Genomic DNA, 72089 nt, shown 5'->3' with positions numbered 1-72089 from the left:
CTCCCCCAGGAGCCGCAGAGACGTGGTGCCACTTCCAGCAGCGGTGCAGGACCCGCGTTGCCAGGGGGGTGGCAGTCCCGCAGGCCAGATCCAGAGCCCTGACGGCCGGATCCAGCCCACAGCTTCCCCAAGCTCCTGGCGGGAAAGTGGCGGGGGGGGGGGGGGAGGGAGGGCGAGAAGCCCAAGGGCAGCCAGGCTCCTGGCAGGAGCTGCTGGTGGCGCTGAGAGACCGGGCTCTCAGCTTCTCACACTGCCGCTTATGAGGACACACACCACCAACCCAGGGAGGGCAGTGTGGACATGCACCACCGCAGTAAATACTGCTGTGTCTGTAAGTCAACCTAATATAGGTCGACTTCGGTTTGTAGTGTAGACATGCCCTCAAATACTTTTGCTCTACTCTGACAGTAGAATTATAGGATCCAAAGTCTAGCTAGGTGTTTTTATCCAGACTAGTTACTCAAATGCAAAGTATGAACTGGCACTTCAATAGCATCCCTTGTACAAAACACCACAGAGAGCCCCAGAATGGTCAGGTATGCAAATGATCAGCTCTGCTGTGGTTCTTGCAGCCAGAGCTGTGGTAGAGAGGGAAGAGTTGTACACTACCCGCCCTGAGGCAGTCACACCACTTCTGTGAACAGTGCTTTTGCACTTCTTTATAGAGGCGCAGCATGAGGATGACTGATATTTGCATCCCAGTTTTCCACGACAACAGCCCCATTAACTGTCCTGCACAGTAAAGCACCCCAGAATGTCCACTGATCCCTGGCTTGTGTGGGTACCTTTGGAAATCAGACCCATTCTCTGCAGTGAACTGGTGCTGTGCAGAAGGAATGGATCCTGCCAACAGATGGGCCACTCTCCCAGGACCTGGTTGATGGGGAGCATCCTGCATTATACCTGAGCGGGAAACTCTTTCCCGCAGACAGAAGGAGTGCTAGATCCTGTAACACCATGTCCGAGTGGATCATCGCCAGCAGGCACTGAACCTGGGATCTCTGGATCTAAAGCCACAGGCCTCTGTTGGCTGAGAAAAGTACTCCTTTTCTCTGTGTTAGCCAAGAGCTCTGTAGATTCAGTGACCTCTTTACATGGCTCAGAAGGGGACAGGGTGCCACACTGAGTTGGTATAGGTTACACAGTAACATAGGTGGTCAAGGCCTTGAGGTACTTCCCGGAGCACCATTTACCTTGATCACCAACCATGGGCCTCTGGCTGTAAATGATGGAGACCAACCCCAGCTGACGTGGTGGTATGTGGCTCTGCAGCCCTATGCTTTCTCAGTGCACCACACAACAGGCACAACCCACAGGAGTACAGACTACGTTTCCCAGGATGAGGGAGGCTTGCTGATTGAAGTCTGTCAAGGCCATGTTCCAGTGGGTGGGGAATATGTACATGCCATGGTAAATGCACAGCAGCCTGTGAAGGGTTACTATGTTGCTGCCTGTCACATGGCTCAGTGGAGAAGGGTATATAAGAAAGAGGAAGCTGAGTTAAAAGGGGTTATAGATGAGGGTGTATCCTCTTCCCCTACTTTCGGCAGGGAAAGCCTCTGGGGTTTGTTACCCTCATTTCATCTGAGTTTTTTGTCTGTGACCATTTTTTCTGGCCAGTGAACACTGTGGAAAGTGCATTACAAAGGATGTGGGTGTGGAGTTTGATTCCCTTCTTTGATTTATCTGTTTGTTACAGGGGTGTGTGTGTGTTGGTGGGGGCAGTATCAGTGTTGTGAGTATATTTTTTGATATGGTGGAAAGACTTTTTTGAAGAAAGTTTTGAAACATTTTAAAACCAGGTCCCAACTCCTGAACACGGCTGGGCAGGGAGCACGCTGCAGCCTGGCTGGCACTTGTGTCCTGCTCTGTGTTGTGCTGTGCATGCAGCATATCGACCATGTCTCTCTCCACTGCTCCTTGTTCAGTGGGCAGCATGCCAGCCGGGCTCCGCTGTACTGTGCTCCGTGCCATGAGCACCGTGCCAGCTGGCTCCTGTTCTGTGTGCAGCGTGCTGCTGGCGGCTGGAACCAAGGCGGTGGCTCCTCGTGGTGCCGGGGACAGCTGGGCCTGGGAAGCAAGATGGATCCATCAACTGAAGGCCAAGATCTCACCAGCAGGAAGGTGAAGTGTCACATTCTGGGGCGCAGTGCAGAGCAGTGAGGGGTTGTCACTGCCTGCCCTGTAACTCTGGGAGCCTGAAATGCTCTGCTGCTGTAGCTCACAGACCGGACACCAGCAGACAGGCATGCCGGGCACACCCTGAGTGTCTGTGTGCTGTACACCCTGAGATCAGCAACTCTGGCTCCAGTAGCCTGCCAATGTCACAACAGCGCCACAGGCTTGGTTACTATTCCAACACGCTCCCACTCCTGAATTTTCCCAGAACCGTGTGCCCTGAAGTGTCCAGCTCTCTTTTGGATCACTCAAAGAAATAATAAGGTTTGTTTGCTACTTTAAAGAGACAAAAGCACATCACAGCTTATTAACTTAACTGGGATAAATACATCAACTCCCCCGACAGGCCTTGCTTAAACACATTTTAGTCTTAATTCCAGCATATATCCATAACTCTTAGTACACACTCTGTACATACATCACACAAGAATGTTAATGATTGGTGAATTATTAGTTTTCCAATGATACATTACATGGCACAGATTAGATACAGATTATGACAGCAGTGAATTGGGGTACCGTGAGCTGGTCAGGACAGCTGAATTGCATTACCTGATACCAGTTACCCCCTTTCCCTCTGGCACTGGGATGCTCTTAAGGTGACAGAAAGGTAAGGAGTTGGGGGTTGGGGGGAGGTACATGCTCTGGGAGAGTCGGGCTAGTGATGGTGGGGGGAGGCAGGGGCCCCAGCAGAGTCAGAATGGAATTTCTGATACAAAATAACAGCAGGGACTAAGATCATGGGGAGGCCATGATACTATGCTGTGGTTCTCCATGCTAGATTCTTGCTCCTACCACTCATGCTCCTGGCCCACCATGTTGACAGACCTTTGTCCTAGTAAAATGGACCAGAGACGCCTTTAAATTCTACTGGTCGGGAAGAGTTCAAAAACCACTGTGGTGCTACGATTGGGATTAGAGACCAAGATAGTTATTAGCAGGTGTGGAGTTTTATCTCTACCTGCTTTAAAACTTTAGTTTTGTCCCCTCCTGAATGGATTCTCTCCCACTCCCCATTTCACTGATGGTGCAGAATGGGAAGTATTCGCCTTCTGTGTGGAGAGTTGGGGACCAAGTTGAAGTATGGAGGTGGGAAGGTGTTCCCCTTGCCTTCCCCTTAAGTCCCCCTCCCCGCCCCAATATAAAGTTGCTTCAGGGAAGAGCAGGAACTGGTTCAGTTGCAAACACTGGCAGATCAGGGAGAGGGAAGTAGAGTGACACTCTCTAAGCACTCACAGAAGGTAATATAGCAGTCTGAAGTGTATGTGCACTACAGCCAGGGAACAGACCCAGGCTAATCAACCTTTGGAGTAAGAAAAGAGGTAAACGTTATGGAAATAACATGGATTGATCACATCTACTCTACCAGGGAATCATAAAAAGGGGCCAAATACGTTGAAAAGATGTCAAAGTAAATTTGACTTTTAGATTTCAAGTTACATCCCTTATCACCTGAAGTATCCATCAGATCATCTTATTCTTCAGGACAGGTGAACTGGTTCTGATTCATAGGCTTGGAGGTGAAGTTATCGTATTGTATTGGGAGGGATTTAGCTTTAAATGCAGCTTCCTTTATATGCCATCATGTGCCAGCAATGCCCCTCTGCCATGTACATTGGTCAAACTGGACAGTCTCTACGTAAAAGAATAAATGGACACAAATCAGATGTCAAGAATTATAACATTCATAAACCAGTCGGAGAACACTTCAATCTCTCTGGTCACGCAATCACAGACATGAAGGTCGCTATCTTAAAACAAAAAAACTTCAAATCCAGACTCCAGCGAGAAACTGCTGAATTGGAATTCATTTGCAAATTGGATACTATTAATTTAGGCTTAAATAGAGACTGGGAGTGGCTAAGTCATTATGCAAGGTAGCCTGTTTCCTCTTGTTTTTTCCTACCCCCCCCCAGATGTTCTGGTTTAACTTGGATTTAAACTTGAAGAGTGGTCAGTTTGGATGAGCTATTACCAGCAGGAGAGTGAGTTTGTGTGTGTATGGGGGTGGGGGGGATGTGAGAAAACCTGGATTTGTGCAGGAAATAGCCCAACTTGATTGTCATGCGCATTGTGTAAAGAGTTGTCACTTTGGATGGGCTATCACCAGCAGGAGAGTGAATTTGTGTGGGGGGGTGGAGGGTGAGAAAACCTGGATTTGTGCTGGAAATGGCCCACCTGATGATCACTTTAGATAAGCTATTACCAGCAGGACAGTGGGGTGGGAGGAGGTATTGTTTCATATTCTCTGTGTATATATAAAGCCTGCTGCAGTTTCCACGATATGCATCTGAGGAAGTGAGCTGTAGCTCACGAAAGCTTATGCTCTAATAAATTGGTTAGTCTCTAAGGTGCCACAAGTACTCCTTTTCTTCTTCCTTTCCTTGTACTTATTAGAACCACCATGTCAATTTGTGATGATGCCAACGGAAAAGAGAAAACTGTATGGAGCTTTGTGCCCTGTCAATCCACCGTTGATTTTGAAGTACCGTATGTTATTTTAGTGAGTGACTTATTTTGTGAATGTGTCTTCCTAATTGCTGAGTAGTTCTTAGTATACGTTTTACTGCTTCAAATGTTGTATAGTACTGGCTGAAATTAAAATACGGGTGTTTTGTTTGCTATATAAGCAGATTCCACTTGGAGGATCTTCACATAAGAACACTACAATTTAGCATCATTTTGTTAACTTGTTTTAAACCGTGCATTTGCATTTGGGGTTATCAGCAGAAATAATTAATAAGATTAGGTGCAATGTATAAACTGTACCTCCCTTGCCGTTTACTGTGACAGCCATAATAGAAAGCAGTGTTACAACACTGTCAATATTTCATTGAAATCTATTTTCATTTGGGATTTTTTTTTTTTGGCAAGCCTGACAAGGAAAATTAAACAGCAGCAGATTGGAGAGTCTTTATCCTTATTATAAATGATAAATCACAGGAAAATAGACAATAGCCAAATTTTACTTTTTAAAATGCCTAAAAATCCAAGGTTTTTTAAGGGTTTAACTAGCCCCTGGACTTCTGGAAGGTTGTTTGTTTTTTAAATAGCAACATCCAGGGCCCCCAAAATACCCACTTCCCCCCTAATAATGGGACCCTAGAATCAGCCTTGATGTTGGTCTGTGCATAAAGTTGTGGCCCAGAACAAATTTACCATGGGACGGTGACATTTTCGGATGGCCTTCAATGCAGACAGGGAGCTAAGTCTAGATACGTGTGCTAATGTAAGCAGCTGGTGCATAAAAGTATTTCATATCTAACTGGCCATCTGGTTTTTTTCGGGTTTTATCTCTTGGTAAATTTGGGTTTTAAAAAAATCAGGTGAAATAACAATAGCAATTTGAGAGGGGTTTTTTTCAGGCTAAAATTCTTTATTTTTCCCAGGAAATATTATCAGCTACATTAGGCCTCAGTGGTTATCGTTTGTAGCCTATAGACTCCCAGACTGCAGATGGTATTTAGGGATGGAACAAGTTTGTTAAGCATCCTTTTATCTTAGAGTGAACAAACAAGCCCATTGCTTAAAATGGGTATGAGATTAAGTCAAAAGGATAGTTTTGTAACCAATATATTGCCTAAGAGGAAACCAGTGCAATGAACAGGAGGCAAGAAGTGTATATAGAGATTCCTCAGAATTGTTAAACAAACACCCTAGGAAGTAGCTACAGATCCTTATCAGGGGAGGAAGCAAATAGAGTTACAATAGCTACAGAACACATTCCATGGCATACAGCAAACATGCATTAGAGTGCATTTAGTTATTCAGTGAACAGAACAGCATAACAAGAAACTCACCTATGTTTTTACCATATGTGGCCTTTGTTAAGATCATCTGATGTGAGAAGGATGTACCTTGGGATGCAAAGACAAGAGAAGCCCCAGAGTGCAGGAAAGACTTAATGGAGTCACAGCTATGGGACCTGGGAGAGGGTTACTGTGTCTCACTGCTCCACATTCTGCCACTGGCTTCCCATAGAATTTCAAATCAAGTTTCAGGTCGTGGTTCTTATCTTCAAGGTGCTCCATGGCCAGGGCCCAAGGTATCTAAAAGATGACTGAAGCTCTGAGATTAAGACTGTGTTCAACAACGTCCCTCCTCTGGCACAAGAGAACTCTCAATAATAAGGGTAAAGCTCATGTGTTGGAGACAGAGGCTCCAACTTTCTCAGTGGCTGGTCTGAGACTAGGGAATAAACTCCTCCGGGAACTAAGACCATCACAAACCTCACCACCTTTTGCTCTAAGTACTGGGCACATTCCTTTGAACTTGCACATAGCAACATGCATATTAAAAAAAAAATCCTAAAACCCTACCAAACAAGAGGCTGAGAGAACAACCAACATGTGGCAGGTGTGTAGTCATGTTTCTTAATGCCCTACTGGAAGGCGCTCAGATACTACAGTGATGAACTTGGCATAAAAAGCTACATAGAACAGTATAGAATATTGGGATGGGGATGTGGAGTGAACCATCTGACCACCTACACGTGTGAGGGCATGATGGGAGGAGATAGAAGCAGCTGCCTCCTCAACCAAGAAGCTCCTTCAGGTGAGGGTTCCCACACCATGGAGGCCCAAAATGGAGAAGCCTAGTGCATTTTCCAGGAGATGAGGGAGTGGGCCAGTTAGCTGCTCCCTGCGAAGACTTTGGACTATGGTAAATGTGGTGCTGAGAAGGGGACTTAACAAACCCTTTCTGAAATTCAAGAAGTGTTTGGTTTGTGCGATGGGCATCAAGCAGATTCTTAGTCCCTAATATTTGCACTGAAGGGCATGAGCTTCTTTACAAATATTATGGATGATTCTCAGAGGCATGGACAGTGTCTGGCAAAGGGAGGGGTCCCATTCACCAGAATCAAGTCAAATGCTGTCTTTGTAACAGACTGCAGCTCAGCCTGTCTTTACTTCAGATCACAGAGCTCAGCATTGGCAGTGCTCTTTCACCATCCCCAGCCCCCTTTCTGTGCTCCCTATGATTTCACTTCACTGGGGATTTCACTAACCAGAGGAATTCCACACGTTGAGCTGGAGGTGTAATTTCCAGCAGGAATAAACATCCCTTGAATTGAGCTAGCACACTAACAAGAGAAGTGCAGCTCCAGCATCACAACCTGCAGCAGGGGCTAGCCACCCGGGTACGATCCTGTCCGAGATTCTAGCTAAGTGCGGGGGCAGCGAGCCCCTCCCACAGCCCTGACTGCACTTCTATTTTTAGCATGCTAGCTTGATCAGAGATAGCATGGGTGTGTCTACTTGAGCTGGACGTTACACTGCCAGCTCAAAGTATAGACATATCCCAAGTTACAACCTGCCAATCTGCTCACCTGTAGCAGCTTTATCTTCAGGACCTGAGAGCAGGGCTTGAGGCAGGTACAGCTTTCACAGTCTGGAGGAGGGTGTGACCCTAGTATGACCTTGAGGCAGCCCTTCCTACAGCCAGAGGGCCTGACTCTCCTCTCACTTCTGCCAGTTTGACAGTGTAGCTCCACTGATTTCAGTGCAGTTACTCCTGATTTACATGGGTGTAAATGAAAGTAGAATCAGACTGATTTAGGGACTGTAAACCTCATGCACCAGAAACTCACACCCCCTGCTGCTTTCAAAGAGTTGCACAGGGCTTAATTTTTGGCAGGATGTTCCCATGAAAGGGGAGTTGGCCTGTTAAGATGTCAGGGATTTGGGCTCGAGGCTGCTCTAATTTACCAAAGGGGCTGAACTAGGTTTTATGCATGGCCAAGGACGGAGCCAATATCTATATGTCCAGATCTCTTTGTGTATTTTCTCCTTTCTCTCACTGCTCCCTGTTTGCTCATTTCACACCCTTTCCCCATCACTTTCTCCTACCCCTGGGTTTCCTCTCACTAATTTCTTTTTTTACCCTTTCACTCTTTCCCTGTTTCCTTCCTTCCTCCTCTTATTCCCTTGGTTTACTTTAAGGGTCTGATCTTTCAAGGTGCTCAGCACTTCCTGCAAACTAGTGAACACCCCAGCTCTCCCTGAAAGCTCAGTGTGACAGGAGAAAGCTGTCAGCACCTTTCAGGATTGGGCCCTTAACAAGGAGCAGCCGCTGTGATACAGTTGCTCTTCCTTTTTCTGCCAACTTGGAAACTAGACCACTCACTTCCTCTTATTGAGGTTTCACTTGAAATCATTAGTCACGTACACACAAAGGAAATGGGGCTTTCCAAACTGCCTGTTCAGCACTAGGACAGGAAGCAGGGCTACATACATTCTGTGGCTGACACTCATTGGTGTGACAGAAAGAGACTGTGCCGTTAATGCCAGAAATACTCACCGAGGAAGCCAAACCGGCGAGGAGCCATGGGAATACTCATTCTTTCCCCCTTGCAGCTGTATGATTTTCCATTTTAGAACCAGGCATTGAGCCTTGCTGGGCTAGGAATTGCTGCTTCTCTAGAGAAGCCCGGTACCTAATGAAGGCTCTGCTGCAAATGGATTCTCAGCAATGACACTCGCTGGGTTTGATTCAGAAATGGGTGTGTTGTGCTTTCAGAAGTGACTTCTATAACGAAGAAAAACAAAATGGGGGGCTATGCAACCAGAATCAAGTGGATCTAGATTTGCTAGCAAGTCTTGAGAGAGGTTGCAGCACCTAGCGTTGCTCTCTAGTTAGCCATTCCAGGAGCAGAGCTGAGTGGTTCTAGAGAGAACCCCACATCCATTCTTTCAGACTCAGAAGCACATGCTGCTCCATGGATGTGGAAGATCTTGCAGCACCCTTTCCACACACCAGGCCTTGGATTCTGTTTCCATTTAAGTCAATGGCAAATATCCTCCAACTCTATTTGACGACAGCAGGGTTAGGTCCAAAGAAAATACTAAAAATACTGACACTCAAACACAAGATGAAAGACAACAGACCTAGAGAAGTTTCAGAGTAACAGCCGTGTTAGTCTGTATTCGCAAAAAGAAAAGGAGTACTTGTGGCACCTTAGAGACTAACCAATTTATTTGAGCATGAGCTGTCGTGAGCTACAGCTCACTTCATCGGATGCATACCGTGGAAACTGCAGCAGACTTTATATATACACAGAGAATATGAAACAAAACACAGTTTCTATTCTGGAACTGCCTGAAGGGATTCCTATGCATACAGGGAGAATGGCTGAGATTCATTCCCTGTGTGGATGGGGGCTCGCCTGCACCAAGAGACAGCAAACAAAACATTTAAGTCAGGATCAGCCAGGGAGATTTGAGAGCAGAGTTTCGCCCTAATTATGCATTATTTCCAAAGGAGCTTAACAATAAATTGACAATTTCCAAAGACACTCACACAGCAGAAGAAAACAAGATGGTGTGAAAGACTGTAATACTGACATAGAGAACCTAAAGATTTATTGGGATGCTGCAAACAACAACTCCAGCACACACAGGCAGGACTGAAACCTCCTACCACCACCCTGCGGCCCAGATCTGGTACAAGGACATACTAACATAGAAGCCAGTTTAACACTAAGGTAATGATACAGCACCCTCTGTTGGTGGAGGTTCTGCTTACACTGATACTCACAAGATGGTGAGGAGCAACAGGGCCAGAGAACGGTTCTAATTCTCCACACCATTACCTCAATGGAGTTATGCTCGCCTAAAAGTGGTGTAATCAGAGGTGAAAGTGGGTCGGTACAGGCCGGTACAGCATACCGGTAAGAAGTGGCAACCGGTACCGGCCCCTGCACAGCCCAAGGACCTTCCTTAAAGCCCCCGACCCTGTTCCCCGGCAGGAGCGCTGGGCAAGCGGGGCAGGGCAAGCCCCCATGCCCCAACCCAGCTCGCAGGCAGGAGCGCCATGGGGATGGGGGTCTAGAGGGGGACTGCAAGCGGAAGGGGTGGGGAGGGGCCCCCGCTTACTCTGGCCCAGGGCCCCACAAACCCCTAATCTGCCTCTGACTGCATCTGTGCTACTCATGCCAATCAATAGCCTTTGCTCCTGCTGTTCCAGAATCACTCTAAGGTAGTTTGATGCTTTGTTCATTATAGCTAGAACCCAACTCCTGTGGATGCCTCAGCTGCTATTTGAAATCCACTTTTTCCTGTTTGAGGGAGATAAATTTGGCAGTGTAGGGAGTGGAGCCCATGGAAATGTATAATGCTGGAGAGCTTTTGTTGTGCTGTAGGATTTCCAACACATTAATCCCCCTCTTTGGACATCTTCAAGAGCAATTCAAAATAATTCTTTAATGTAAGTACTTTCATATCTAATAGTAACACAGAATATGGACACACAGACCTAAAATACCTACTGGAGGTATTCATCCCCTCTCAGCTTTCATGTGCTACTACTTGATAATTAGCTTCAAGGACTCAGATAAGATGCTTGTGTATGACATTAAAATATGCTCAGTTGAATTTATTATAATTTCAAATGGTTTGCAGGCATCATGTTATATCGCAGATATAATGCAATGGACCCCTGACTAATTTTTTTATGTTTGCATAGTGCTTTGAAAACATAAATCAACATGGAAGGGCCAAGTACATAAACGCACTCTCCCCTTATAGCCTAGCTTGATACTACCCAAATCATCAATAATAACTTAGGCCTTTACAATGTATGACGCACACCCAGAATGAGGAACATGAGAAAAACAGTTGTAGTGTAACATGAAATAATAGGTGGGGCTATTTCTTTACACATAAAGTCTTTAGTGGCTGCAATATCCAGGCTCAGGAGTCTCTGTGTCAATATGTTGCACAGTATTGAAAACGAGGTCTTGTGTGGCATAGCAGGAAATCTGGGTCTAACATGAGATCGATCTGTTATATTGGGGAATAGCTGTGAGGGATGGCCCTACATCCCTTCCAAAAAGTACCCAAAGCTGTGGTTAAAATGTAGCAATGCCAAAAATAGATGCTTGGAATCTGGTTATAGTCAGAATGTATACTATGTAAAAATGGTACCTTCTTACTGAGTAGATCTGGGGCCACATTCCATGCTCCTGTCATGCAGCCAGCCATGGGAGGGTCACCCCAGGAAAAAGAAGGAAAGAATTAATATCTGGGTACAAAAAGAGATGTAGGAGAAGATGTGAAACTACAGGGCTAAATTAATCCAGGGGCCCCAGCAGCAAAGAATTCTCTAAGGGGCAGTTTTTTGACAAAGCTTTTCCACTTCCCCTCTCCTGCTAAACATGAGTGGCACTGGGCAGGGAGGGATCATATGTAGGCCAGCCAAGATGCATTGGTTCAGCCCATCCCCATAGCAGCTTTTCGCAGTGGGGTTCCTAAGCCCTGGATGTAATTGAAACCATCCACAAAGCAGCAACAAGGGAATATGTGGCTGGTGTTTTCTGAGGGCTTGTCTACATTACCTGCGGGATCGACGGGCAGTGATCGATCAAGTGGGGGTCGATTTATCGCATCTAGTCTAGACGTGATAAATTGACTGCTGAGCGCTCTCCTGTCGACTTGGGTACTGCACCTGGGTGAGAGACACAGGCGGAGTCGACAGGAGAGCGTCAGCCATTGATTTACCGCAGTGAAGACACCACAGTAAGTAGATCTAGGTACGTTGACTTCAGCTATGTTATTCACATAGCTGAAGTTGCGTAACTTAGATCGATCGCTTCCCCTCCCAGTGCAGACCAAGCCTGAGACACTGTCAAAAAATAAAATCCAATCAGAGAGCCATGTAATTTTTTTAGGCTAACGTACCATTGTTACAAGTGACACCTAAGATTCCTACAACTAAAGGAAGGACATTAGAGAAAAAATAGTCCCTCTCTTTATTTCAGTTGAGTATTTGACAGAGCTTTGTGTATAGTCAGTTTCATTGTTTTCTCTATATATTTTTTAGGCCCTGCGCCAGAAAATACTTAAGCAATATGTAGCTTTACTCATCGCCAGAGTAGTCCTATTGACTTCAACTATTTACTTGCTGGATTTGTTCCAATGCCCCAAACTGTAAAATATTTGCAAGATTGAGGTCTTCGTTTCTCCTGCTGTTTGTGTGGCTTTTTAAACCGCAACAGGGAGAGAAAAACAGGTTAAAAAATTAGAAAAATGTGGTTTCAAAACCACAACAATTGGTAGGGTTGCTCATAGTCAGGTAACTGAAATTACTTTAAACTAATTGTTTTTTTATGGACTAGATTTCAAGTTGATTGTGTCTCTTTCCACTAATCATAGTGCTATAAAGACTTCCCCTGCATTTACTTTTACCAAGCAGATTGTTCACAGAATGTTTTCTTGGCCTAACTAATGAAACAAGCATCAAGTATTTAAATTAATCATTCTAAAAAGACTTTAAGGAATGTCCCTCCTTTCAGTTGTTCCCTTTCTTTCCAGGGTTTTTGTGATGCATTTTACATCATGGGGCTTGGTCTACACTGGCACTTTGCAGCGCTCATTCAGGGGTGTGAAAAAACACCCCCCGTGAGCGCAGCAAGTTTCAGTGCTGTAACGTGCCAGTGTAGACCGTGCACCAGTGCTGGGAGCCGTGCTCCCAACACTGGGAGCTACGCCCCTCTTGGAGGTGGGTTTTTTAGAGCGCTGGGAGACCATACAAGCCACGTTAAAGCACTGCCATAGTGTAGACTAGCCCTAACTCATTCAGAGGAGAGGGTTGAAGACCATTGATAAGGGCTAGTCTACACTGGCAACGTTAAAGCACTGCTGCAAGAATGCTCTGTGGGCTGGGATATAAATTCAGGACTTCATACTCGTCTCAATCCTTACCAGATTTCTCAGTCATGTCACTGGGAGGTTTGCACAGGGATTAATGGGTGAATACAGCCATTATGTAGCGACTACTCTTTTATTTATTATTTATTCAGTCTCTTATTGTCATGCTTAATACTCTGTGTAAACATAGGCCTCTGCGACTTCTGCCTTTTGTTTTTCTTCCTTCCCCATCTTCCTTTCTCTCCCTTTTTCTATCTTCGTGAATCTCTTCAGTCCTTCCCTTTATATTTGCTTCCCTGCAGCAACTTCCAATTCCCACCCCTGTGCCTGTTCCATTCCCCAAAATGATCAGAAATGATACTGGTAATAATGAAGTGTCCTCACTGTCCTTTAGAGTTGCCTCAAGACTGAGATCAAGAGGGTAAGGGTGGTTTACCCCTCTGAATCACTGCTTCGGGTGGTCTGGACTCCAGCAGACACATGACATTAGTGTACATGTTCTCCATGCTTGGTAGAGTCACCCTGCAGCCCTAGGGGCCTAGAAAGGTGCTTTTCTTTTTTATAAGAAAGCTTCTGCATAAGCTGAGTTCCAGTGTAGCCACATGTAATGCTAAAACCTTGTGTACTGTTTGCCCCTTCAGAGCCACACTTGTAACCACAGCTGTGCCAGAATTCAATTATCTGCGGCCTGTCCTCCCTCTCTGTCCTTCTGGAGTATTGTGACTCACTCACTAATCATTTCATCTGAATGAACACCCACCTCACTATTTTCTGGACCACTATGTATGTACTTTTAGAAACATCTCAATTTTTACATTTCTAAAGAGTTGTAAAGCATTCTGCTATCTCTAAAGCCATCCATTCGCTCATCGCAAATCACAGTTGCTGTAATGCTGTGTGCCTCAGATGTGAGGGAAAGGACAGGGACATGGACAGTGTATTGTTACTATGCTTCCGGCATGCACAAAAGAAAAAAACAAGGACATCAATTTTCTCTTCCAAACAGCAATGCAGATCTGTACTGAATACACAAATCTCATGGCCATCTTTGGACCTTGTGTTTGCAGGCTGAAAGAAAAAACTCAGAATGAAGACTGTCAACATGAGGAATTAGAGCACAGGATTAGGAGACAGGACATGACAGTTGGTCTCTGTTTGGGATTATGTCACTGATTTACTCTCTGCCTCAGTTTACCCATCTGTGAAATAAGGATACTGATTCATAAACATTTTTTTAAAGCATGCTGGCACCTCTGGATGAAAAATACTACATAACTGCAAAGCAATATTTCTGCATTGCCACCGTTTGCTAAACACTTCCTGTAGGATTGGACAGTCCTCAATTTCCATACAGCCTGTCTCTCCTTATTCAGCATGTCTCCATGATTTTGAAATGTGTATCCACACTGCAGTATGGATAAATCAGATTGGAGAGAAGGCGTGTTAAGTGCTTCATATCTATAAAGGACAAATTCCTTGCCTAAGGAAGTAGTAATTTATTTCTTAACTTCCTGACTGGGTGTGTGTGAGACACAAAGCCTCAGCAGGGTTTCAAAGACCCAGACGAAGAGTGTAATTGCCATGGAGTGAGCAAACAACAATGCGGATCGCCCAGGGCCCTGGGGCGGTGTGACACAATGGACAGAGGAGGGAATTTCCTGACTTTCCCTGCAAGTGCCTGGCGCTGCCGGAAAGCTGCACTGAAGCCGCTAATCGCCAGGGGGCGGCCGGCTGAGACACCCGTAGCCCGCACGGCTCGGTATTTGCCCCCCTGCCGGTAAAGACGCTGCAGCGGGGCCCCCACTGTGCGAGCACCTCTCGGGGCAGGGGAGTTTCCCCGCAGTGCCCGGGGCTGTCCCCACCAGCAGCGGAGTGTCGCTTGGAGTCACCCCCCTCCGGCTGCTCCGCTCCCCCAGACCATGGCGCGCTCCCGGCCCTGCGCCCCATTGTCTTGCCGGGCCCCGTTCTCCCCCCATGGGCCCCCCTCTCTTGCCCTGGCGCCCCCTGCTTCTCCCTTCCCTGGGGCTCCCCGCTCCTCCGCAGGAGCACTTCCAGCGCTGCCCCGCGCTCAGCCGGCGCCAGCTCCCAGCATCGCTCAGGGCTCGCCCGGCTCTGGCAGCCGGGGCGCCTCTTATTACCCCTGGCGCAGAACGCTTCTCCACACAAGTCTCTGTGGCGCAATCGGTTAGCGCGTTCGGCTGTTAACCGAAAGGTTGGTGGTTCGAGCCCACCCAGGGACGACGCGTGTTTTACTCCCGCGGGGGGGGAGCTGCTGAGAGGAGGGAATCGGGGGTCGGACCCTGCGCAGCAGGTCGCACGGGCCGGGCGCTCCTGCTCCCGCCGGGACGCTTTTTACGGCAGAGGCTGGGATTGCAGCCTGGCCCGGGGGCGCGCAGAGCGCAGGCCAGACATTGCCCCGCTGCCGGCGGCCTCTCTCCCGCGCTGCCCGCACGCACCGGGCCGCGGGGGCCGCGCGATCAGTGCGCCGCTGGGGCAGGCAGCCGGTGCAAACCTGAGCCGCGGAGCCCCCCCGCCCGCCTGCCTGCCTGCCTGCCTCGCGCCCCGGCCCTCGCCTCGCGCCCGCTTTTCCCTCGCGCGCCCCCTGCGCAGCCGCGGGGCAGAGTTCGCTTCACAGCCAAAGCTCCCGAGCCCGCTCGCTGGGCCGCGCGCCGCCTGCGGGGGGCGCCGCGGGGGGGGCGCTCGGGGAGCCGGAAGGGCATAGATGCAGCCATTGCGTTAGGTGTGAAGCTGGAGAAGCTATTCCTGGGCACCCCGGGAAACTCTGTGGCAAAGGAAAAGAAGCCGCGGGACACCACGGAGCTTCTGCATCCGGCGCGGGAGGAACCCACACGCCGGACGGCGAATAATAGACACCCAGGCCTGCGTGTAACCTATAATAGAGAGCACCCGTCTGATAAAAACAAGTCGGGTTTCCGTAGTGTAGTGGTTATCACGTTCGCCTAACACGCGAAAGGTCCCCGGTTCGAAACCGGGCGGAAACAGGCTAGTGTCCATTTTCCTAATTCCCGCCCTGCATTTTTAGTCTGAGAACAGACCACACCCTGAAATTCTGCTTTGAATTCTGTCAATGATGAGTTAAATAATAGGGAAGCTCTAAGTTATAGCCCCCAGTTCCTGTCAGAGTACCCTGTCAGCTGCTCTGATAAATTAACATTTTTGTTAGGGGTGGGGAAAATGTTCATGAAGCCTTTTATAGGGGCTAAAGGTTATGTACCACTCTAAAATAACCTGAAGGTGGCCCATAGCCCGCAATCCTTTGTTCCAGATTTGTCATTCCATAAGCTGTCGCACAAAAACCAGGCCGTGTGAACCCGATTTTAAAAAGAATGAAGTCGAGTTATTTAGTATGAATTGTGGGGTTTTTCCAAATGGCATCAAGCAGCAAAGAGACTTTAGCACAAAGCTGACCGGGTCGTGCATCAAGTTTGCCCATTGCCCGTGACCCAGTATTGTAGATCAGCCCATAACAGTGGCACAGGCCGCTCAGCGTTTACAGGCATTGGGTTTCTTTGTTGTTACTTGGGCAATCACTGATTTTGCTGAAGCAAAATGTTGAAATGCAGCAGTGTGTATCAATTGCACAACTAGGTTTGCTGGAATCCAAAAGATGTAACTTTCCCCCCCTATGACCATGGTTAAAATAGGGCAAAAAATGTTATTAATTACTTTGTTAAAAGTTGTTTTAAAACCAGCTAAGGCTGAAATGGTACTAGTATGGGTATCCTTTTTTAAAAAGACAAAGCAAATAGCAGCTTTACAGTCCGACCGCGGTGCTTGGCATAATTTTCTCCAGTTGATTAATCTCTGCAGTGGAAGCAATGCTGCTCAGCTACATCCCAGGAGCTCAATATAATGGAATTACCTAACCAGATAATTGCTCTTGCATATTTTGAATTTGCCTACCTCCAGGCTGTGAACTTTCACTTAAAAAAATTAAATCTCTGCTCTTATCATTAGGAAGATAACACTCACAAGAAGAAATTAGTGTAAACTTAAGTAGTGATGTCCACCTGACTCAGCAGACATTTTGGGACAAGAGCCTTCAGAGAGAGAAATTGTCTCCCTAGCAGCAATTGTGTTTTTACTTCAAAGCCTAATGTCAGCACTGACCATTTTATGGTGATTATTTCACCAGATTCCTAGCTAATTAACTTAATTCTGGCTGGGTGTAGTGAAGGATACTGGAACTGAGGACAAAGGGAAAGCTTGTTGCTACTGTATTACAGTGTACTGGGGTGGGATATGAAAAACGAAAACTTTTTCTTAAATTTACAGTCATCACTGCAGGAGGAAGAGACAGAGAACCAAAAACGTTAGCTATTTCCAGGGCGCCAAAATCCACAGTTTACTTCCATTTATTTTGCGTACTGAGAACCCCAATTGTTCTCTCCTTCCCCTCCCCCAAACCCACAGCACTGGCTACCTGAAAAAAGAATTGAAAAATTGAAAATTTGGAGATAATAAAAAATAAGTTGAATTTAATACAAAAACACACACAAAAGGATGCTGTAGTGGCTAGGGGAGAAGAAAACTAGAGTAGTAGGAAGAATTGATACATACAGTATTGACAACCACACAGATTCTACAGTTATGAGTCAGGTGGGTCCCCCAACATCATGAGATTGGCTTAAGTAGATATTTTCAATGTCGGGTTCTTTTAGTCTTCTGACATTTGAGCCTTTAGGTTATATTTGGGTCACGTTTTCCAGCTTTCTCTGAAAGCATGAGCACTGGAAAGGCACTTTCTCAAAAGATGAAAACTGAAAACGGGCTCAACGGGTAGTGATCAATGGCTCCATGTCTAGTTGGCAGCCGGTATCAAGTGGAGTACCCCAAGGGTCGGTCCTGGGGCCGGTTTTGTTCAATATCTTCATAAATGATCTGGAGGATGGTGTGGATTGCACTCTCAGCAAATTTGCGGATGATACTAAACTGGGAGGAGTGGTAGATACACTGGAGGGGAGGGATAGGATACAGAAGGACCTAGACAAATTGGAGGATTGGGCCAAAAGAAATCTGATGAGGTTCAATAAGGATAAGTGCAGGGTCCTGCACTGAGGACGGAAGAACCCAATGCATAGCTACAGACTAGGGACCGAATGGCTAGGCAGCAGTTCTGCGGAAAAGGACCTAGGGGTGACAGTGGACGAGAAGCTGGATATGAGTCAGCAGTGTGCCCTTGTTGCCAAGAAGGCCAATGGCATTTTGGGATGTATAAGTAGGGGCATAGCGAGCAGATCGAGGGACGTGATCGTTCCCCTCTATTCGACATTGGTGAGGCCTCATCTGGAGTACTGTGTCCAGTTTTGGGCCCCACACTTCAAGAAGGATGTGGATAAATTGGAGAGAGTCCAGCGAAGGGCAACAAAAATGATTAGGGGACTGGAACACATGAGTTATGAGGAGAGGCTGAGGGAGCTGGGATTGTTTAGCCTGCAGAAGAGAAGAATGAGGCGGGATTTGATAGCTGCTTTCAACTACCTGAAAGGGGGTTCCAAAGAGGATGGATCTAGACTGTTCTCAATGGTAGCAGATGACAGAACGAGGAGTAATGGTCTCAAGATGCAGTGGGGGAGGTTTAGATTGGATATTAGGAAAAACTTTTTCACTAAGAGGGTGGTGAAACACTGGAATGCGTTACCTAGGGAGGTGGTAGAATCTCCTTCCTTAGAGGTTTTTAAGGTCAGGCTTGACAAAGCCCTGGCTGGGATGATTTAACTGGGAATTGGTCCTGCTTCGAGCAGGGGGTTGGACTAGATGACCTTCTGGGGTCCCTTCCAACCCTGATATTCTATGATTCTATGATAGTCTCCCCAAACCCCATGATTCCACAAACCAGTGCTTTAAGAAAAACACCCACTCTCACAATAAAACTGCAAGAGATGGCAACATGTTGTATGTTCCTATATAGTGTTAAATTTATGTTTTGCTCCCCTCTCCCATTCTTCTTACACTGCTAAGATGGGGGCAGGATTCTATCCCTCTCCTCACCCTACCCTGGGGCACTGTGCAAGGCCTATTGCCTCAGAATTTTCACAACCATTAAGCCATTCCCTAAGGAGAAGTGGGATTAGTAAACTTATCCTGGGCCGCTCACTAGAGCAGGAAGGGAATTACACTGGGGCAGTTATTCAAAGCAGCCCCACTTGCACTGCTAGCACTAGCCTTCTGGGTATAACCCAGTGCACCTGGAATAACATCCAGCCTGTCTCAAGCCATCAAGGCAAGGGGGTAAACTGGGGGTCACCTGCCTCCATCAAAGCCAGTGAGTAAACTCCTGCTCTTTTATGTTCCCTCCCTATCACCCCTCCTCCTCATGACCACCCCTTGGAACCTGCTATATGCACATGTATTGACCAGTCTCCGTACCCCACACTGGATAGTTTGAAAAAGTTAAATGTGTATGAAAACCATGGAATGAGCTTGTTACACACAGTGCAGACTTAAGCAACCTTGTGATCTTCTTAAACATGTCCTCTCTTAGCGTGTTGTATCTCATGTTCAAACATAACTTGTAAACTCTTCGGAGCAGGGACTGAGTCTTAGTTGACTTTAAAACCCCTTGTATGCTTTTGCAGTGCTTAATTTGTACTGAAAGAGGTGCTGGGTCTCAAGCAATTTTTTTACATTCATAACGGATGCAGCAAGCCCAGAGGTACCAGGGCTCAGCCCTGGCAAAAATTAAGCACTGTAAAATTTATGGAACTGGATATGTAATAATCTGCTTGGAAGGTAACCTGCTGTGCCCTTCTGGCAAACTGATTTACATTAGGAACAGTGGCTAAGAGAATAGGGCCAGAGAGAAAATGACTTTATAGTCTGTGGGTTGGGGTACATACCTGGGAAGTGGGGGATCCCAGATCCAGTCCCCCTGCTCCCTTATTTAATTATTTATAGCCAGTTGATCAGCTTCCCCAGAAGAGATTGAGATAATCCCACATCACAATATCCCAGTGGTTAGAGCGCTCTCTTGAGAGTGGGGAGACAGCTGTTCAACTCCTTTTCCCCCCGGGCAGAGGGTGAAATTGAACCTGCATCTCTCACATCCCAGGTGAGTGCTCTAACCATTGGGCTAAAAACATAAGGCTGGAAGTGCTATTAGTGGTTTAGTGTGGAATGAGGCAGGTGCTTTCCTCGTTCTCACAAGAAACAACTTATGGGTGCCTAAACCACCCCTTTGAGAGGGATTGCCAGCTGTGGATCACAAGTAGTCTGGGCTTAGGCCAGGAGTGGGCAAAATATAGCCCGTGGGCCAGATTCGGCCCATCTATCAATCATTTCTGTCCAGGCCGGCAGGCTTTTTGGCTGCCCCTCGTGATCTCAGGGCCGCCACTCAGGCAGGCTGCATGCCTGCTGTGGCCACATGCCGCTCCCGGAAGCAGCCAGCTGCTGCTGGCACGTCTCTGGCGGGGGAGGTGGCTCCTTGTGCTGCCCCCACCCCCAGCAGCATCCTCACAGCTCCCACTGGCCGGTTTCCGTGCCAGCAGCAACCATCCGCAGCCACTTGCAGGAGTGGCATGGGGCCATGTCATGCAGGCAGCCTGCCTGAGCCCTGCTGTGCTGCTGCCCGTGAGCTGCCTGTGGTCAGTGCCTCCCAGCCAGAGCCTGCACCTCGCACCTCCTCCTCCACCCAAACCCCCTGCCCCAGGTCAGAACCCCCTCCTGCACCAAACTCCCTCCTAGACCCTGCACCCTAATCCTCTGCCTCAGCCCGGAGCCCCCTCCTGCACCAAACTCCCTCCCAGACCCTGCACCCTAATCCTCTGCCTCAGCCCGGAGCCCCCTCCTGCACCCAAACTCCCTCCCAGAGCCCACACCCCTCACCCTCTCCTGCACCCCAACACTTTGCACCAGCCTGGAGCTCCCGCCTGCACCCAACCCCCATTAATAGAGTAGAAATGTGCAGCCCATGACGACTTACCAAAATTCATGGAGTGACCCCTCTGCAAAAATTATTGCCCACCCCTGGCTTAGGCACTTAACTCCATGAGAGAGGGAGGTCTTAAAGTACACCCCCTCTCACTCTCAGCACCATCTCCCGTGGGTAGGTTACGTGGCTCCCCACCTTGGCTTTTGTGCATTGCATTCTAAAGCACCTCTCTCCCCCCCTTCAGGCTGTGGGGACTGCACTGTTGCTCCTGTGAGTTTCTAGGAGCCTAACTTTTAAGCAATGCAATGCTCACCCTAGCACGGCCGCGGTCCCTTTGTGGATCTGGGCCTGACACATCCCAGACAGAAAGTGTTGGTCCTGAAGGGTGTCATATTGGGAGAACCACATTTGCTCCAAATTCCCCAACCATGAACATTATTCATTGTTCCACATAGAGCATTAAGTGCTTCTGTACAAAAGGTGGCTACTCATCTCAGCTTCACAGGGATGGTTTTACACCCACCTAATACACTTGAAGCTGCTTTGGAAGAACATGGTGCCTGTGCTAATAATCAAATGGCCCTCAACTGCAGAAAACTAGAACTCTTTGTTTTGTCTGTATTTTAAAACTAATCTGAAACAAAAAGGAATGCAGCAACGACTAGCCACTAAGGGGATGGGGTTCGGGGGGGAAGGTAGGGAAGAGAATAAGTTCTCATCCTCTAGTGGAAAGTCTGGCTGAAGGGGGTAAAATAAATACATAGAACAGGTTTGCTAAGGCAGCTTACCCATGCTTCGGTTTAGGAAAAATTGTCTACTATAATGTTGGCCAACACTTTTGGGAAGATGAGGTTAAAAGGGCTCTATGAACTTGACTTTGCCCCTTGACTATAATTTAGTTTTATATGTTTCTGTGTTTAATTTAATCCTGCTACTTTTAATTATTTTTTTTATACCCTTCATGATTCCTTTCCAGCTGTATTGTTTACACCCTTGCACATAGACACTTACACCTCTGCGTTGTCTTTTAGAGAAACTACACCTTATTTACTAACACCACACCCTCTTTACTAACCCCTCCAGGGGTGGTTAGTACCATTTTTCTCAACAGTGCAAATCTCAGACAGGTGAACACTGCACCAGGTATTTTCATGCTACTTTACATTTATTTATTTACATTGCATCCGATGAAGTGAGCTGTAGCTCACGAAAGCTCATGCTCAAATAAATTGGTTAGTCTCTAAGGTGCCACAAGTACTCCTTTTCTTTTTGCGAATACAGACTAACACGGCTGTTACTCTGAAACTTTACATTTAAAGTCATTGGTGCTTGTTTTTTCCTTATCTCAACACACTAGTAAAGATACGTAAAACCAAGGAGAAGCTCATGTCCTTGGCAAGAACTGACTTTTGTTTAAAAGAAACAGCCCCTGCATGGAGTGCTACTTTGATGTACATAGCCATATTTGTTACAGAACCAGTCTGACACAGAGTCTGTTCAAGGTTGCTGGACTGATTTTTCAAAGGCTGCATAGAACTGGCCCAAGCTATCCAAGACCATCTCTCTTTTTGTAGCCATGTCTTGTAATGAGAGTTACATTCCACTGTAACTACAGGGAGGCTTGAAATAACAGGAGACAGATTCAGCGTATGCAACTCTGGCAGCCGAAATATGAATGACCATTAATGTCACAGCACAACTCACCGTCACCCAGGCTTTTGCACAACAGTACCCTCATGGTCATTCTTATATGTCCAAAACTAACCCCATCAGCCTTTTAAGAGCACGGAAAGAGAAATATCATTATGGCCTTTTACTTGGGGGAGAGGCCATGAGAAGCTGGGTGGATAGATAGAAATGGAGTACCAAGGGATAATTGCAGAAAAAAGTCAAGTTTTTCTCATTAAAAGTGACTAAATTCATAAGAACAACAATAATGAAATCAAATAATCCTCATTTCTTTCGCTTCTGCTTTAAGGGCTTGACTACACACACAGTTTTACTGCTTTAACTGTACTCGGTTAAAGTGGTACAACCCCCTATTATAGATGCAGTTATACAACTGTAATACTGCTTAGAGCAGCATAGCCTATTCTAAAAAGGAAGGGAAAGGAAAGAAGTTATACTTGTGACAAAATACACCCATGTTCACACCTTACACACTATTGTAGTAAATTTTGTACAAGGTATGCCTTGTAAGTTATCATTTGAACACTCAGTTTGCTGGTCAGTACTGTACTGGTAAAATGCATGTGGCAATATTATATGTGGAATTTAAGATTCCCTCATATGATGTTAACACACATTCCAAGCCTCGCAGCCCAGCCCAGGCAGAAGTCCGGTCTGTCCTAAACCATGGAAGCAATGTGTGCTTGCCTTAATTTGTATGTAAGCAGAATTATTAAGCAGGGAGAGAAAACAAAGGAAGTTCTAACAGGTGAGGAAAAAAAAACAACAATCCAGCAGGGAATATTTTTCCACATAGACTCTTTGTCTCCTGGATCTCAGCTGGAAATGTGTTTTCAAGAGGGGGCTATAAAACTATAAAAAGGAGGGACAAACACCCCAAGGTACTCCTCTCTCTACCCCTGCCCTTCTCAGTCTCTGCACCTGAAGAGACAAAGGAAGCAGCTGTTGGACTCCGGGGGGAATGGGTCCTGGCCTGAAGAGTTTGGTCAGTAAGACGGCTGAAAGCATGTGGTGAGAAAACTTTACTTTGAATCTAATAGTGTTAAGTTAGGCACCAGTAAGCATTTTCATCTTTATTTTTCTTATGACCAGTTCTAATTTTTATGCTGCATTGCTTCTATTCACTTAAAATCTCTCAAAACAATAAAACAAGTTTAACAACTATATCTAACAAGGGAGGGATAGCTCAGTGGTTTGAGTGTTGGCCTGCTAAACCAAGGGTTGTGAGTTTAATCCTTGAGGTGGCCATTTAGGGATCTGGGGTAAAAATTGAGGATTGGTCCTGCTTTGAGCAGGGGGTTGGACAAGATGATCTCCTGAGGTCCCTTCCAACCCTGATATTCTATGATTCTAATCCCGTGTGTTCAAGTTGAAGTGTCTGGGTAACTCCATTTGGAGTAACAAATCATGTGCATATTGTTCCCTGACATGAATAATGGCCTTATTCATGTGCAGTGTCCATCTGTCTGTGACTTGCACTGTTGAGAAAAATGGTACTAACCACTGCTGGAGTGGTTAGTAAACAGGGTGTTGTATTAGCAATGCAGGACATACGTTTATGGGGGGAAATCTGGGAGTGGATTGGTATAAGCTGTGGTAGTCTTTAAGGTTGGTAAGAGCAAAGGTGGGGCTTGCTGTAGCACACACACAAGTGACTTACATGCTGGAGGCTGTTTGTGAGCAGTCCCGTTTAGAGGCTACAGCAGCAAGGCAGTGTAAAGGGCACCCCAGGTTACATGGCAGGGGTGACTCAGCTACTCACTGGTCTGGATTGTACCCTAATATGTCACATACTGTTATAAAGTTGCCTTATACTAATAACTGTCCACAATGTAATTATTTTGGTGAGGGATGGGATTTTTTTTTTTTTAAGAAAAGCTCTACCACTATAAAACCTGTGCAGACCATTAATTTTTGTAATTTTAGTGTACTGTGTTCATTCATCTTCCTTTTTTAGAGTAGAATGAGTAATATCTCTAGATCTAATAGAAAAGGCAGTGAAACAGAATAGTCTGAAACCATTGAAACAAAACCTTTTTGTGTTTTAGTGCAGCCAAATGAAAAGTTATACATTTAGGAACAAGGAAAGCAGGCCGTACCTGCTCACTGAGAAACATGAAAAGGATTTAGGGGTCATAGCAGTCAAGGAACTCAATGTAAGCTGCCACTGTAATGCAAAAAGTGCTAACACAATGCTAGGATGTATAAATAGGAGTAGTGAGGTGTAGGAGTATGAGGTGATTCTACCTCTGTATACAGCACTGGCAAGATATTTACAGATGATACTGTAAGAATGCAAACAGTTCTGGTGTCAGCATTTCAACAAGTACACTGAACACTTGGGGGGTGCATTAAAGAGCCACAAAAAAAGATTTGAGGGCTGGAGAAAATGCTTTACACTAAGGAGACTTAAAAGAGCTCAATGTTTAGCTTGGCATTCAAATCACCTCTCAATCTTTTTGCTTTATAAGTACCCTGATGGGGGGAAAATAACAGATACTAAAGGGCTCCTTAATCTAGTGGAGAAAGGCAAAACAAGAACCAATGGCTGAAAGCTGAAGTCAGCAAATTCACATTAGACACAATATAACAGTGAGGGCGATGAACATTGGAACAACATGCCATGGGAAGTAGGGATACGTTATCTCTCTTGATAGAAACTGGATGCCTTTCTGGAAAACATACTTTAGCCAAACCAGTTATTCTTTAGTCAAACAAGTTACTGGGCTCAATACAGGGGTAACTTGGTAAAATTTAAGGGCCTGAGATACGCTAGTCTGAGCTCCTGTATACCAAATGGTCCCTTCTTGCCTTAAATGCTATGAATCTGGGTTCAGGAATACAATGAATGTAGTATTTAGGGTACTACTTGTCACGGAGTCCCCAGGCGATGCTCTGGAACTGCTCCCTACGAAGCCAGTCAGGACTTTGGTGAAGTCTCCTCTCTGTGAGCAGACTGTCTTCAGGGCAAAAAGCTCACACAGCCTCCACCTTCCTGGATTTGACCTTGGAGCCTTCAGCATCCTCTGCCCCTCCGTGCGCTTCCCATAGCAGCAAGTCTGCCCAGGCGGGGTCCTGGGGAAGCCAAAGGGTCCTGCACCCCAACTTCGCAGTCAGACATGACTCAGCCAGCCAGTAAAACAGAAGGTTTATCAGGACAGAAACATGATCTAAAACAGAGCTTGTAGGTACAGAGAACAAGACCCCTCAGCTAGGTCCATTTTGGGGGGCAGTGAGCCAGACAACCACGTCTGCACTTCACTCCACATCCCCAGCCAGCCCCAACCTGACATCCTCCAGCCCCTCCTCCTCTTGACTTTGTCCCTTTCCCAGGCCAGGAGGTCACCTGATTCTTTTGTTCTCCAACCCTTTAGCTATTACCTTGCAGGGGGGAAGGGCCCAGGCCATCAGTTGCCAGGAGACAGTGTGTCAGCCATTTATGTACACTGGCCCTTTGCTCTGCAACAATTACACCCCCTTATCCCACCACTAAGAGAGACTTAAGAAATGCATAGGGGAAACTGAGGCACCCCTACAATATTCAGAGGAAACATTAACAGCCTCACTTCATCACACTACTAAAAAAGCAGTATTAAATATTTTTTATTTTTCATGTCTGAAAAACATACATCTGACCAAATTAGGGAATGGAATAGCCTCAGTTCAGTGAGAGAGAATGTACGACTCCCATCAGTGGCAACAAACTCACTCACGAGATCCAGCTGCGAAAAGTCAGTGATGAGAGAAATGATTCCTCATTTAAAAGATAATTCCTTAGACAGCATAATTATCTGGTAAGTAGATTTGCAGAAGTGAATTTTTTTTTTTTTTTAATATTAACTTACAAGGATATTTTAAGTGTTATATACAACCATTAAAATTTGATGCCATATGTTAAATGTTATTTGGTGCTGCAAATGCATGGCCAAACCCTAAGTAAGGTGTGCACTGTTATGCTCTTTTACCCAGAAGGTAAGCCCTAAGAGGCGCGATCACCTTATAAGGGGAAGTCTCTGCTTTCAAATCCCTCTTTCAAGCTGAATTTGAGTAGCATTTACACAGGTAGATCTTGTAAAACAGCAGCTGTGACAATGGTAAAGGAACTCTGCAGAACACCCTTGAAATGTTAAATAGTAGGCAAAATAATGTAAAACAGACATCAGGAATCCGGATAGTTTGAAATTATAGTTATAAATGCAGTAATTTATAGGTATTACTCCTGTGGTCCAGAAAACTGAATGCGTGTTAATTTCACCTTTCTAAATTAACACAAATGCACATTGAAGCAGGGGAAAAAAATTAAGATTAACGTTCATTAAAAGATTCTGTAAAAGATCCTTAACTCTTCCAATTAAATAACTGAGAAAGTTAAAGACTAAAAATCTTATTCAACAGCCACAAAGAAACGTAAGAGGCAAATACTTCAGATTAAAATGTTCAAGTACAGCCAGTGTGCAAATAAACTAGTTTGAAAATAATTTAATAGTACTTTGCATGAAAGCTGATATACAAAATTCTCAAATGTTAAAAACAAATATTACAACAATTCAACAAGTTTCAAATAGAGTTTCATCAAAATGAGGTAAATCTATGTCTCCTGCTATTGAGTTCAACACTGTGGAGGAGAACAGGTCTTCAAGGAAATCTTCCTTTGTGGGACTTTCAAAGGAAAGTCTTTTCAAGCAGGATTTGTTCATTAGTGAGTCTGTATGACCTTCATACTTGCTTTCTTTTACAGGACTGTAATAATTATGGTCTTCGCTTGTCACAGTGATGCATGTGGGGTTGGTTCTCACACTATGCACTGGTACTGCAGTATTGCTATCCACCATTTCCAAATATCTACACTCATCTTCATCTTTTGGAAGCTCTGAAGAAGCAACAATCGAAGGAGGAGATAGTAAGTCTGCTAAAAACGCTGCATTACTCTGGCTGCTGCATAGTGACATGTTGGAGTTTGTACTATATACAGATTCACTGTCTGCAACATCAATCTGATACTGTAGTTCATTCAATAAGTTCTGTACTGATTCACTTTCATGATGAGATCCAAATTGTAACAGATCTTCTACATCTCTATTTGGAGAGCTTCCATTACACATCTGAGTCTTTGCCAGCCTATCAAGTGAAGCCAACTTGTTCTTTTTAGCCTTCAGTTTTTTAAGCAGTTTTAAACGAAGCTTGTGAGTTTTGGCATCCGATTCTTTATCCTTCACATCAGATTTGTGATTTCCATTTTCACCATGGCGAGGTTTGGAACTAAAGATGGGGGTGTTGGGTTGAATTACTTCACTCCAGGTGCCCAATGAAATTCCAGACTTATTCAAAGGTGGACCATCAACTACAGGGTTTACTGCAGGGAGACGAGCATGTACAGAAGGACCAGTGATGTTTGTTAACAAAGGAGGAATATTTGCACCTTGACAAACAGCTGATTTAGGCGCCTCCTCAGTTGTTTTGCTTGTACCTTTGGCTTGAAAGCCACCAAAATTAGCTGCCCCCTTAGTAGGGAGGTGCAAGTCAGCAGCTCTTAGTAAAGAAGGATTTTTGTAACTTTTCTTATTATGATGATGAATTGAGGCACTTGAAGGCATAAAGGTATTATGCTTGCTTAAGAACCCCTTTACCCAACTTCCTACAAATCCTCTCTTTTGATCTTTATGCAAAGACTGGGTGGAATTATTTGTAGCAGACAAAGCTGCAGCCTGAGAGTCTGCTACAATTTTGCTTGTGTTTCTGGTGTTAGATGATTTCTGCATAACATTCTCCATTAATGCTAATTTCTTATTCTGCAAGAGTTCTGGATTTAACACGATATTCTCAGTGTTGACTGGGTTAGCCTTGGCCTCTGCCTCTTGAGATTGTGATGGCGCGGACGAGTCACTACAATGGTTTCTGGTGGGAACAGCAGAGGCAATATTTGCTAGGTTCAACTGTTCAAGATGTAAGGAAATACAGGCATTTTCAGGTGGCGTGCACATGTTGGTAGACGTAGTTGGACTACAAACGTCTTCTGTACATGGAGTGTGATCGGAACAAGCTGACTCCTGCTCTTTCAGCAAGCTTGTTTCAGCAATTAGGTGATTTCCCACAGTCTGTCCATTGTCCAGTGGTTTACCTTCAGAATCAACTTGAATTTCTACAAGTGTCAGCGTTATAACATCATCAGCTGCCAAATTTTCTAAGCCAGAAAGCAAGCTATTTTCATCATCATCTCTGGCCACTTTTTGTTGTTCGTTAACAGGAATGCTCACAATCTCCTTTTTGTGAAATACTGTAGTTATTTCGTCTACGGCATTATCACCATCACGATGCAACACTTGAGAAGAACTTGACTGTGCATCATTAAGAGGAAGATTTTCAGATTTTACACTTTGGACCTGATAGCTCATTTTATCTGGCACTTGGGATGCTTTCCTTTCCCAAATGACAATGTGAATCTCTGAAAGAGGAACTTCAAATTTTTCACGTCTTTCACAATATGGACCTTTTATGTCATCGCATTCAAGCCAAGTTTCTGAAAAATAAAAAATGAATAGTTTAGAGGCTCAAAGATACACAATGGCCATTGAAACTCAGATCATTATTCTTTTGAGACCCAAAACCACCCATTTTTAACTCTTTCCCTGACAATGCTACATACACCCTGGTGAATGAAGTGGATTTATTTGTTCCCTCACTTTCCCCAAAGAAAAGTTGGGGGTCTTCCACTTTAACTAGGCCACTTGAAGCAACAGAATTCCTAGTAACATCACCAAGATGGAAAGTAACTCTTTTTCCTTAGCCACACTGATGCTCATGGCCAAGATAGTGATACTGACATACTGTTTGAGAATATATGGACAGACCAGACATATAGACCTCTCTCATTAGAAGAGAATTTGGGGAATTATTTTTCATAAAGATGTGGGGAAGGGGCTTAGGGGAGAAACTGATCATATAGATAATTCCCTCCCAAGCATCCCAACAGTTACAAAAATTTATGTAATGTTTTTAGTAAGGATTCTAAAGCGAGATACCTTAAGCGTGCACGCATTGCATAGTGTGAACAGCAAAAGCTGTGCACAGGCTAGCTAGTTTGAATCCAGCTAGCGTGGATACAGGCAGCACTGGAGACAGTACACCATGAGCTTCAGAGTGGGCTAGCGAGCAGAGTGTGTACTCAGGGGCTATGCCAGGCTTGTGCAGCCTGCACTGAAGCGCACACTGAGCTGCCTTCATGGTCACGGAACCCTATACTAGCTTGGATCTCATTAGGTAGGCGAGCCTGTGGCCAGCTTTTGTTGTGCAGACATACCCTGAATTTATTGGCGGTTAGTGGGATGTTTCTCATCCTCTGCCAGAGTCGCATGAAGAAAAAAAAGAGTTCAATTTAAATGGACAACTTTTCAGCTGACAAGGAGGTTTTGATTAAAATGATCTCTTCTCTCTCCTCCCTCTGTAGAAGCAGGTTTCCAGGAGGACCAAAATAATCAACTATTTTTTCTCTTTGAATTTTGGGAGTTCCTTCTGGGTTGTACTCTATAGTTCAACAAATCAAAACAGCAACTTACTAGTTACTCTTAAAAGAAATGCAAAATTCAGGAGGAAGAAACTGAGCATTGACAGCATTGCGAGTCCCATGGGAACTTGCTTTTCCCACAAAGAGACACATCTGGTATCTGTAACAGGGTAGCTTGCCCCTTAAGGGCTGGAGGGCTAGGGTCAGCCAACCTTCGTTACTGAAAGAGCCACACCTGGGAGAGATCATGTGACTGCCCTATAAAAAGCAGAAGGGGACGCTCAGGAAGCTGTATCAAACTATAGCAAGTGAAAAAGGCTTTGGCATTGAAGATCCTAACACTAGGGAAGTTGAGCAGTCACAGCCAGGAAGCTGAACTCTAGCCAGGTAAAGCCTGGGAGTGGCTGCTGACTGAGGATCTGCCTCTGGGAAGGAGAGCTGTGGACTCCCTACCTAGGAGGGGGGAGAGAGAGAGACAGACACTCAACTGGGATGGGCCTGGAGGACCAGTGTGCACCCAGAGGACTAAATACATTTTACCCCCAGAAGGGAAGTGTTTGGGTTGTGTTTTGAGTTTGAGGAAACAATAAGAGAAATTAAGTCCGGGCACCTGCACAGCAAGCTCGTCACAAGGGGGCATTCAGGAGGCGGCTGACTCTACTACACTACTATGTAATATCCATGTAATCTGAACACCTGAAAGAACTAACAGTGTGCCCAGATTATGTTTCTTGTAATTTTACCAAAGTTTGATGAGAAAATGATCACATCCAATTGACTTTTTCCAATGAAGTTAACAGTAAGTATAGCAGCACATTACTGAGTCAGTCAAATCAGAGTTAAAAAACCCCCAAAGAATGTAAACATATTTGCAAATATTTAATACCTAATTTAGATTATACACAAAAGAAAACCTTTAAATTATCTATTAAGATAGTAAAGTGATTATGATAACCCCAAAATTAGTAACAGAGGCAGCTTTATCTATGATGATAATAAAGTTGTAATAGTTACCATCAGGATTCAAAACCCAGGTTTTGAAGTGTTTTGGATCTTGTTGATACTGAATAACAGCTGTTATTTGGTAGAAATCTCCTTCAAATTGAAACGAATAGTTCTTCAGCTCGTTATGTGGCAAACCTTCTACGAAATGTATCATAAATATTGATGGTACTCTGATAAAGATACAAAACATTTTATTGGAATAAAACAGTGGCTCAAGCTATTAATGAAATCACAAGCAATGCATTTTGAGAATGGTAGTTCGCTCAGTGCATTACTGTTCTACTGCTGTTTATTAATTTAAGATTGCTTTACAAATTATACACAAATATATAATTTGGGCTGGGAGCTCATAGGAACAGGGCACTCCAATTTTAATACATAATAAGCTTTTAGTGAAATAGAGGTGTCATCTTACAGCTTAATTTGCTTTGGAGGGGGAAAAAAAACCTATAAAGAAAATGTTTTGGGACAAAGACAAAATAATAAGAGTTCTGCCAAACCTGGAAGGCTGACAACCACAAGTCAGACGAAAACATTGAACGTTATAAAGTGGTAGTTTTATCATCCCTCAATACCAGATGCTCTGGAAAGACTGATATTCAGTGTTGGGCTTTACAACTTGGCTCAAATGAAAGGTCTGCTTAGTGTGTTAAACTGAACAAAAATATTCCACATATATTAAAGATTTCTAACAACATCTGTGAGAATTTTCAGAATGATTTCAAACCTTGGTAACTGAACATTTAGTGGAAACTTGCTCTTCAGTGTCTCTCAACATGTCATAAAGGTGACAGAACACTGACATTAAGTTCATCATGTGTAGATTTAAACATTAAGATTTTATATTCAAGATCTCAAGTGATTCAAACTTACTTTTCCAAAATCATTTTTCTTCTTTGAGATTTATCATTACAATTATTACATGGAGCAATATGAATAGCATTAAGTGGGTGCCAGTCAGGGATTATATTTGTAAATGTTGTTAGTGTCTTCCTACACCTGGACAGAAGAAAAATAAAATTCCATCAGTTGTCTACCTGAGCTACTGAAAAAAATACTAGCATTTACCAGAAAGAGAGGTCACAAATTAACAGGCTACATGCAGTGTCGACTTACACCTGGCACAATTCCACTGATATCCCTGGCACTGCCAGTGGGATAAATATAAACTCAATTTGCCTCAATCTGCCCATCAATATCAATCAGTAATCCTTTATACAGACTATAATAAAATGGAACAATGTATTTTCTGCGACTCATTTTTTCGCCACTTTGAATGTCAATTTATACCCTAATGAAACATGGCTTTAAAGAAATTCCTGAATATGTTTTTACAGAGTGCATAACCATTCAGGACACTTTGATGTGTTACACTAAATACAACTGCCATTTAGATGACCTTGAGGAACCTCATCACATCTGTCTAACATTTTAAAACACCAAAAGGAGTAGAGGACACTTTCAAATGTTCAATTATATGACTAAGGATCAGATTTACATTTCTGACTTTATGCAATTTAGATGAATTAATTCTATTTAACCGTGAAAGATATACCTATTTATTGGTCATGTCTGGCATGCTATTCATTAGAACAGCAGCAATGTGAGAGATTTACAGCAGTCAACACCAAAAAGTCAGCATTTGAGAACAGAATCACCAGTTATTTCTCTTTTTTACATAGGATACAATTGTGTCAGTAGCTATTATACCATACACCACCTGGAAACCGTTTGCAAATGCTGACCTTTGAAAATGGTGACCAGATAACTTCACTATCACAATTCTTCCTTTCCTACCAAATGTATACACTTTGTGCACAAGGTTGGTTTGAAGAAAAATATTTATTAAGTGAAGACTGAAAGTACAATAATACATGTAAATAAATGTGGCTTAGGTAAAAACCTAACCTGTCTTGGTGGCTGTAGCCACAATGTAAACATTCAAACATCCATGAAAAAGAATGCAGGAAAAGTGTCTCGACTTGGGGATCCTTTTGTAAAAGCAGAGGGAATGCAAATACTGGACTTTCCTTCTTACCTTCAAAGGAAAAAAAAAAAGAGAGAGGGAAGACAGGATTATACCTTAGAATGCTATGTCAATTTGCAAGGCTATAATCTGATCCCCACTGTAAATGAGATATGACTGGAATAACTTCATGGGTACAGCTATGGTTACCAAAAGAATAATACACCCCCTTAAACTAAGGTCTGAAGAAAATGGAGATCAGCTGAATGGAAAAAAATTAGCATCTGCACAAGTCAATTATGCTCTTCACATGCGACATGCAGCCTTAACTCTGAATTTTATTTCTAATATTATGAAAAATAAATGAACACGTGCAATTGTTAACAATTTGCTAATTTAAGCCAAGTTGCTGCGAGCACTTTCCACAGAGGATAGGAGGATGTCAAGCCACACAAAGCCTATAGAATGGGGAGAACTTTGCTGCTCTGCCAGCTTTCTGCTGCAGAGCATCCATCCAGAGTTCGATCATAGAATATCAGGGTTGGAAGGGACCTCAGGAGGTCATCTAGTCCTACCTATAACTGGGGAGTCAGGAAAGAGGATCTAGCAGCCTCTGTGCCGGGGCGGGCAAACTTTTTGGCCTGAAGGCTGCATCAAGTTTTGGAAATTGTATGAAGGGCCAGTTAGGGGAGGCTGTGCCTCCCCGAACAGCCAAGAGTGACCTGGCCCCCGCCTCCCATGCTTCTTGCCCCCCTGATGTCCACCCCCAGGGACTCCTGTCCCATCCAACCCCCTGCCACTGACTATCCCCCGCCAACCCATCCAACCCCCCCTCCTTCCTGACTGCCCCCCGGGACCCCTGCCCCCATTCAACCCCCCGTTCCCTGCTCTGACCACCCCAACCCCTATCCACACCCCCGCCCCTCCCCCTGAATTCCCATGCCCTCTATCCAACCCCCCCTGCTTCCTTACTGTGCTGCCTGGAGCACTGGTGGCTGGCAGCCGGGTCAGGCCGGGCTCTGCAGCTGTGCTGCCCCAGGAGCTCACAGCCCCGCTGCCCAGAGGATTGCGCCACGGCGCAGTGAGCTGAGGCTGCAGGGGAGAGGGGTGGGGAACAGCAGGGAATGGGCCCGGGTCTAGCCTCCCAGGCCAGGAGCTCAGGGGCCGGGCAGGAGGGACCCGCAGGCTGTAGTTTGCCCACCTCTGCTCTATGCACATGCTGTTCTGCTGTAGCTTTGGATCTCATAAAACATACGCTTTCATAAAACCACTGCAGCTTTTTTTTTTTTTTTGGGGGGGTGTGTGTGTAAATTACTTTTACTATGTTTCCATGTCTTATAAAGAGTTCCATGCTCTACCACCAGATCTCCCAGGGACCCTAGGTTAATCAAGTATCTGTTATATTTTAATCTGCTTGTTTAAGTTTGTGCCCGTTTTGTATCACGTCACCTGTATTAGTCATCCTCGCTACACTTCTTCCCCACCCCATTTCTTTTCAGTGGTGGTTTTTTTTCCAGTCAAAAGCTCTAAAATGACCGACTAAAATATTAGAGGAAAAAGATTTCTCTGCTTCTCAGTGTGGTTACTTCGTGCATTTGACAGTACTATGTATAGTCATTTTCAATGCTTTTTTGATAGTCTGCTGCACTTCCTCTCAAGCACTAATGGAATTACCATTCCCAATTAGCGGCAGTCATTGTCATTAAGTATTATTAACCCTACAGCAAGTCCCTGGAGGACATCCCACTTAAGCAGAGTACATAGCAGAATGACAGCCCCTTCCCTCCCCCGCCCCAAATATAAAAGGATTCTTAAGACCTTGAAGCTATACTGTTCTTCTACATATATACATGTATGTATGTTATATACCATTCTCAATTTTTCCCACCGCCTAAAAATTACAATTGTAGGAACTTAAGTGTTTACACAAAGATCTTCCCCACTCCCCAAAGTTGCATAAGTGTTCTGTTCATACAAGAAACAGGTTTTGCTTTTTGCAAATTAAATTTCTGCTGCCCTTTGCACAACCACAAGTGTTTTTCATCTCTGCATGCACTTAGAAAGATTCTTGTGGGCCTGTAGGTACAGGCACTATAGGAAAGAAGGGAACAGAGACAAGATATCAAACAGCTGCTCACTGAGTGATGGAGCATGAAAGATACTAACAATTAACTACATCAGCAAAAAGAAAAGGAGTACTTGTGGCACCTTAGAGACTAACCAATTTATTTGAGCATAAGCCTCCCCAAACAGCCAAAAGTGGCCTGGCCCCCGCCTCCCATGCTTCTTGCTCCCCTGATGTCCCCCCCCAGGAGACAAGTTGTTTGTATTCATTTTCTTATGGAATGCATTTTAAGTACTGACAACAGCAATCTCTGCATTCACAGAACTGGAAAATTACTTACCCATTTCACATTTAAGCTGAGGTTGAAGTTGAGCAAATATCACATTTCTGATTTCATTTAGATGCAACTCAGCTTTTGGAAGAACATCTAAAGAAAAAAGATTCAGCCAGAAAAAAAAAATCAAATCTAATTCATATTATATACCACATACACAAATCAATTCACTGCAAACCAATGCATTTTCTATTAACATTTGTTTACCCACAACATTTGGATGACACTAAATAGTTAAAGTTCTTTTACTTAGGTGATTTGTAAAAGATTACATTAGAAGATGTAAAAGCTATCTAACTACTTAAAGGAATCAAATTTCTACTATGATCTACTCAATGGAATATTTTAAATGAATCTTGTCTAAAGCCTGTGTAAATATGTTTAATTCACGTGTAATCTAAATAGTCAAGCAAAAAACATTGTTAGATTAAGGCTATGTCTACACTAGTACTTTTGTTGGTATAATTTACATTGCTCAGGGTGTGCAAAACACACCCCTCTGAGCAACATAAGTTACACCAGCAAAAGCGGCGGTGTGGACAGCGCTACGTCGACAGGAGATGCTCTCCTGCCAACATAGCTATCACTGCTTGGTGCAGGTGTCTTAATTATGTTGATGAGAGCATACAGTGGCTCCATGAGTGAACACACAGTGGTGCAGCTGCATCAGTACATTTGTGCCGCTGGAAGCTCACTAGCATAGACATGGCCTAAGTGAAGGTTGAGAGTATGTATCTGTAATTTAAGGGTAAAAAAAATATTATAGGGATGTTGTAAATATTCCCAAACCAAGCATTATAATCCTGGAAAATTCAGAGTTAAGGCCACACTTAAAAATCCAGACATTAAAGTGAAAAACATACAGTTAGAGTACCCAAACAAGCTTAGCTCTGCGCTGTAGCGATGCCATGCAATACCATAAAACAATGAAGACATTTTAATGCTCATGGCCTCAGATTAAGTAATGGTTTTCAAATTTATTTTTCTAAACTCAAAACAGATTTTCTTGTAGGGTCTGAAAATTAATTCTGTACTCCAAGTGCTGTAAAATACGAGAAGGGCATGCTATATTTGTCATATAGAACAAATGTTGCTTTAAGTGCAAAACAGAACTTAACTTTGGAGTCAAGACCAGAGCCTCCATAATTAAAGTAAGGACTTCAAACAAACAGTCTTGGAAACTATTTCTTCATTAAAATCTTTATATAGATAAATATATAGCTAAACTGAAATATAGCTAAAATCCTCCCCCATGCTCCAGGCACTTCTGACAGATTTTTAAAAACACTATCAATAAAAAGTAATAGATAGGCTTTGGTGGAAAAGGGAAGCTCAAAGTAAACTGATGGGTTTTGCAGTGTTCCCCGGAAACCAACAGGTTCAAATTATTACAGACATGGGAGCAGGGGGCAGACACTAAATTCAGAGCCCAGGAACCCTTCCAGGGGGCAAGGGGGGAGAGGAAAAGATGTTGGCTGGACATTCCTTCCCTTTTAAACCAAGGGGGCTCCTACTCTAATACTTCCCTGCAAATGCAGTAGTATCTCAAGTAGGCAGGCCCCATGTTATCAGACTTTATAGGTTAACACCACCAACACTTAAGATGTCCACCCAGAAACAAATAAGCAATCAACGTAATCCTGATGATTTCAGTGCAATTAGTGTATGATTTTTATCTCAGTTAAACAGGTGTTAATATAAAATCATTAATTTTGTTTCATTCTTTTAAGCAATTTCTCTCAAAACTACATTTTCCTGGGTCGTCTTTTTGACGAAGTATCAAAAACTGTTGTCCATTTTAAACACAGGGTCTGTGAAAGGGTTGACAGGCTCTTTAAGTTATTTCTGGCCCGATTAGAAATAATCCGAAATTACAATCTTTCTCAGGACCACCTATCAAAAAGCAGATTTTGGCCGGTTACAAATCTGCATTAGTTCCCTGCAGGAACCTCTCTTTCTTTGGTGCAGACTGCCTTTGATCATTCCCCCACTAGCTCATGACTTTTTCCATTAGTTGCTCACCAGGGGTAGGAAAGAAAGTCCCTGCTAATTTACAACTTCTTAAACTGAATCAAGAATTCACAAAATGCTTAAGGCCATATTTCTAGTATTGGCATGATGGGCCAACTGTTCATTTATACTGCGACATAAGCCATGTTAGAATCCAACTTTTCAGAGGCGAAGAGCTAGTACCTGAGCTCAATATGCTAACCAGGAAAAAACAAGACTCAGATTTACATCAATCTTTGTAACCCAGCTTTGCACAGTTCGCTTTCTGCTCTTACTATGATGAAGAAATCCACAAGTGAAATCTTAACACTAAGGGCTTGTCTTCACTTACTAGGGGATCAACACATGGTGATCAATCCACCAGGGGTTGATTTAGCGGGTCTAGTGAAGACCCACTAAATCAACTGCCACTCTCCCGTCAACTCCAGTACTCCACCAGAATGAGAAGCATAAGGTAAGTTGACAGGAGGGTTTCTCCCGTTGACCCAGCATGGTGTAGACACCGCAACAGTCAACTTAAGGTAGCTGGAGTTGCATAACTTAGGTCGGCTTAGCCCCGTAGCGTAGACCTGCTTCAAGGGTATGTCTACACTACAAGTGCTACAGCAGCAGCTTTGCCACTGTAGACACTTACTACAGTGACCACAGGTGCCAACTTTCCAATGTGCCAGGGTTTGACCTGCCCTAGGGCCCAGGCCCCACCCCACCACTTCCCACCCGATTCTGCCTTCTCCCTCGAGTGCTCCATGTCCTCTCCCCCGAGCCTCCCACATGCCAAGAAATAACTGATCGCGGCAGGCAGGAAGCATCGGGAGGGAGGGGGAGATTTGTTAAGGTCTCTGCTGTGCCAAGTTTCAAGAATGCTTACATGTATCATCAGTCATACCATTTTACAATTAAGGCTTTTTAGCGTACAGTATTTTCAGGTATCATTTCCAATATGTTTACAGGCTTTTCACATGCACATTGTACCTTTTTACCAGGATTGACATCAAAATCAAATACATTAACACCAAATTTGTTACAAGTGAATGTTTATAAGTATCTTGGTCACACCATGCCTCTTTTTTCCACTGAATCCCTTGGCTGGCCACGTGTGTTCTCTGTTTTAACAGCTACGGGGCAAATCTTCCCCCTCCCTGGTTAGCCAGGTAGATTGTATCAACCCAGACACTTTTAAATTCTCATCTACCACCAATTTCAAGGCTGGACGCTCATTCTTCCCCTCAGCAGGACTGGGTCCTGCCTTTCTCCTAGAGGGTTGAAAACTGAACCTCCCTGCTTACAGAAATCCTTTGCTGGCTAGGTGTGTTCACCAACTGCAGCCCCTCTGTGCTATGAACATGTACACAGACTCTCCTGCATGCTTGCGGATCCACCACCAGCTTAGAGAGGGGATTTGTTTGGTATCTCGTTAAAACAGTCCAAAGTGTCTAAGGGTGAGAGTTTGCCTGCGGTCCCCTGCATCCTTATGGGTTCAGTTAGAAGGCTGTTCTGCTCTGAAAAACCAGTAACCCAATCTTTCCTCAGACCCTGAGTTACAGACTGCTTAACTCAAAGAATCAGCATGGAGAACATGCTGGCCAAGCCCAGCCACTTGGCCACAGGGCTGTTAAATTTCTCTAACAATTTTTCCCATCTGAAACCTTCTCTAGGCTATCCACACTGGATCTTTCTAAAGCAAGGTCAGTGGATTTATATACACCTCAGAAAAACTCTGGCAGTAAGGAACTGAAACAAGTCTCCCAAACTGTTGCTTTCCATATACAGTGATTCACCATGGGTTAACTCAGTCAAATCACTTCCACATCCATCAGTTACAGAAAACTGCTTGCAAAGATTTTTCTCTTCAGGAATCTTTCTAAGCAATAATCCATCTTTTTTCTGCTTTACAAAAGCATTGCTCTGTGGAGCCACAACAAACTCCTTCTGAGTTTTGCTTACACGCAGAATCAACTCGGGCACATTACAGGATTGTCACATAACCCCCTTTCAGGCAAGTTGCTAAACTTCATAGTTAAAGGGTTGGAGGCACTCTTTCCCTCTGCAGCTTTCCTCACTAGAAATATGCAGGTTACCACACACAAGCTTAGACACACTTCCTTTTCGGGTTTCAGTTAAGTCCAGAACCACCTCTGGGACAACTGAAATATCCTCCATCATAGGCTGAGAGGCTCCTTCTGTCTGCTCCTGAAATGAAGGACTGGAGGTACATTCGCCTTCATTAGGTACACTATTTGCAATATCACTATTCTCCACACTGATAACAGGTAAGGTATAGGGATACTCATGTTCCACTAACCTTGCCTTCCCAAACTGCTGATTAGACAAAGCCAGCAGCTTAAAAGGCTGCCCTATGCTCATCTAAACTTTGCCTTCCTCTCCCTTATCTCAGCACCCATGGCTGTTTCCAGATAACTACTGGGAGAGTGGGGCGGCTTCCTTAACAGGCTGGTTGCCTCTCCCAATGGACAGAAAATTGGAAACAGTTTCTCCCTTAACAGATAAGCTGCTGTTTTCCACAAGCAGTGGCTCAGCATACTCAGCTACTTTGAGCTAAACACTTCCACTTGGTTCAGTTGCCAGCAATCCATCAACCACCAAAAATCTACCCTTACCTTCCTCAGTCAGGACTTCAAACTGATCATCAACATTAATCTGCTCTAAAGATATGTTTTCCTGAGCTTCTTTCAGCTCTTCATCTAATCCCAAAACTCTCTTCTGAGATAGACATATTCAGAAATTTCTTCACCATGTAAACTGCTTTTCTGACTGGACAAACCGCTATTTTTCAATCTCAAGGCTAGATACACTCTTCCTTGTTATAGCATACCTAGTTAATACAACCGCTTAGCATCCTATACCAGCCCCCTCACAAATCTCCGTTAGTTACAGATGATCAGTGGATTTACCTTCATACTTTTCCTAAACTGGGATAGGACATTACCCTGATTAAACAGTTACCACATTATTAAATATACCAACATCATTAGAAACTGGACTTTCAGAATGACACAGTTTCTGCTGTTCTTTTTCACTTCAATTTGGAGTTTAAGTCTGGCAAATTCAGTCTCCGCTTGCAGCAGCTCCATTCACCTCCCGTGAGATTCTCTCTTCAGCTTGCCTGGCTCTCTCCTCAGCTTCTTCCAGCGGGGCCAAGGCTTGCTTCTCTTGTGCCCAAAGTTCCACCATTTCTCTCTCATGCTGAAGATGCTGGCTCTCAGGGTTCACAGTTTTGATTGTGGATCACTCATTGTGATTAACTTTAACCTTTAACACTGAGTTTTAAATTTCAAATTTGGAATAGTGTGGGGTTGTGATCCAAAACCCAAATGATTTGGTTCTGTGGATCCTGGCCAGACCATGCCAATGTGACCTGATGGTGCCTGGGGGCAGCCCGCATTGGAAATGCCAAAGGTCAGCGCAGGCTGCAAAAGGGAGAGTGGACACTCAAGACTAATGGGTAACACTGAAGTTAAACTCCCCCACTAGTCACAAACTGCGCTTCTGATCAGCCACACCGGTTACCAAGAAGCAGGAAAAGAAATCATACAGCACACTTCTTGCATTCCAGTTCTCTGGCTCCCAAATCAGCACCTTGGTCCAGTATAGTGAGAAGTTATTTTAAACTCTGCTCACATATACAAAAATGTTCTTCTGACCCCAAAGGGTCAGCCACATTGCTAGGTCAGTATAGGTTTGGATCTTACCCAAAATACCATGTTGCCAGCCAATCCTTTAGTGTCTAAAAGTAAAACGATTATAAAGAAAAAAGAAATAAAAAGAAAGATGTTAAATGCTAAAGCAGTCTCATACATACAAAGACTTCAAAGTCCATATATCATGTTCCTAGCAGTATTGGTGAGTTTGCTAGCTTGAAAGTCCCTCTGGACTACATCCACAGCTTGGATTGGTCATTCAGTCCTTTGTTCAGTGCTTCAATTTGTAGCAAAGTTTCTCCATAGGTAAGAAGTAGGATTGAAGACATTAGATTGGAGAAGATGCAGCTGCCTTTTATAGTCTTCTGCCATGGGGCTTGAGCTTCGTTTCAAACACAAGTTGCCCAGCACATGGCTTGGAAGCCTTTTCTGTCCATAGGCATGCCCATGCATGCCTTGCTAAGTCATGGAGGTCTTTCCCTTGCCTTCTCTCAAATGGGTCAATTGTGTAGCTGATGGTCCTTAATGGACAATCAGGCAGGATAGGCAGTGCTGATGCCAAACTGTCTGGGGGTGTCACCCAGAAGCACAGCACAAGTTTAAAATATATACATATATCTATAGCTCACAATACAAAGGTGATACAAACTTTAACAAGATCATCGTATCTGGCAAATTATAACATTTTTGCAGATATCTTACATGGCATATCTGGCATAACTCATGGCAATTTTACATTTGTATTCATAATATCCTAAAGTGTCCCCCAGATTCCATACAGCATCACAGCTAGGTTTATTGAAGAATTCCTCCATCGACCTAGCTGCATTGACTGAGTGAGTGAGGAGACAGATCAACTTAACTAAATCACACAGGCCATGAAATTATTCACAGCCCTGAGCGATGTAGCTAAGGCCTTGTCTACACTGCCACTTTACAGCACTGAAACTTTCTCGCTCAAGGGTGTGAAACACACACCCCTGAGGGTTGCAATTTTTAGTGGCAGTGTAGACAGTGCACCAGCGCTGGTAGCTACTCCCCTCGTGGGGTGGTTTTTTTCCCCCCACAGAGCTAGGAGACTGTGGCAGCGCTTTAATGTTGGTAGTGAAGACATACCCTAAGATGACCTAGCTTTGAAATGCAGACCTGCCCTCAAATATCTGCTTTTAGAGAGGGTGCATATTCACCCTTACATAATGTGCAGAGATGCCTTTGCATAGTTTCGCTAGTTACCGAGGACCTGCTGGGAAAATTACATCTTTATCTTGAGTTCCATAACAACAAATTGCAGCTACCCCTTGGCAACCTTGAAATAGAAGGGAATGAAAACTTCTGCATACACACAAATTCCTCTGTAGACTTGTATCAATATTCCTTTACATTCAAAGGATTTTGAAATGAAAAGACAGACAAAATTACTCACCTTTTAGCTTATTTGTTTGGCAGGCATTCAAGAGTGCAGTCGCTTGGTTATATTTTGTAAACAGCCTCTGGATTACAGATTCTTCAGTGCACGCTTTGGTCACAGCAATCCTTAAAGTTTTTAAGTGTACCAATGCTGACAGAATACAATCTAACCAACACAGAGCATAGACGTTCCTCCACTGAAGACACAAATGCCCCATGAACAATGAAGGTTTGCTGTCTCCATGCAAGATTTCAGATTTTATTGAACAAAGTTCAGAATCTGGCAAAAGTTGTGTTTTGGAATTAGAGTCAGGACTTTCTTGTGCACCACAAACAGTGATAACAGTTGCCACATCCACATTATGCTCCAGAGACTCAGCCGTCCTATTAGGTTTCTGCTGATCATCCTGTGATAAATCAGGTAGGCATGGCTGGGTCATACATAAATTATATCCATTATACTTGAGAACAAGATCAGTATTTAAAGTGTGCTCAGCATCTATCAAATTGTTGTTAGTCCTAGCTTGTTTTGAACATGATTCAATGGGGGAAGCTGTAGGACTGATTTCAAAAATCTTCCTTTTTCTCTGAGTACACTGAGTTTGATGATTTTCTGAATCAGCAGGAATTATTATGCTGTTTAAGGGTTTATAGCCCAGAGGGTAGATGCACTGAAGGGAGGAAAGAAGATTACAGTGATATTTATAAAGCATTTTTGGGTGAAAAAATGTAGAAATTAATACAAACAATGCAGTTCAAATGAACACAAAACATTTGTACATTGACATGTTATCATAGAAATCAACATATGCATGAGGACTGGAAGTGCATTCTGATAGTTCTCTTATAAAGTGATTGCGTACTAACAGAAGTTACCTTGATTAATGTCAATAACCAATATAATACTCTCTCTATATTCCTAGTTCTCTTCATTTCACCTTCTTCCCCACAGACCTCATAATATTTCCAGGAAAGGATCCCATCTCCTATATTGTAAGGAGAAGAACTCTATTCCTACAGACCTTCAGAAGCTGGAAAATGACTCGAGCTCTTTGCTCTTCCAGTCCCATCTTACAACTATTTAAAAAGAAAGCCTGAATTTACAACTTTAACGAGAAATTATATTTGAGGGTACATTCAATTAACTTATGGGTAACAATCCTCACAAGACCCACTGTAGCTTGTAAAGAAACAAGAACAACCCCCACACCAACAACTCCAACCATACCCAACTATTAAAAAAAAAAGGAAATTCAACTAAACTTAAAAAGAAACAAAAATACTTGGAAGTGTGGATATCTACACTTGTTACCAAATTATTTGCAATTCACCCCCTGCAGATATAAGCCTCCCATCTTCCCTCCTTTGTGTTGGAATACTGGAAATGTGGAACACAAAACAATAGCTTTTGTAATTTGTTTCATACATATGTATTTAGTACTAAATAGGATGCCTTGTCTCACAAACTACCCTTTGTTCTTTTCATGTAATTCCTGTAGTTTCAAGAATTGTGCCTAGACAGTTAGTACATAAAGACATGCTAGCTCTGTCTAATCACATGTGGATAACTGTCTAGCATATGAACTCATAGGGGCCTGATTCTGAGTTGTGTTGGGCTGTGGGCACCATTGAAAGCTATCAAATGCTCAGATTTAGAGGATGGGGTTGCTAAAAGATAAAGGTCTATATGCAGTCCAACAACATAGAAAAAGGATATAATACCTGTGAATTTTCACAAAGGAAAATAGACTCTTGAAAACTAATGCGGTAAGTCCGTAAAGCTTGTATCTGGCCCTTCTCTTTGCAGGCTGGGCAGCAGTCATCTGACGTTACTACAGCAGAATTACAGTTCTAAAAAATAAAGTGCATACAATGATACGCTGTTCCTAAACAGTAAGGTATAAATGACAGCACTGAAAAACAATTGTATTTTTTCATAATGCAGGAGCTATGTAATTCAAAAGTTAAACTTGACACTTTAGGATTTGATCATAGCAAATAAAATATACATAGGAAATGGAGAGTTCTAAATTAATTTGTCCCCAGCTATCATTTTAAATAAGATTTTTCATAAGCTTTTTACACCAAATACCTTATGTATTGAAATGGTATTCATTTTATTTGCACTGAACAAAGTTATTCATGGCCAGTGAATATAAACTCTGAACTCTCAAAGACAAATCACAGATTTTCAAAGGACTAGATCAAATGCTTTTGAAAAGAATGCCAGTAAACAAATTCAAAGAGAAATGTATTTAAAACAGAACAATCTTTCGCCATTGCTATAAGATTTCCGTGGAAAAATAATTTATAAAAAGTTATTTTTGTAAAATTAAGACCAATTTAAAATCTCTCAAAAATAGAGAAAAAATGAACTTTGCACACATGAAAAATAAGTTTCAACTGACTTTTCCCAAATACCCCACCATGTGGAGTGCAGATATCCCTATACCAGTCCCTTGTCCAATCACTTGCAAACCATTTCCAGTCTTCTGGGAATCCATCATTCTGTGCCACAGGCTAATTTATGTCACTTGTAACATTGTCAAGACCACTAAGGATTTTTCAAAGAACTCTGAAAAATAAGAAGCGAATACAAACAGTTAAATGAAAATTGTATTAATTTTGATTTAAAATCTGAATTAAGATTAAAGCATATTTTATATTTTCTTTGAGAAATCATGGTGCTTTTCCTTTTTAAGATGAACAGTTATGGGTTTATAACTGAAACTGGAAAATAAAACAGCACCTAAATGTGATATTCATATTAACTGCAAAATAGATGAATAATTTTAGGCCCTGTCTTGCACATTTCTCCATGTGGCTAACCCTGGGACCCATGCAGTGCCCTACTTACTTCAAAAGTGCAGTGCTCTGCCCAAAGATAAGGGTCTGCCTGGGGAGAGCAATTTGCAGGATCAGGTCCTAAGTGGGAAAGGACTATGCTAAATGTGCAGACTGACATCAGAATTAGCAGATGTAAAGAATTCACATTGTTGTTGCTCACCAAGCGAGGAGCATCAAAGATCTGCTATGGGCTTTCCAAATGCTAAATTTAATTTGGGTTCATAATAAACTATAAGAAGTTGTTCCTCCAAATGTGACTGTTTGCCTCCTAACTGCAGAAAGCAACTCTGAATGTTGCCAAAATCTGGATTTTTCTGACATAGTAATTCAACAACACTGCTACAATAATAATACTATCTCACATCTTACAACAGGGAGTAAGATTTTACTATTGATACAGCACCTTTCATCTCAAATAACTTCACAAGCGTAGGGCCAAATTTTGCCTTTTTGATACATGTAGGCAATCTCCCACATAAGAACTTTCTGTGGGCAGAGTTCAGTATAAGCCATATACACACACATCAGAAAGCATAATTTAGCTCTTACGCTGACATATTTATGCAGAAATCACTTCAATCCAACAGTGAAATTCAGCCATGTCTATGATGAAAGGTAGCAGACCACAGCAATTTAGACAACAAGGGCCCAGTACTGTACCCACAAAAGTTAACTGAAAATTCCCTGAGTTCAGTAGGTGCAGGACTAGACCAAATGTAAACAAAATATCATGTCCCTTTAAACTTTCCCTAAAAGTTCAGGTAGGTGAAATAACTACCTACATTGGATTTTGTCCAGGTCAAGGAGGTTAACACCCTCTCTCATTCCAGAGCTATTTTTATTCTTCAATGTCACATCTGAAACATGACATTCCAACAGCACAGTGCCCCCCACAGCTACCACGCTGGGGCACTCATTATTTCTGAGTCAGAGGAAAAGGTGCTATCTACTAAATCACCAACTCCACTTCCTGCAGCACCTAAGGGTTCTTTGGAGTTTCATCCAAATACCAATCCAGACCAAAAATCATTTAGCTTGTGAGGTGAGAGCTGTTAGGACTATCACTTAGAAAGTACAACTACAGGCCATAAAAGCATTTATTCTCTATTTCAACTCCATAACAGCAGTTCTGAAGAACACAAGCATCGGTTATATGAAATTGAAGCATATACATGTTGTGGAGAACGTTGGGCTCAAAAATGAACTATGATCAGAAAAGTATAAGAAATAACACATTGCTGGACTCACTCAAGGTAATATCTTAATGAATTAAGAAGAGGGCAGCTCTGCTGGACTACATAGCAAGCCCAGCTCTCCAACTCTCCATCCAGTGGCATAATATTACCAAGGTACATGCTTTCATGGATTTATCATTGTTACATACAGGGAAAAAAAGTCACATGTCAGTAATTTTCAACTGTTTACCTCCCAAGATCAATATTAAAGCCTGGAAAAATGTTAACCAGAGCATGTATACCAATAAAAGCTTCCTGACTGGCTCAGAGATCTATAATTTAGTCACGCTCCCCGACTGATAGCATTATCTTTCTAGAACTTCATCTTAAAAAAAACCTCTAAACCCTGTAATTCTTAAGAAATTCTTGACCAGACTTGCAGACATCTAGATATTTCTGATTAATAATTAAAAAAAATACATAATATTACCTATTTTGTTTTCATCAATATTTACCTCTTAGCTTAAAAAATGTTGACGTCTACCTCAGTGGAAGTCCTTATCTAATCAGTGTTCCACTTTTCTCAAAAAGAAACTTCAGGTTCAAAAGCTTCTTGTGTACCTCCTCATCCAGTACCACCACCCCCTTTTTAAAAAACCCCCAAAATACTGAAATGCTATTTTGTAATGTACATCACTCAGGCAAATCACAACAACCCATCTACAGCAATGATGCACTAAAATGTGTGTGCCCATGCTATTTATTATACATTTAAGAGTGATCACAATATATTTTAACTATAAATATCTTTTTAGGATGGGGCAGGCAGAACTAACAGAGTGGGATCTGCAATTCTTCCCCCCCCTTCAAAGCATGCAAAACCAAATAAAACAGTAACATCAGCTGAGCTGCCCACGCATTTAAATCTGTGCAGTGATGTTGGAGTGGCCTCCTCATAAGACATTGGCAATTCCATGTGAGAGGCTGGTGTACTGGATAAAAATTGGCAGCTGCTGACATGACACACAGTGGAAAACACTACTTAGAAACGGTTATACTTCAATGTTGTAAACTGTGTTGTCCCAGTCTCACAATCACCTCAATATCACAAAAACAGAACTAGAGGGCACCTACATGATGTATTTTCAGACTCATGAGGCCTCATTTTTAATCCCCTGTTCTCTTTTCTTTCCTGGTCAGCACTGGCACACACCACTTGCCAAACATGGTACTTGAGCTAAACCTAGCTTTTTCTACACTGATATAAGCAGACCCTGCATTAAAAAAAAACAAAAAAACCCACACACACACCACAAGAAGACTAACACACTTTAAAGACTTTTTTTAAAAAACAAATTATTAAGTCATAGTTTATGTCTCAATATATATCAAATATATCTGCAAATAGTAACAACCATTGTAAGCTGAAAATTTTTTTTACAAATATGCTGTTTGCATTTTAAAACTATTACCTCAGTTTCTTTGCAGAATAAACTCCTCTTGCTTCTAAAACAATGTAGGATACTGAAGCTTAGTCTATACTACAGAGTTAGGCTGACCTAAGGCAGCTTATGTCAACCTAATAAGGTCAGTGTCTACACTACAATGCTGCTTCCACAGAAGTAACCCATTACGCCATAATAACTCCACCTCCATGAGAGGCGTAGTGCTTAAGTTGATGTTGTTAGGGTGATGCAATGTCTGTGTAGACAATGCATTACTTACATCAGCCGTTGGCGGTCAGTCCCAAGGGGCTGACAGCTGGAGCCCTCCCTCCCCCACAGCTGACTGATGGGAGCAGGGGGAGGAGAACAGCCTGAGCCCTATCACCACCCAAGCTCTCCTCCGCACCAATCCCTCACCAGGAGGTGTCAGTCTTGGGATTTCCGCCCCCCCCCAGGCAATCTCTTGACTGGGAGGTGGCAGCAGGGCTCCTGGTGTCAACCCCAGCAGGGGGAGTTCTCCCCCCAGCAATGATAACCTGAAGCCCCACTGCCTCCTCCCACTGACAGACTGGGCAGGAGGAGAGCCCAATCATGGCCACCATCTGGGCTCTTTCTTCTCTACCTCCCCTGACCCAATCCCTCACTGGGAGGCAGCAGCAGGGCTCCTGGCTGGAGCTCAATTTCACAGCAGGGAGCCTACCAGCTGTGAAAGGGACATTCTTCTCAGTTTCATGGCTGCTATTATTTCACATTTTGGTTCTGGCTGTCAGTCCCGGAGACGGAGGAGCACGCTCCAGCTGTCAACCCCACATGGATCTAACAGCTCGGGATGTCAGCCCTATGGTGAAGGGAGCCAGAGCCCAAGTGTGTAACAACAGCAGCCGTGAAACTGACAAAAATGTCAATTTCACTGCTGGTAGGCTCCCTGCTGTGAAACTGAGCCTAGGGCTGGCTCAGTTTCAGCTGTCTGCATGGGGGCAGCTCACAGCTGTGAGCCCCATGCCTACAGCTGAGGTTGTCAGCCCCAGGGCTGCCTGGCTCCAGCTGTGTGTCCCACAATGCCCCACTTCAATCAGAGGAAGCACTCCTGGTGAGGACCTGCACCACCAACAGAAGGAACAAGTGTGGACATAAACCATCACTTTAATTACCGCAGTGGCTGTATGTCGACTCAAGTTGACTTAATTTTGTAGTGTTGACAAGTCCTTAGTTGGAATGTTTCAGCCCCAGATCTACAAATTAAGAGTCCCTTGCAGGCAAAGTACAATTCCTCGGTTAAGAATCTCCATCAAAGATCCCAATGACCAGTTCATCGAATATCTGTGACATTCTCCTCTCTGCCGTCTCAAGGTTAAAAGAATACCAAGAATAAATTTCCTGCAAATGATCTTGTTATTCTTCCTGCCCCCACCCCCACTTTATTTTTAAAAGTAATCTCTATCAGAAGGTATTGGTGAAAGGAGAGGGTACAGAAACTACAATTAAAGCCCCAATGGAAAAACTGCAACACTTACGCTGACCGTATTAGTAGTTATATATTCATTTTTTTTCCAAAAGGAAACCGGATAATTCAATTTTTTTTCCTTTTGCTTGGAACACAAGAAGTCAGACATCAACTAACATTGTTTATTCTAATCACAATATATTTTAAAACATGGCAACTTCAGGAACATAACCACAATCTACTTTAAGCACAAAATGAATGACACTGTTATTGCATAAGGTATAACACAGGACCTGTCCTATCCTGTCTACACTACAGTTCAAACAGCCTCCCAGAATCAAGATTCCTTCTCGGAAAAGACAAACTCAGGCCTTGATCCTGCAAGATATATTGTAGATTCACACAGATTTGGGGGTTGGGGGAACTGTAATGAACTGCAGTATAAACTGGTTCACAACACCATGCAATAGTCTAAGGGCTTGTCTACACTAGCAAGTTTTGTCACCAAAAACTCTCTTTTGGCGATAAAACAGCAAGAGTGTACACACTTCTGTCGCAAAAAACGCCCAGTTTTGGCAACAAAAAACTTCCACCCCTACAAGAGACTTTTGTATTTTCTCCTCCCTTGTCAACAAAAAGCCAGTGTAGACACTGCTGATTGTTTTGTGGACAGAACTGGCTTCCACAATACCTGCCCTGATCACTCTGCTCAGTGTTTTGATCTCTGCTGCCCTCCCCTTTCAAAGCTCCAGGAACTATCTGTGTGCTGCTCCATTTGGGGAACATACAAAGAGCAAATCATCGGCACGCTCCTGTTCTGCCCTGCGCTAGGAACACAGCAGCAGGCAGATGGCTGCTGCAAGGGGAGGAGGACAGACTGCTGTGCTGCTTTGCCCTTCCTCAGCACGGAGAGCTCATAGAGCTCGTCATGATGCTGCTCTCGGCAGCTGAGGGGGCTGTGGCAGAACTCGGAGAGAATCCCAAGATACGCAGCGGTCAGCTCTTCCTTCCCACAACACTCCTCTGTGGGATACATACCCACAGTGCATTGCTCACCCTGTTGATGATGGTGTCCCCAATGTGGACATGAACGGTCAACAGAGGGAGCAAGCGTGAACACCCTTTGGTGATTTTTGTTTTGTCGACTTTTGGGTGATGACATAAGTTTTGTCAACAAAATTTGGTAGCGTAGACAAGCTTTAAGTGTGCCCAGAAGCTCCACCTACACTGCTAAATTGCTTGTAAGCATGGGAAATTATGGGACTGCTAGGACAAGCAGGGATTAAGCATTTTATTGCCATGTCATCTAGACCTGGTCCAAGTAGGATTAGTTCACAGTGGTAAAAACAGCCCAGTTTATACTAGTGTACTCAACTGCAGCTGGAGCGACCAAAGGTGGGTGATTTTGGAAAAAGGTTTAGTGCAGGCATTCCCATATTTTATTACCCCAATCCATGAGGTTAAGAAAGAGCATCTGGACATAATTCTAGCTAGTGAGGTATCTAATACGTTTTATGGCAAAACTGTCACGGTCAAGGTATTCTAGACTCTACCCCATCTGCAACAGCCAGTGAGAGGGTGTTAGGCTGTGTCCACACTGCAAGCACTACAGCACCACCACTATAGCACAGATACTTGCTACAGCAACAGAAGGGGTTATTCTGTTGCTGCTGTAAATCCACCCCCTTGAGAGACAGTAGTTAGATTGATGGAAAAATTCTTTTATTAACACAGTGGCGTCTATACTGTGGCTGAGGTCAGCTTAACTCTCTCAGGGGATGTGAATTTTTCACACCCTTGAGCAACATAGCTCGGTTGGCCTAGATTCTAAGTGCAGACCAGTCCTTAGAAACGGATTCAGATGGGATTATGTTGAACAAATTCCCTGACTTGACTTCTAGCCCAGTATAGACTTGTCCAGAGACCAGGGAAGGATTCTAGGAGAGACACAGAATGCTGTACACTGATGGGAACATAACGGAGCCTTTACACATTGATGATGGGAACTGTAGTAGCACCAGGATTAAAACACTGACACAGTTCAGCTGACACAATTTGAACAGTAAAAGCAAGGCCTTGAATGGGACATGGCGATTGACAGGAAATATGCAGTCGGCATTTGAAATTACACAGAAGTAAGTAGTCATATTTCAGCGCCACTCTATACAGCACTAGTCTCCTGGAGCTAGGCGTGCTAAGGAGCCGAAAGGAGTTTATCCTCGCACCAGGCTGCGACCCAAGGCAGAGTTCCCACGCGTTCCGGCCGGGGCAGCTTTACCGGATGAGGCGCGCTAGACACGGTCGGTATTTGGAGCAGGTCCCAACCTAGCAGCTGATCTCCCCGCGGGCTCCCCACCACAGGGGGCTGTGCAAGGCGGGTAGGCCCGGCAGCAGCTCCACCTCACCTGCTCACGCCTGCACAGCGGGTCCCGGCTTCTCCCCTTCAGCGGGCGCGGCCCGCCCCGCACTCCGCGTCGCCGCGGGCGCCCATGGTGTCTGCAACCAAAGACAAACGCCGCCCTGAGCCGAGACAGGCCGCCGGGCCGCGCACCAGCACCCGGCGCACGTGGGCCCGGGCCCTGCAGGCTCGCGGGACCCAAGCGGCCCCTTACGTACCGGCCGCTGCAGCGCGAGGCCCCGGCGCCCGCTGCAACGTCCCACTCGCGTCCCCGGCCCTGGCCGGCCCATGCGCCTGCCCAGCTTCCGGCGCGTCAGTTCCGCCCGCCGCCGGCACGTGACAAGCGGCAGCCCCTGGCGCGAGCGGTCAAGGTCAGGCGCAGTTAAGCCGGGGGATTGCGCGGGGCACGGTCACGTGCAGCTCCGAGGGCGTGACGTCGCAAACCCCGCCCCTCCACGGGCAGCGGCGGCCCCCCCCCCCTCCCCCTGCCGCGGCAGGGAAGGGAGTGGAGGTTCCCTGGTCCTCCTCCTCCGGGAGAGCCCCCCCGCCCCTCCCGGGGAGCGGCCGAGACAGGGACCGACACCCCCCCACGGGGGACAGATCCTGCTGCCGGGCCGGTCCCGACACGAGGAGACTCCCCTCCCCCCCCCCGCCCCGGGGATGCAGCCTCCCTCCCCCCCACCCGGTCAGCTCAGGTCGGGTCAGTAGGACGGATGGACAGAGGCTGGGAAGCTCTGGTCTCTGCGGGGGCCAGGGGGGAATACATCAGCATTTGCCCCGGGGACCGTGGGTTTAACCCCCGACCCACTGAACACCTGCGTGGGACAGCCCCCGGGACAGGGACAGCTTCCCTCTTGGTTTAATACCTTGTATTCTTTGTCGTTCCTTCCCAGTACGGATTTAGTGGCCGGTGACAGGCTGCTTCTGCCAGTCCTCCGTCTCCCAGGCTTCTGCAGTTTTCCTTCATCTCGGTTTAACTGAAAGTGTGCATCCTAGCAGATATTTTAAGGCAATCTCTCTCTCTCACACTTCAGATTTTGGAGACTGCAAGAGGAAATGCTGCTCAGTCTCAATCTGGCCTCTGGCATTGGTGTTTGGAGGGGTTTGGAGAGCTGTCCCAGAGCCCGTTGCCAATTGTGCCCACATATCTATTCAGGGGACACCATCACAGGGCCTAATAACATCAGCCACACTATCAGAGGCTCGTTCACCTGCACATCCACCAATGTGATATATGCCATCATGTGCCAGCAATGCCCCTCTGCCATGTACATTGGTCAGACTGGACAGTCTCTACGTAAAAGAATAAATGGACACAAATCAGATGTCAAGAATTATAACATTCATAAACCAGTCGGAGAACACTTCAATCTCTCTGGTCACGCAATCACAGACATGAAGGTCGCTATCTTAAAACAAAAAAACTTCAAATCCAGACTCCAGCGAGAAACTGCTGAATTGGAATTCATTTGCAAATTGGATACTATTAATTTAGGCTTAAATAGAGACTGGGAGTGGCTAAGTCATTATGCAAGGTAGCCTGTTTCCTCTTGTTTTTTCCTACCCCCCCCCCAGATGTTCTGGTTTAACTTGGATTTAAACTTGAAGAGTGGTCAGTTTGGATGAGCTATTACCAGTAGGAGAGTGAGTTTGTGTGTGTATGGGGGTGGGGGGGATGTGAGAAAACCTGGATTTGTGCAGGAAATAGCCCAACTTGATTGTCATGCACATTGTGTAAAGAGTTATCACTTTGGATGGGCTATCACCAGCAGGAGAGTGAATTTGTGTGGGGGGGTGCAGGGTGAGAAAACCTGGATTTGTGCTGGAAATGGCCCACCTGATGATCACTTTAGATAAGCTATTACCAGCAGGACAGTGGGGTGGGAGTAGGTATTGTTTCATATTCTCTGTGTATATATAAAGCCTGCTGCAGTTTCCATGATATGCATCTGAGGAAGTGAGCTGTAGCTCACGAAAGCTTATGCTCTAATAAATTGGTTAGTCTCTAAGGTGCCACAAGTACTCCTTTTCTTTTTGCGAATACAGACTAACACGGCTGTTACTCTGAAACCTGTCACTGTGCACAGAATTTTTTCTCTCAGTTTGTGGTGAGATAATTTACTACTGTGATTATTCTGGGTGTGGATTTATAGGTTGTGGGTTTTTTTTTTTAAAAAAAAAGTTTGTATTTGTTCTTCTCAGTAACTCGCATATTAGTGTTTTAAAGTTTGGGCTGGTGTCCTAGTCTGTGTTCTGTTTCAAAGGAGGTTGTATGCTTCGTTTGTCAGAAGGGTAGTGTTGAGACTTGGTAGTAATGTTATATAGCATTAGCTTTTTATTTGGATTTGATTTTTGAGCTTTAGTACTTTTTGGTGGAGGGATGGACAATATGTTGGCACCAGAGCTCAATGCATGTTCCTGTAAATAGATTAAGAGAGGGAAATGACTCAGTTCTGCTCTGAAGCTATTTATGTTGGTGTTTCAGTGTACATAGAGGACTTGTTTGCAGAGCTTTAGATACAGGGTTTGTATCTGTGTTTTGTTTCAGTTGGTGTAGTTGAAGTTCAGCCCCATATGTAGAATGATTTGAATAACTTTGTTGAATAGTTTTGCTGTTATTTATGTAGTGCTATTACATTATTTTAATGCTTCTTTAGCCTATATGGGATGCTGCCTTGTAACTTTATTGTGAGGGTTAGATATGTACAGTTTAAGGTATATTCAGTTTCTTTATCGCTGTAATAAAAAATTCAGTTATGGTCATGGTTTGAGCTTTTAATCTTTTCCAGAGTGACCAATGGAGCCCATTTTTTTTTGTTTTGTTTTTGCTTTGTTTCTAGCAAGTGTAAACTCTTTTTTTCAGGGACTTTCTGAGTGAGAAGTCATACAATAGACTTTATGTGCCATCTTCCTAGGACATAACATAGATAGGCATTTTTTTCAGTTATTGTGGCTTTGTTTAAGAAATGCTTTAGTAGAGGCCTTTCGTAGGTCATTGATATTTATAATGACAAAAAGTAGGATTAAGATTGCATCCTTTTTTAGCCTTCTTTCTTGTCTGAAAGCCTGTTTGCAGGTTGTTGTTGTTTTAATTTACGTTTTGTAGATTGGTACATGGATTTGGTTATCATATCTTTTCCAATCATTTCAATTTTGTAACCATTTACAGCTCATGGCTGGGTACTATTTTAAAGTCGACAAAGCAGGTACATATCCCTCTACTCTCAGTTTTTTACTTGTAGGTTTATGGTCTTCTGTCTGTTGAAGATGTAATCAGCAACTTGTTTCTCAGGGAGGAATCCAATCTGTCTTTGTGGTGTTGCTCAGGTATCTGTCACATTCTTTTATTGGAGATGTCACTGGATAATTTTTTAGATGTTCTTACACAGATGCCTCTGTTTGTTTTGGCTTGAAAAAATCTTAGCTTTTGTGCATTAAACTAAATAGCGAGTGACTAGAGACACTCCCTCCCCAGGTAGGTATGTCAGAAGAGGAGGGAAAACAAGAGTTGGGAGAGAGAGGAATGTTTGGGAAGAAATTCTCTCCCCTCCTCCCAAACACATAGGTGGGAGATAAGCAAAAGTTTGGGTTAGAAGGAGGCAGACTTCACATTGCACATACATATATGGAGAGAGAACTCTTGCCCCGTCCTCCAGAGGGAAAGTTATTGTGAGAGGTAGACCCTTCTATATGCATGGTGGGAGCACAGACCAGAGATGGGAGCCATTGCCCTCCCCCCTTTTTTTAAACAGGCCCCTACTGGCATCATGGAGGGGTTGCCGGGTCAAATTTGAGTGTGTGGCATTGTGACCCCCATGCCTAGTGAATGAGGTTGTAGCACCACTTTAATGTAAGCCAGTCACTCTTCCATTAGGATGGCTCCTGTCTCCAGGCCAAATCTGAGTGAGTGGTGTTGCGACTGGGTTGGAGGCGAAACACAGAAGTTGTGCCAGTTTAACTAAAATTGATTTAACCAGTTTGGTTTAGTTAAACAGTGCAACCCTCATACATGCACTCCGGTCTACAACTGGCCATATTAGTTTCGCTTGCATCAGTAACTTTTAAAAAACAATTTTATTAAATAGGCACAAAGCCTGAGACGTTACTTTCCATTGTTCCCCCTTACACATGTGCATGCACACAGGAAGAGAAAGAGGAGGTTGTCTGATGTGATTGTGAAGTGTATTCATTTCAGGCTAATTTTTACATATCTAACTTAATTTCAGGACACAGGCTATTCCACCTTCTTTTAAAGTATGTTCTAGTCACTCAATAATTACAACTATAGTTCAGTTTCAGTAAAACTCTGTTTCCACTTTTGGGCTGAAACTTTCCATGCCTGAAGTATAATCAAAGGTGAACGTTTTGTGCATGTGAGATATTTGAGAAAACTCCCTCTCATCCTTTTCTTTTCTTTGCAAGTATGAGGAAAACATTGTCACGTCTTTTTTTTTTTTTTAATAAACACACAGAGAACTCTAAAATGACTGGACCTTGAAGCTTGGTCTGTAAATAGTCCTTGGAGAGAAGCATGTTCACGATCAAGTTGGAAAAGAATTGGCTTGAAAATAGTAACAAATGTTTGGAAATAGCATACTGGGCATGCAGTTTAAAAAAAATTTCACGCAAACTGAGAGTATGCGCTGTTAATTTGTGCCTTTCACAAGTATGCACCCTTCAATGAAGTTAAATAGTCATTGGCTGGTGCCTCCTACCTAGCCTCAGGGGTTCTCAGGATAGAATTTTTGGTGTCCTCAGAGGGCGGCCACCAACTCTTGCTGGTGGCCACTCTCACACTTTTCCCTAAAATACTTAATTAGCTTTAGGAAAAAAGAAAAGGAGGACTTGTGGCACCTTAGAGACTAAAAAATTTATTTGAGCGTAAGCTTTCTTGAGCTACAGCTCACTTCATCGGAATACAGACTAACACGGCTGCTACTCTGAAACCTGTCTTTAGGAAAAAAATAAATATGCACATATACACGTCCAAATCATTGTAATATTTATTGCTAGCTAATAAGCCTGTTGTGAAAAGTGATCTTAACAAACATGCAAGTATCACTTTTCACAGCAGACTTACTCAGCCCCGGCAAGCCTGGGGACAAATTAAGCCCTGGACTGGGGGGAGAGGAGGGCCGAGGGAGGCAGTAGGGGGCTGCAGACTGAAGCCCTGTGGCTGGAGGACAGAACCTGAAGCTGCGCAGCCAGGAGCCCAGCGCTGGAGCCCGAAGCCCCACAGCCAGAGCCTGCCCCCTGAAACCTCAGGGCTGAAGTCCAAACCGCTCCTGGAAAGGTGGGGAACTCACCGGCTGCCTGCTTCTCCAGCGTTGTGTCCCAAGTGTCTTGGGAGAGAGGAGGGGGACCTCTGCTGGCAGCCCCAGCAACCAACACCAAGGCGGTGCATCTAGGAGCACTAGGGAGGGGAAGGAGCCGCTGCTTTGCTCTCCTCCTGCCCATAACAGTCCAGGAGGCCGTGGCTGCAAGAAAAGCTCCTGGTGGCCACGGTGGCTGCATTTGAGAAATTCTTAGCTAAATGGCTATTGCATGTTGTACTCTGACAGGTTGAATATGAAGAGCAGGCACCATCTGACAAGCCTGACTCCTAATGTTTCATCTCTCAGGGGACACTTTCTGTACCATTGTTATTTTTTTCTCTTAAAAAACCTTATTTTTTTAAAATAATACATTCAGACAGTGCATGGGGTCCAAAGTTAAAATCACAGAAAGTCTAGCTGGAAATGCACAAACAGGATTCCAGTTAGTAAGTTATGTTCTGCATAAAGTCAGTGATGTATCTATGACTTGTTATTAAATATGTCCCATAAAATATGACAGTCTATAGTGCTGGGGGTGCATTCTTTATTGCATTTCTTGACTGTAATTTTAACTGTACAACTTTGAGTGTTGCATGAACACTTGAGGGTTTTTTTCATTTAATTTGTGCATACAATGTCCTTTGTATAAAGTATCACAGAATATGTCATAAATTTGAAACATTGTTACACCAAACAGAAGCAAAAATCACTAGCTAAAAAGTGTGATAACACAACAGTTCATGTCAGCTTTATTTTCCTTACCTGGTGAAATACTGTGTCTAAACTTTTTCTTCTGCGGATAGAGGATTGATTTTGTCTTTTCAATGAGACATTTCAAACTTTATTTAGGATACCTTTAAATCTCCCACATTGTATTGCTGAGCAGCTTGGCAGACCTATTTTCCTCACTTTCAAAAATAAATTGTTACTTTTCTCCTAACTTACATATTTTTAGATGTTTCTCTTATCTTGTCACTTGCATTGCTCCTGTAGTATGGAAAGGAAATCTTTTTACTGCTTCAGCAGGTGACAGGCAGATGTTTTTGTCAAGAGGGCACACCCTGCTTTTATTAACCTTTATTTTGGTCACACCATGCATGTCCTCTTGCATTATATTAACCCAGTCTAACATATCTGCTCTCATGTGTGGTATAATCATGTCCATGTGTTTGGTGTATGTTGAAAAGATTGTCAAGGGCACCCAGAGCCCTAGATGGAAGCTCTTTCATTATAGTTTGTAAACATCAAAATAAATGTGGACCTGACTGAATAATGAAAAATATTATTCAATAATAATTTATTCAGTAGTGGAAGGAAGAAAGGTTGAATATATCATTCAGATTTTATTTTACCCATTGTAGAGCTGGTGAAATACTGAAAAGTGTGTTTGACGCTTTTCTTGGCATAAAATATATGCAGAGTTCATCGTATAAATTATTTGTACTAAAAATAAATTGAACTGCAGAGGTAATTTTAGGTTAACAGTATAACTGCACAGTTGGCGTACATCCTGGTCGAAGTCTAACACTCTTACTTTTGGGAGACCTGATGTGGAATATTTGCTGTCTACAAGTGGGCAGGATCTCAAGATACCCTTTGAATAGCACATTGCCGCATAATGCAATGCTGTGCACTTGAGTCAATACTGATTCAGAGGGAAAAGGGTGGCCTGCTAAGGACATGCTTCAAAGCTTATTGAAGTCAATAGGAGTCTTTCCTTTGGTTTCAATAAGCTTTGTATGAGGTCCTAAACAAACCAATATTATTTCTTTAATTGCCTGGAGTTTCCAGCCCTGATTCTACTATAATGTCTGTAGCTTGTTCAATAGGGAATCTAGAGTAAACTAGCACTTCTATGAAGGTTATTTCCCCATAGAAATCTAATTTACAGGTTAAATTGCCCACAAACTTTCCCACTACACTTTTCAGACTCTTCAATAATATACTTCTGTGCTCACAGACTTCCCTTTAATTAGCAGCTCTGCCACCCAATCAGCACCTCAAAATTTACACCTGCTATAGTAAATCCTGTCAGAATTTAACTGATTATAAGTGGTCCCTCACTTATCAAGTGTTTCATGTCAGGATGCTGCAGTCTTAGCAGAAAAGAAAAGACAGTTGCCAGTGTTGCTATTTAAACTGCAAGCTAGTCCATATTTTGATTTAATCCCCCCCCATCCTTAAGTGACCTTCCAACTGAATTTCTGTCATTCTCTATAAATGCCTAAGACTTTCCTGAGGCCTTCCCTCAGACGTGATTAAAGATACCAGCCTTCTGCAGAATTTAAATGAAGGTGGTCACAAAGCTTGTTTTTTGGGGGGTAGTGAGCCTGCACTATACTAGCTAAAGTCAGTGGTTTTAAGCACTTAGGAAAATCTGGCCTATAAGAGATTAGAGCTTCATCTGTTTGTATGTGTTTTTAAATACATGAAATCAACCTAAAATGATATGTCTGGACAAGTGCAATGTCTGACATAATATGTGACTCTTAAAAAAACAGCTACTACTTGTTCTATGGTATTTTGGAAGGTATTTTGAAGACCACCTGTCAAGTATGTAAATAAATGCAGAACTTTTGTGACTCTTGCAAAGAGTTTCTACATATTTTGTCGACAGAACCAAACTCAGATATTATCGGTGCCCAGAATGTTAAACAATTTACTAGCCAACTGACAAATCACTTTCTTTTTAAATCCTAGACCTAGAACTTGCTTTATAACATTTTCAGATGTTCTAGTTTCCTGTACTTTCAAAGAGAAGGGAACTTCTGTGAGTAGATAAAATGCTGCATTATTAAAATGGCAGACATACAGAGAGGACAGCAATGATAGTGAATAATGAAGATACTAAAATAGTGACAGGTATCTTTAAAACGTTTGAAAACTTCTTTGTGTACATATAATACAATGTTCCCCTAACATATATCCAACTAACTATCAGAGTTTTTCTTTAAGGAAATTTAAGAAACGAGTCAGGATATCCAAACTCAGGGGGCCTATACACACAAACAGGAGAGAGCCCAATTTGACTCTTAATTCCAGGATGCTTGCAGAGCTGGCAGACCAAAAACCAACCTACCAGCCTTTTGCTAATCTAGAATTTGCTGAGAAACCTTTTTTTTTAAAGCAAAACTGTACTTTAACTTGTGTGCAACATTCACATAGGATCATCTCTTTAATTTATTTGAATGTTTAATTATTGTAAAATAAAATGTTTTAATTTCAATAGACAGTGCTTTTTCTGGCCAGTGAACTTGACTTGTGAGTGCATGTGCAACTGCTGAAGATCTTACAGATTTTAAAGAAGGTAAATAATTAAGTGCTAAGTTATACTCTATTGATAAAGAGCTATATGAAGGTCATTTTTGGTAATATTACATACAAATAATAAATTTAGAATAGCAAAATATTATGGAATTATGTTCTAGAGCTTGTGTTACTATGTTTAAGGGTACAAATCAGAAGTATCTTGTTTAATTCTGGTCATTCATATATTGACTGGACAGTTGCTAACTTTTTATTTACAACTGTTCAACTGAAAAGGCTTGAACTGAGCAAAAACAAATATTTGGTTTTCATGTTAACATATCCTTCGTTATTTTTATTCATCTGGTAAACTGAGCTGCTTCTCCAGATTTTTTCCATAATAAGATTTCATAGTTGGCCACCAACTTATGGTCTGGCACATTAACCTTCCTTTAGCTATTGGGCTGTTTGAGTTCTCCTTCACTGTGAAAAATGGCATAACTTTTTCAGGATTACTTCTGGGTTTACTATTTAACCATTTATTTATTTTACCAAGAATTCCCACACTTAAAAAAAAAAAATCTAATGGTATGTCTGGGGTCTCAGTATAGATTGAACAGAACCAAGGACTTTTTCAGAGGAAAAATTGGGGGGGAAATTTTTAGGCCTCCATTTGGAGACAGAGAAATATCTTTACCATTTTAAGATACAAGATCTTACTGGAGCCCATAGTATCAATTGTTCAGCTTTTAATTGCAGCAACATTTCAACTCCCTTCTTTATTTCCTATCCCAGTTGCCAACATAAACTGGTCACGCATCTAAGGGCTTGTACACGCTACCAGTTATGTCTGTATAATTTATGTCACTAAGGAGTGTGAATAAGCCACCCCCCTGAGTGATGTAAGTTACACCGACCTATGTGCTGAAGCACTCCCGCCAACATAGCAACCGCCTCTCGCCGAGGTGGTTTTTATTATACCAATGTCTCCTGTCAGCATAGAGCGTCTTCACCAAATGCGTCACGGTGGCGCAGCTGCGCCTCTGTAGCACTTTTAATGTAGACTAGCCCTTATTCTTTCCCTGGCTGTTGCAACATGTTGGCCAGTTCACTGCCTTTAATTGTCTGTCCTCTTCGCTGTCAGTCTCAATCTTTTTCTGTAATTTAAAACTGCAAACAATATGTTCTGAAGCTGTGATGATTTCTAGTAATTGTGCTACATTAAGTATACGTTTCTACCTTTGTCTTTATAACAGAAGGGAATAGCTATAATTGTCCTCTTAAGTCAGTAATTTTTCCATTGTTCTATATAACCTGCAGTGTTTTAAGGAAAATGTACTGAAGTGCACTACTGTCCTATCCTCTGTAGTGCTGTATATTTTGTTACTCAAAACTATTGCTTTTTTGTGTGAAATGGCAGTAACTGATTTCTATGATTCTTGCTCTGGTTTCATTTATTGGCCTTCATTTTCAACTAGCATGCATTTCAGTGTGTAAGAAATTTTGAAGCCTGTGGGTAATCCTGGATAGGGCCTGTCACGTGCGGTAAACAGGAGCACCCATAGGTACAATTTAATAGATTATCAGTTTCTAAAATGATAGAACAATCCAGTTGGATATTAAAAAGTAACTAAAATATTTAGTAGGAGAGTCCATCGAGTTTTGGTCATCAGAAATCTGGTAGAGAAAACTGATGCAATTATAAAGGAAAGAAATCTAGGGTTAAGATTGAAATTTTGCTGTTGAAGAGGCACTGTAAATAATTAAGTTCAATGTACCTTTCTTTTAAATCGATTTTCTGAGAACACACCCTGTAAAGTAGAATGTCTTCTAATCTTAAAAAAATCTGTTAGGCTCAAAAGAGCAACTCTATCAAACATGCTCAGGTCTCCCTTTTCTTTCTGTGCACGCTCTAGCTTGTTGCTGTTTCAGTTTTGCTGCTACTGTTATTGTTAAACAACCTTTTGCAGATCCTGGGCAAGGCCTGCAAAACAGTTTGGGGCTATAAACAGAGTGCTGCTGCCAAATGCACTAAGCCCGCTAAATGTTTTTCTTTAATCTTTCAATTATATTCACATTTGACATTACTTGCCTTGGAATTTCTTTTCTCCATTCTGTATGCTAATGGAGATGCCACCTTGTCCCATCTTCGATGCAAATGAGGCTAGCAGAGTTTCTTTAATCCTGTCACCGTTATCCCAAGGGGTTTAGGTGTGTCTCCCACTGCCTTTTCATTGCTTTTTGTAAGTCTTTCTTCTGATCGGTTTTGGTTCAAGCAGAGGCTGGGGGGGAGAGAAGGTCTTTCATGAGTCAGACAGGCTGGGTACTGTGCCCTGGTTCCCCAAGAACACAGAGCTGCTAGGTAACACAGGAAGGGGATCAGAGCTGGGGCTGGGGCAGGGGATTGGGGCCCAGGAGGGAGTCAGGGTGCACGCTCCAGGCGGCGCTTATCTCAAGCAGCTCCCAGAAGCAGCCGGCATGTTCCCTCCTCCCCCTGGCTCTTATGTGGAGGCACGGCCAGATAGCTCTGTGTGCTGCCCTGTCTGCAGGCGGTCCCCCCACCCCCAGCTCCCATTGGCTGCAGTTCCCGGCCAGTGGGAGCTGTGGGGGTGGCGCTTGGGGCAGGAGTAGCATGTAGAGCCCGCTGGCTGCCCCTACACACCCTGCTCTGAGCCCCCTGCCACACCCCACACCTCTCCTGGACCCCAAACCCCTGCTCTGAGCCCCCTGCTGCACCCCACACCCCTTCAACACCCCAACCCCCTGCCCTGAGCCTCCTCGTACACACCAAACCCCTCCAGTGCCCCAACCCCTTGCCCTGAGCCACTTCCTGCATAATGCACCCCCTCCCACACCCCGCACTCCCTCCCGTACCCCAACCCCTTGCCCCAGCCCTACATTCATGGCCCTGCATGCAATTTCCCTACCCAGATGTGGCCCTCGGGCCAAAAAGTTTGCCCACCCCTGACTTAAATCTTACCTTTTATTCTTAATAAAATCACTTTTGTTTATTATTGAACCCAGAGTAAGTGATTAATACCTGGGGAAGCAAACAGCTGTGCATATCTCTCTATCAGTGATATAGAGGGCAAACAATTTATTAGTTTACCCTGTATAAGCTTTATACAGAGTAAAATGGATTTATTTGGGGTTTGGATCCCATCGGGAGCTGGGTGTCTGGGCAATAGAGAGTGGTGACCTGCTGAGCAGTTTTTGTTAAAGTCTGCAGCTTTGGGGGTGTGGATCAGATCTGGGTCTGTGTTGCAGCAGGCTAGTGTGTCTGACTCAACAAGGCAGGGTTCTGGAGTCCCAAGCTGGCAAGAAAAATGGACTTGGAGGTAATTTCAGCACATCAGGTGACAGTCCCAAGGGGGGGGTCTCTGTGACCAAACCTGTCACAGTGTGTTCATCTGATTCTGGGGCTGGAAGAACCCAGCCCTGGGGAACCTAGGTCCTGCAAGATAGCTCCATTGGGAGGGAACTTGCAGCAAGGAGAAGTAGAGCTCCGTATGAGAACACAAGTGACACAAGCAGTACATTGAGAGAAGTACAGAAACCCCTTCCCACCCAGAAGAATAACCCTAATAAATAAGCATACTCTAAAGTACCGGGCAAAGCTGGATCCCAGCCCAGAGCACCCTCCTGCATCGCAAACCCCTCATCTTCAGCCCCAGCTCAGAGGCTGCACCCAAAGTTGGAGCCCTCACTCCCCCCCACCCCAGCCCTGATCCCCGTCCCAGCCCAGAGCACCCTCCTACACCCCAAGCCCCTCATCCCTAGCCCCACCCCAGAGCCTGCACCTCCAGATGGAGGCCACCCCAGCACCCCAGCACCCCAACCTCCTGCCCCAGCCCAGAGCCCCCTCCTGCACTCCAAACCCCCATCCTGCACTACGAACCCCTCAGCCCCAGTCTGGAGACCCCTCCTGCGTCCCAAATCCCTCATCCCTGGGCCCACAACAGAGCCTGCCGTAGGTGCCAATTTCCCATCTAGCTGGGGGATGCTCAACCACCCCCTCCACCCCAGGCCCTGCCCCCACTCCATCCCTTCCCCCAAGTCTCCACCCTACCTCTTCCTGCCCCTGATCCGCCCCCATCCTGCCTCCTCGCTGCCTCCTCCCCCAAGCATGTCCTGTTCCTGCTTCTCCTCCTCCTCTCCCTCCCGGAGCTTCCTATATGCTGCCAAACAGCTGTTCATGGTCGGTGGGAGGCACTGGGAGGGAGGAGGAGAAGTTGGTTAGCGGGGCCACCAGCAGGTGAGATGCACTGCGGGGAAGAGAGGGGAGCTTGACTGCCAGTGGGTGCTAAGCACCCTCTAATTTTTCTCTGTGGCTGCTCCAGCCCTGGAGCACCCGTGGAGTTGGCGCCTATGGAGCCCGCACCCCAAGCCGGAGCCCGCACCCCAAGCCGGAGCCCTCACCCCCCCCCCACACACCTCAAATCCCTGCCCCAGCCCAGAGCCCCCTCCCGCACTCCTAACCCCTCAGCCCCAGCCCAGAGCCCCGTCGTGCACTCTGAACACCTCATTTCTGGCCCCACCCCAGAGCCTGCACCCCCAGCCAGAGCCTGCACCCCCTCCTGCACCCCAGCCCCCTGAGCCAGCCCGGTGAAAATGAGCGAGTGAGTGAGGGTGGGGAGAGCGAGCGACAGAGGGAAGAGGGGATGGAGTGAGCGGGGGGTGGGGCCTCAGAGAAGGGGTGGGGCATGGGCAGGCTCTCAGAGGAGGGGCAGGGGTGGGACAAGGGTGTTCGGTTTTGTGTGAGTAGAAAGTTGGCAGCCCTATTGTGGTGTGACCCTGTTTGTGTTTGGGGCACAGGGTTTGTCTGCACTACAAACCCTGCAGGCCACAGTGTGTGTATAGACTGCTATTAGAGAGAAAGAAAGTTTAGGCACTAAAACTGAAAATTTCAGCTGCCTTCTGTGGCCTTTGTGTTCAGTTAACCCACTGTCCAGTTACAGAGGACTCTTTTTCTTCGTGAGAGAATTTTGTTTAAAAACATGAATGCCTCGTTTTAGTTATGAGAGAAAACTATGCTCCCGTCATGTGACTAAACATCTTTTTTCACTAAATTTAGATATATCTGAACCAGTTATCAAATTGGAAAATCTCCCCCCAAATCCAAGGCTATGACCTTGTCACATATTTCTCAATGGAGAAATACCCAGTATGGTAAAGTAAATAAAGAAGATGCAAAAGAATCCTTCTTCAATTTAATCTAATTTAAATGTTTACTTTTCCTGTACAGATCAGCTGTTTTTAATTCAGTTGAATACTTTGAAATACTAACCATACGGTACTGTTATTTAGAAGGTCCTTGGTATTCTTCCATCCCAGAACTCTTTTCTGCCTTGATGAACATTTCAGTTATTAAATGAGATAATCCTGGATGATGTCAACAATACACTAAGCACCATAATTACGGGGGTTTATCAGAAAACCCAATTTTAGACTCCTGAATAGCTTGAAAAATGGAAAATGTTTCTTATACATGTATCCAGAAAGACTTCCCAAAACAATACCGCAGGGTGGAGGAGAGAGAATTTCTGTTAAATAAGATCTCTAAACCACTACACTTTATGGGCTGTGTACACATACATGTTGTCACAACCAGATCAGATTAATGAACAAATTAATATGAAAATGAATAAACATTTTAAAATATTCTTTTAAAGATAAATTTTCTGCAACAATGGCATGGCTATACTTGTCGAGGTGTAAGAGATTTCTCTGCATTTCCTTCCCCTATTTGGATGAGAATATATATCTTCTATACATGTTTAATTATGTTCTGTTAATATTACTAGTGATAATTATTTCCTTTTAAGTAACAGTTGAAAGGAGAAAAAAGCCACAAATTATTGACTGTAAGATGTCAGCCATTTTCAAATAAGTACAGACAATAATTTTTACTTTTCATCCTTCTAAGTATACAAAGTCACCAAAATAGTAGCTGATAGGCATAGTCTTCATGTTGTATACTTTTGGTTTGTGCGTACCTCTGAAAACTGACTGTGCTGTACTCTTAATGAATAGCTCCTCAAAGATTTTGCTGTTAATATAGTTTGATAAGACTAGTTTATAATTACTATATTTTATCAGCATTTGCAAATTACATACTTTTAAAACTGCTGTCTCTATTTTTAAAACAATGTATTTAAACTGATTGATTTTGATGTAATAGCTATACTAATTTGCTATAATTTTTGATAGTTTTCAGTTAGCAACATGGTTACATGAAGAATTTTAAGTGGAAATCCATCTGTTACTGTAGCAAAACTTATTCTTAAGGCCACCTGCTGTCTGTGGCAAGGTTCACCTGTGTAAACAGCCATTGAAATAAGTCCTCTGAAGGCTCTCTGTGAATGCATTTCTGACAACTTCCAAACATTCAGTTATGTAAATTTACATTTTAATCAATCTTTTGAGGTGTCTAGGGAGCGGCTTCAAAATAATGGGTGTTTTGTAATGTGAAAAATTATGATTAAGACTATTTAACTTTTAAATTGTGAATCAAAAATTATGGTCTTGGTTCATCTGTTCATTCTGATATATTTTTAAACTACAAGTATATCAGAAACAAGTAGGTATTCTGGACTCCCAGGGAGGGTAAGGGGCAATTAAGGGTTGTGTACCACCCACCCACCCCCGGCCCTGAAAAGGTTAATGAGGGCCTGAGAGGCCCGTTATGTTATCTGGAGGTAGGCCAAGCTTAGGGATGAAACCCAGTTGTGGAGGAGCTGGGTAGTGACTATAAAGGCAGGAAGTTTAGCACAGAAGGCGGTAGGGAGAGAGTCTGCTGTCTCTCTCTGAGATTATCGAGAGAAGGCCCTGGGATTCTTACCTGAGTAGAGTAGGGTTGCCAGGTGTCTGGTTTTCGACCGGAACCCCGGGTCAAAAAGAACCCTGGTGGCTCCGGTCAGCAGTGCTGTTAAAAGTCCAGTTGGCAGGAGTAATGGGGCTAAGGCAGGCTCCCTGCCTGCTGTGGCTCCGCTCAGCTCCCGGAAGCAGCAACATGTCCCCCTTCCAGCTCCTATGCGTGGGGTAGCCAGGGGGCTCCGCATGCTGCCCCGCCCCAAGCGCCAGTTCCACAGCTCCCATTGGCTGGGAACTGCGGGCAGTGGGAGCTGCGGGGTGGCGCCTGTGGACGGGGCAGCACACAGAGCCATCTGGCTGTGCCTCCGTGTAGGAGCTGGAGTGGGGACGTGCCGCTGCTTCTGGGAGCTGCTTCAGGTAAGCACTGTCCAGAGCTTGCACCGTTGACTCCTTTGTGACATTATTTACATGAACTGGGACCGTATAGATCATTGGTGCAACCAAGGTCCTGTAGTGGCACCAAATCTTGTATAAAGGGGGTCAAATAAGGTGTCTAAGACAAGGTTATGGTTTGCTGGTTATGATTATGCTATCTGTATATGTGTACCATTTTTTTAGTTGAAGTTATGAATATTGGCTCTATACTGTCTGTATTTCAAACTTATGCTATGCTTCTGGGTGACACCCCAGACAATTTGGTATCCGCACTGCCTAGCCTGCTTGATGGCCCATTAAGGACTATTAGCTATACAGTTGTCCCATTGAGAGAAGGCAGATACACCTTGTGACTCAGCGAGGTACGCAGGGACCTGCCTTTGAACAGAACTGTAAGGTTTTTCTATGCCATGTGCTGGATAGCATGTCTTTGGGACAAAGAAAGCAAAGTCCACATGTCAAGAGACTATAAAAGACTGCTGCAGCTCCTCCATCTTGTCTTCAATCCCGCTTTTTGCCTCTGGAGGAACTTTGCTACAAACTGAAGCTCTAAACAAAGGATGGAATGACCCATCCTAGCTGTGGATGTACTCCAGAGACTTGATTTGAACCTGCAGTTTATTCCATCACTGCTACAAGCCTGAACCAAGAACTTTGCCATTACTGTATGTAATTGATTTCATTTAACCAATTCTAGCTCTCAACTCTATCTTTTTCCATTTATGAATAACCGCCCCCCCCAGGACCCCTGCCCCACCCTGGAGCCCCGTCCTGCACCCTGCACTCTCATTTCTCATCCCATCCCAGAACCAGCACCCCCAGCCCAGAGCCCATACCCCCTCCCACACTCCAACAACCCCCTGCCTCAGCCTGGAGCCCCCTCACATACTCCAAACTACTCAGCTCCACCCCCCAGCCCAGAGCCCCCTCCTGCAAAACCCCTCATCCCTGACCCCACCCCAGAGCCTGCACCCCCAGCCAAAACCATCACCCCTTCCCACATCCCAACCCACCGCCTCAGCCTGGAGCCCCCTCTGGCACCTTGAACTCCACATTTCTGGTTCCACCCCGGAGCCCGTATCTCCAGCCAGAGCCCTCACCCCCTCCTGCACCCCAACCCCCAAGCCAACCCGGTTAAAAGAGTGAGTGAAGGTGGGGAGAGTGAGCGACAGATGGAGGTGGAGTGAGCAGGGGCAGAGCCTCAGAGAAGGGGCGGAGCAGGGCCTTGGAGGAGGGGCGGGGCAAGGGTGTTTGGTTTTGTGCAAGTAGAAAGCTGGGAACCCTACCTCAAATCTGGCAAGTGGCCAGGAGTGACAGAGAACAGCCACTGGGGTGGAGCAGGCTCAGGTGGGAAGCCCTGGTGTAGGATAAATATGAAATTAAAGAATTAGAGTTAGTTTAAGTTTGATTAAGGAAATATGTGTGTTGTAAAGAAAGGCCTTGACTAGCAGGTGGAAAGAAGGCCATGAAAATAATAAGGCCAGAAGTAATTAAGTAGGGAGGATGTCTAGTTCAAAGAATAAGTAATGAGATAAGAGAAAGTTTCTCAAAAGAAGGCCTCTGACCAATTGGGGTGGCTGCAGATGGTTTTAAATAAGACAAAGAGAAATGAGCCATCATGGCCCTACCTACCCCACATGCCAGTGCTTATTATTGAGGCTTTTTAGGCATGTTTAGAGAAATTGTATAAGTATCATTTGGATTTAATAAAGGAATTTTTCGTTAGTGTTTGGTTTTCCATATTAATAATTCCAAATATTAATAATTCCCACATTTTGGCAACCCACAAAGGGATCCCACCTTAAGTTCAGTTGCTGTAAATCCCCAGCGTAAAGAGGTAGTGACATCCTCTGGGGCTACTATAATTTCTCTCCTAAAGAGAAATTCAGTAACATAAGAGGAATAGAAGGAGGTACTTCAGATACCTATTTAAAAGAGTGCATGGCAGAGCACAGCGGAGGAACGTAGAGTGCCACTTACAGCTTAAAGAATAAGACCCATGAGCAACCCTGGAGAGAACGGTAAATGAGTGCAAAAAACCACAAAGATAAAGCCAGTGCCAGTGAGAGGAATCGGCTGATGAATGTGTTACTTTGGGAGATAAGTGATTTAAGGAAAGAGAGTGAGGAGTTAAAAGGAACTTTTACACAGATTAATACTGCAGGGTTGAGAAGGAATTAAGCCGTCATGGGTTGTGGAAATGTTAGTGTTAAAGAAGAGAATGCTTGGTTCGATGATAAAACCCAGTTATGGCAGTACAACTTGGTACAGTGACACTGGGTGGAATCCTCATAGTCAAACAAATTATACAACAGATAAGGGGGTAGCTACTATTACCACTGTGTGTTTTGGACTATGCAGTGTATACTGTAAAAGGGGTAAATGAAATGTAAACAAAACATACTATTTAATTAAAATTCAATAAGGACTCCAAAGAGGAGCCACAATAGGTTGTATTTTTTTTCAGATAGCTGTGTACTTGGGAAGCAGAAAACAACCCAGAAGAAAGATAAGTGAATACATTAAAAAAAGAAAAAGTGCTTAACCATTAAAAATTGTATCCGAAAGTTATGGTTAACTGTGGTGTAAAGTAAATGTTATTAGTGAGTTAAAATCTATATGGTGTTTTGTAAATAAAAAAGAATAATTGAAACTTCAAGTAATTGTATAAAAAGATTGAAAAGCCCTAACCTGGAAATACATCCAAGTAATGACTTAGCATTAAACCTGTTAAATATTGTGCAATATGTAGATGATATCCTGGGGACAAGGAAAGCCATTTAAAAGTGTTGGAAACCCAGTGTGAGGTTTTGATGAAAGCTGGACTGAAGCCAAACCCCAAATGAAGACCCAGTTAGTGAATCTGGCCAGCGAGCTTCAGACAAAGAAAACGTTAACATGACTTTTGGTGCTGTCTGTCACTACTTCAGAAACAACACTGTGATCACTGCTGGGCACGAAGGGCCGTGTCAGAATTTTGTCCGTGACTACACAGCCACTGCTGCACCCCTCTACCAGCTCTTGCAGAAAAAGGTAGAGCGGGAATATAGGCAGTGTATAATTTAAACGAGGTTTTGGCGCAAGCTTCAGTATCTAGCCCCCCAGATAGTACAAAACCTTTTGGATTGTTAGTAACCATTTCAGATGTGTTAACTCAGGGCTATCCTGACAGAGAAAAACCTAGTGCTTATGCTTCCAGCATACTGAAAGGAGTTAAAATGTACTATGCAAAACCTTTATTGGCTGTGTACTGGGCCATGACAAATTTCAGATATCTGGTGGAGTTGGGATGCATAAAACTGTACACTGCTCATACTCCTGTAAAGAATTTTTTGTCTGGTAAAATTAAAGATGGCACAGTGACTAGTCTTAGATTGACCTGGAGGTCTGGCTGCTGGAAGAACACCAAATTGCAATCTGTCCTCTTAAACAACCCTCACCTTTGCAGCAAGATTATTAATTGATGGTACTCTGAGTGTTCTCAAGAAATTGCTTTTCAAGAGGGGCCCCCCACCCTTTTATCTCATGTGCAATACATATTTTAAATTCTGATGGGCTGCAGTGTGAGGGTCTGACAGTATATTGTAATGGGTCCTCTTGTCACCAAAAAGGAACCCCAGTCATAGGATTTGCCATTTGGCCTCCCTCCGTTCAGGCTGAACCTGTGCAGTACAAATGTAGTACACACTCAGCCCTGTATGCTGAATTGGCTGCTGTAGCAGAGGCATCATCACTGTAAAAGGACAAACGCCAGCTGCTCTAAAATGTTCAGACTCTCAGTGGGTCCGTGATGCCTTGACTCCATATCTCCCTTGGTGGAGTATGGATTTATTTTGCAGTGCAGATCACAAGCCTTTATGCTCTCAAGCCCTTCTGCCCTGTGTATGGGAACTAGCAAGTAAATTGGGTGTCTTAGTGATATATATGTGGTTAAGGTAAAAACTCACTCCAGACATGGGGAAGTAAGCAAGGAAAACAGTGGAGTGGAGGAAGCTGCAAAAGAAGCTGAGGCTGACAGGGGATCTGGTTTGGGTCCCTCCCTCTGTTTATCCAGTCCTTGCTGTCACCACTTGAGCACCAACAGAAAACACTGACATTACACGAATATGATCCAGAGGCATCTTCTCTTAAACAAAAAGTAATGCATGGGGACTTAAACCAGCTAAATGGTAAATCAGAAAATTGGTTGCTCAGTGTAGGGATGATTTACCTTACCTGATCTGGATTTCACCACAGCCCCTTAAAAGGGAAATGTTAAGACTGGTGCTTCACGTGCCACAGGGGCCCACCAAAATGCTGATGCCATTTATCAATTATTGATAGCTTGGTGGCCCAAGTGTGTGTGTGTTGTGTGTTTTAAGTAAAAATTCTTAACAATTGTCTGGTTTGTGCTAAAAACAATCCACCAGGAAGAACAAAACATGGATTTATCCAGGCCCAAAACTTCAGGGATCCTTGAGAGGGAGATTGCAGATTGACTACAAAGCTTATTACCCTCAGGTTTCTGTCTTGGGGGAATTAAAGACAAACAGAAAAATCAAAACAATGGTGAAAAAAGTGGTGTGTGTGATTCAGGCAAAGACTGGGATGAAAAATTGCTTATTCTTATGGCTTTAAGGG

At 43.9% G+C, this 72089-nt stretch overlaps 1 protein-coding gene, 1 long non-coding RNA gene and 2 other non-coding genes across 5 annotated transcripts; 3 read left to right on the top strand and 1 right to left on the bottom strand.

Moving 5' to 3' along the window:
* Positions 1–14990: 14990 nt before the first annotated feature.
* TRNAN-GUU (transfer RNA asparagine (anticodon GUU)) lies at positions 14991–15064 on the top strand. Its single transcript has one exon. It is a non-coding gene; the product is annotated as a tRNA-Asn (tRNA).
* A 689-nt stretch (positions 15065–15753) lies between these two features.
* On the top strand, positions 15754–15826 carry TRNAV-AAC (transfer RNA valine (anticodon AAC)). The gene has a single exon. It is a non-coding gene; the product is annotated as a tRNA-Val (tRNA).
* Positions 15827–26868: 11042 nt separating this feature from the next.
* On the bottom strand, positions 26869–51755 carry USPL1 (ubiquitin specific peptidase like 1). Of its 2 annotated transcripts, none has more exons than XM_073341129.2 (9): positions 51668–51755; positions 44760–44926; positions 44074–44202; positions 42368–43022; positions 35282–35368; positions 32819–32948; positions 31784–31909; positions 30920–31080; positions 26869–28921 (listed from the first exon to the last, which is right to left on the bottom strand). In XM_073341129.2, exons 2-9 carry the CDS (start codon positions 44856–44858, stop codon positions 26952–26954), a joined length of 3357 nt encoding a protein of 1118 aa, XP_073197230.2. In that variant the 5' UTR covers positions 44859–44926; positions 51668–51755; the 3' UTR covers positions 26869–26951. The 2 variants fall into 2 exon arrangements, with proteins under 2 accessions (XP_073197230.2, XP_073197239.2); XM_073341138.2 differs by lacking the exon at positions 51668–51755 and adding an exon at positions 51541–51659.
* Positions 51756–52147: 392 nt separating this feature from the next.
* Positions 52148–53669, top strand: LOC140910390 (uncharacterized). Its single transcript, XR_012158562.2, has 2 exons — positions 52148–52360; positions 52695–53669. It is a non-coding gene; the product is annotated as an uncharacterized LOC140910390 (long non-coding RNA).
* Positions 53670–72089: the final 18420 nt, after the last annotated feature.

The sequence above is a fragment of the Lepidochelys kempii genome, chromosome 1 (assembly GCF_965140285.1).
Source record: "Lepidochelys kempii isolate rLepKem1 chromosome 1, rLepKem1.hap1, whole genome shotgun sequence".
In the NCBI taxonomy this organism is placed as follows: domain Eukaryota; kingdom Metazoa; phylum Chordata; order Testudines; family Cheloniidae; genus Lepidochelys; species Lepidochelys kempii.
This window is presented reverse-complemented; position numbering and strand designations above follow the sequence as displayed.

Excerpts from the sequence above, each read along its gene's own strand:
- USPL1 (XM_073341129.2), bottom strand. The coding sequence starts at position 44,858 with ATGATGGATTCCCAGAAGACTGGAAATGGTTTGCAAGTGATTGGACAA. Across the intron at positions 44,203-44,759 it reads TGGTGGGGTATTTGGGAAAA|AACTGTAATTCTGCTGTAGT; the intron begins GTCAGTTGAAAC and ends TTTATTTTTTAG. Across the intron at positions 43,023-44,073 it reads TCCTTTGTGAAAATTCACAG|TGCATCTACCCTCTGGGCTA; the intron begins GTATTATATCCT and ends TCCTCCCTTCAG.